Source organism: Dreissena polymorpha, chromosome 9 (assembly GCF_020536995.1).
Source record: "Dreissena polymorpha isolate Duluth1 chromosome 9, UMN_Dpol_1.0, whole genome shotgun sequence".
NCBI classification, from domain to species: Eukaryota; Metazoa; Mollusca; class Bivalvia; order Myida; family Dreissenidae; genus Dreissena; species Dreissena polymorpha.
In genome coordinates, this window is record NC_068363.1 from 96,314,136 (window position 1) to 96,386,224 (window position 72,089).

The window sequence follows — 72,089 nt, forward strand, 5'->3', positions numbered from 1 at the left end:
TGACATTCAAACACACTAACCGCGAACTGACCCCTTATACCTCGCGGGTTGCATTAAAGTGAGGCATCGCTTCCACTGCTCTTTATACTTTTACATATAACATGTTGACAGGAATATGGAAGTCAGTACTAAATATGAGAACATGGCCCTTAAGTACACAACGTTTTCGCGCTGGAAATCCTCTGAAAATAAAAGGTGCACGCACAAACTGTATTGATGTCGAGATTGAGTGTAAAACTGTTATATCTATTAAGCCCTTTAATTAGAGATAAAACTGTTTCATGCTGAACACGCAGTAAAACAGTGTAACAAAGACGCGGACATGTTTCCAATGTTCTAGTGGTATTATCAAATCAGCCAATGCAGTCAATGAAGTGTATTCATCTGTACTTGGCCGCGGGAAGTTTTATTTGAATTCTATTGGACGCTAACAAAGGTCAGGCCAAGGTGAAAAGCTGGCGTATACAGCTAACGCCGAAAAATGAATCAATGCTTTACCGCTGCTACTGTAGTTGTCAGTACTGTTCGGTAGCTTTATTTGCAATGCAGTGCCAGATTCCTGTGCGCATGCGTAATATAAAAATAATACCGATTTGACAACAGGAATACATATTATAAACCTGTTAATAATTTTCAACAAGGTGTTTTTGCCAACTGTAGAATACAATATGGATGAACTAAATCACGTTTAAATTGATTTATCCCGTATGCATGAATAAGTATTTTCCCTATCCATTGTGTTGACAGCACCTTGATTCTCTCGTTTCCGTGTCGGTAAAAAGTGGGTGGGGTGCGCCAATTAAGGATATCAATTACCTAGGTAATGTCGAATGCTTGCATTTGAGTTTGTGTTTTTCATTTTACGTCCGGCATTGGAAGCTTTTATTAAGATTATACATTTTATGGCCGTAATAACGCATTCAACTTTTGCTTTAATGCTACGAAAATGTGTCTGCTTCGTTAATAGACCACTTGCATGTGATTGTTTATGTTATTGTTTACATTTGGGATTTTCTATGCAAATGCACTAACTGATTGGCAAATGTTGATAAATAACATGGACAAATATTACAGCTGCCATTTATAATTATCCTTTTTTTATCATAACACATTTTTTGTTTGTTCCTGAATATTACTTGTTAACTACTGAAAACATATTCATTGTAAATTTCAGATTGATAGACATCCCAAATTAATGTGTACTGATATAATTTTTCATAATATATATTCATTTAAAGCTTTTTTGTAGTGAATGATTCATATAACGTCCCTTTAACCACTGAGTGAAATAATAAAAAACTTGTATCATAGATGTTTTTGAGCACTTTTATTTTTTGTTCAACAATTGTGGTACAGGAGCTTTTAATTTCAATAACATTAACACTTTATTATAGTTTTTAGAAATATTGAATGTAAAATTTTAGAAAAAATACATTTAGTTAGATTAATTTTACAGAAACCATAACTCAATACAATGTTTAGCTATACTACTGATCCAAATGTTGGCGTTTGCCTCAGGTTAAGTTAAAGGTGCAACATCTTCATTTTACTGTTTCCATCCACTACAGGTTTCATATTGAAACTTAAAATGAGTTCCAGGTAATTGTCCAAGGTCAAATGCCAAGTTCCATAACTTTGACCTGAAATTTATTATTATCATGCCTCTTTATCGTGTAGAAATTCAGTTAAATGCAACTACAATAGGGCTGTAATGATGCATTTGAATATTCGAATTACTCGAATACGGCTGTGGACGAATCGTATTCGTTATTTGCCACCTCCCAAACCAAATATTTGACGAATACAAACAACATGGTTTCGATTTTGAAAGTTTAATCATCTTATCTTGCCTTACAAATGAAGGTTCATACAATAAACCCCTATATTTAAATGTTCTTCTCCTTATTCCGGCGTTTTTCATCATGTTTACCACACCCACTATGTTACACAGTGAGATTATCAACAAAAATGGCGGGCTTCGGTTGAATATTTATGACATTGAATTGAAAAATCTTTCGATGGTTGTTTAATGTTTATTTAGGTAAATACGAGTGATTTGATGCTAAAACATACACAAAAAGGATTAGCAGATGGAATTTCTTTTTTGTTTATCTTTACGACAATGATTGTGCAACTTATCAACAAACATGGAGCCTAGCAAAGGGAATGCTATTGATAATACTACTAGTCATGTTTTCTCAAAATTTTCAAAACTGTGTTCAAAGTTTAAGCAGATCTAGTCAGTGTTTTGTTATTTCAAAGTGTTATATTTCATATTTTCAGTATGCAATGATACTCAATTAATCAAATTGACAAATACTCATAGTTTCATACTATATAATGTCATGTCAAGTTGTCAGTATTACTTTTGTTCATTGAAATTCATAATCGCGAATAAATATTCGTATTCGCCACCCTGTATTCGTGATACGCATCGTATTTGTCACCTAGTGTATTTGTTACAGCCCTAAACTACAACACCTCTGTCAACTATATTATATTGAAAAAAGACATAACAATTATGATGTAGTTTGTGGCATATAACTATATTACTATTACTCATGTTCACCATCAAATATGTCTTCAATGTCATTATGTTAGGGGAATGACAGAAAATGTACATTACACCCTCAAATTGGAAGAATAGGTAAGCGCTGACTTGTACACATTTAAGCATGTTCATATTACTGTACATTGTGCCAAAATTACTTTTAAAAGTGGGTCCTGTCCTTTTTTTTTGCTGAATAGCCTTCTGTTGATTTCCTTGAGTATAGGAAACAAAACATATTGTGTTAATATATTTAATAAGAAACCAGTGTTATGATCTTAACTTTCTTTTTCAATATTTCAGACTGAAGTCCAGAAGTATACAGAACACTGTATAAGGTACTATATAATATATTCATTAAACTAGTTATGCCACCCTTCAAACAAGCGGAGATATATTTCCGAGAGCACTTGTTAGTCATATGTCATTTAGTTGGTCTGCAGACATTTGGTTTCTTCACGAAATTGTTATATCTTTTATCTTGCAAACAGGCAATTGGTATGATGGTTACCTGGGATGAAAGGAAAAGGCCTATTGATTTTCATGTCAAAAGGTCAAAGGTCACAAGGGCTTGTAAAATGGAATTTAATAGGTACAATTGTGATTTTAATTACCATAATACTTTTACAAAAAATCTGTTTAGAAGACTTAAGAATTTCTTCAAACACCGTCTGATCATTGGACACTGCATAGCCTGAGTATTGTTTTAAATATGGGACTACATGGAATAGATGTACTAGGTCAGTAGGTGCGTAATCCTCCTATGGTGTTCACATTAAAACCCGTTAAACCTGTCTAATGCCATTCTGTTTGTAGCTCTTCTGTGCAAAAAAGCTGTGACACTTGAGCCACTTAAGTCCTATTCATGCATAAAAAGTAACACTAAATGATACAGAACGTAAACAACCTTTTTAAATGCACTAAATCTCTGTACAAAGTAGTTTTTTTTTCGCCTTTTCTACTAAACAAAATATCTGTAATTGTTGTAATAATTAATTATAACACAATGTTAAGAGCTTATCAAAATTATACTCAGATTGTTACTTTGTTGTTACAGGGATGCTTTCTCTTATGGGTGTTGGTATAAAATGATGTCCTTTATGTACCGCAAGAAGAAATACAAGTTTCATGTGACCTTTGAACTTGAGGAGCTTTCATCCGTGCCCTTTGTCAGTGGCATCCTGTTTGTGAAGCTGCGAACCCTGGAAGGCGGCCATTTTTCTGATGTGTCTGAGAGGTATTTATTATTTAATAATAACACATTGTGAACATTTTCAGTCTAAATATATTTCTTTCTTTTTATGATCACCCTTTGTGCTTTGTTCCTCTTCCGTTGTCAACATTTACATAGTTAACACTCTAGAGGCCACATTTATTTTCCTTTCTTCATGAAATTTAGTCAGAACATTAATTTTTCACAGTGACATATTGGCAGAGATTAAAACTGGGTCACGTGGTTATAAACTAAACACTAAAATACTAAAAACACTAAAATGAAAACACAGTTTTGGCTTAATCACTCAAGTTTGGATGGAGGAATTGCACCAACATTTTGTGTGATGGTTGCTGTCCTGTAGACCGAGCTTGGGATTGCATTTCGTGCCAGTATAGTCAAGGTCAGTGTTGCTAAAAATAGAAAATCAGTTTGTCCCAATTATGTTTGGGTGGGAGTGTGTTAAACTTATGATGAAATTAACTTGCATACTTAACTTGAGCTTGCACATACATTATTTTAATTAAATAGATTAATATGTTTAATGTTGCATACCTGGATTCATGGCATTCGCATGTAATAATTATTTTCTGAGCCATCACTTTGTACAACAAATTATTTCATTGTTGGCAGATCAATGTTACCCAGATGGCATATTTTGTGACAAGTTGCCCTCATGTTCCTTCATCATAACCCTAAGTACATTTTTAGCTCACCTGAGCACAACGTGCTCATGGTGAGCTTTTGTGATCGCCTTTTGTCCGTCGTCCGTAGTGCGTCGTCAACATTTTGCTTTGTGAACACTCTAGAGGCCACATTTATTGTCTGATCTTCATGAAATTTGGTCAGAACATTTGTCCCATTGATACCTCGACTGAGTTCGAAACTGGGTCATGCTGGGTCAAAAACTAGGTCACTAGGTCAAAAAAAAGAAAAACCTTGTGAACACTGTAGAAGTCGCATTTGATGCCCAATCTTCATGTAACTTTGTCAAAATGTTTGTCTTAATGATATGTTGGTCGAGTTCAAAAATGGTTCCGGTCCGTTGAAAAACATGGCCGCCAGGGGGCGGGGCAGTATTCCTTATATGGCTATAGAGAAACCTTGTGAACACTCTAGAAATCACAATTTTTGCCCAATCATCATGAAACTTGGTCAAAACATTGGTTTCATTGATATCTCGGACGAGTTCGAAAATGGTCCAGATCAGTGAAAAAACATGGCTGCCAGGGGCAGGGAAGTTTTCCTTATATGGCTATAGTAAAACCTTGTTAACAATCTAGAGGCCACATTTATTGTCCAATCTTCATGAAATTTGGTCAGAAGATTGGTCTGTATGATACTTTGGATGACTTCGAAAATGGTTACGTTTGCTTGAAAAACATGGCTGCCAAGGGGCGGGGCATTTTTCCTTATATGGCTATAGTAAAACCTTGTGAACACTCTAGAGGCCACATTTATTGTCAGATCTTCATGAAATTTAGTCAGAACATTGGTCTCAATGATATCTTGGATGAGTTCGAACATGGTTACGTTTGCTTGAAAAACATGGCTGCCAAGGGGCGGGGCATTTTTCCTCATATGGCTATAGCAAAATCTTGTTAAAACTCTAGAGGCCACATTTATTGTCCGATCTTCATGAAACTTGGTCAGAAGATTCATCCCAATAATATCTTGGACAAGTAAAAAAATGATGCCGGTTGGTTGAAAAACATAGCTGCCAGGGGGCGGGGCATTTTTCCTTATATGGCTATAGTAAAACCTTGTTAACACTCTAGAGGCCACATTTATTGTCCGATCATCATGAAACTTGGTCAGATGATTTGTCCCAATGATATCTTGGATGAGTTCGAAAATGGTTCCGGTTGGTGAAAAAACATGGCTGCCAAGAGGGCGTGGCATTTTTCCTTATATAGCTATAGTTAAACCTTGTTAACACTCTAGAAGTCGTATTTATTGTACGATCATCATGAAACTTTGTCAGAAGATTTGTCCTAATGATATTTTGGTCAAGTGCGAAAATGGTTCCAGTTGCTTGAAAAACATGGCCACAAGTGGGCGGGGCATTTTTCCTTATATGGACTTATGAATCTTCATGAAACTTTGTCAGTATATTTGTTTAAATGATATATTTGATGTGTATGAAAATGGTTCTGGTTTGTTGAAAAACGTGGCTGCCAGGGTGTTCACTAGTCAGGAAAGTTGGAAAGAACATTTTGTTCTAATGACATCTTGGGCTGCACAGAACAGGTCAGTTCCTTTGAATCTCAGGTGAGCGACTTTGGGCCTTTCAGGCCCTCTTGTTGTCGAATCTTCATGAAATTTGGTCAGAAGATTGGTCTCAATGATATCTTAGATGAGTTTGAAAATGGTAACGTTTGCTTGAAAAACATGGCTGCCAAGGGGCGGGCATTTTTCCTTAAATGGCTATATATGGCTAAAGTGAAATCTTGTTAACAATCTAGTGGCTACATTTATTGTCCGATCTTCATGAAACTTGGTAAGAAGATTAATCCCAATAATATCTTGGACAAGTTCAAAAATGATGCGGTTTGGTTGAAAAATATGGCCGCCTGGGGGCGGGGCATTTTTTCCTTATATGGCTATAGTAAAACCTTGTTAACACTTTAGAGGCCACATTTATTTTCCGATCTTCATGAAACATGGTCAGAAAATTTGTCCCAATGATATCTTGGATGAGTTCGAAAATGGTTTCGGTTGCTTTAAAAACATGGCCACTAGGGGGCGGGGCATTTTTCCTAATATGGCTATATATGCTTTAGTAAAACCTTATTAACACTCTAGAGGCCACATTTATTGTCCGATCATCATTAAACTTGGTCACAAGATTTGTACCAATGATATCTTAGATGAGTTCGAAAATGGTTCCGGTTGGTGGAAAAACATGGCCGCCAAGGAGGCGTGGCATTTTTCCTTATATAGCTATAGTTAAACCTTGTTAACACTCTAGAAGCCATATTTATTGTCCAATCATCATGAAACTTTGTCAGAAGATTTGTCCCAATTATATCTTGGACAAGTTTGAAAAGGGTTCCAGTTGCTTGAAAAACATGATTACCAGGGGTTATTTCAACAGAAGATTGGGAATGCATTTAATGATGCTTATAATTGCCATTGATTCATCTCATCTTTGATAGATTGAGTATTTTATGTAATTTACGTCTAGCCAGCTTCTTACATCTATTATACCAATACTGGAATTCTGTAATTAAATAAAATAAAAACCAGTTTTAGTGCTGCACAAATTTATTTAATTTCTGAACATTATCCACATTTATTCACACACCCTAAGTAAAATCATTTTGCACAGAAATAAATGATGCCTAAGCGCATGCTAAAATATTTGTTGGACTGTTATTTTTCGTGATTGCTACCCAAAATGCAGATAATTAAGTGTCACGTAAACAAAGAAATAGACGTAAGTCGCTCCGGATTGACAAGTATAATGTCAAATGTAAAGGGTGTGGGGTGGGGGCTCATAATTAACCAAGTCCATGGATTTCCATTTTATTGTCGATGTAGACCAATATAGCCATATGATGGAATAGTTTTTCAATATCAAACAGAACAAAACATGCGATACTGAAATGTGAATGAAATAAATATCACAATAATTGCACTAACTCTTACACATTTTCTAATACAATGATGTTCAATAAATGAAAACAGTTTTACAACTCACCAGGTTGGAATAAATGTACACTGAGATAATGGACTTGCATCCACTATATGGTCTTGACAAATGCAAGCATGGTTAGATAATTCATAAAGAAATAAAACAGTAATATTTAATGACTAATGAAAATCTTGCATCAGAGACACCTTTCATTATGATTGGACATAACAAATATTGCATCAGCCTTCATGGGTGAATGCACATTAGAGACAGGACAGAATTTTTACAAAGAAGTAAAAATTAATGCATTATGATAAGGGAGATAATAAATTGACCTGTACTCAACAAAGCTCACCTTTCAGTGATTGATTAAACAGCACAGTTGCTTAGCAATCTTGCTTTGGTACTGACACTTGACTGTTCAATATTCTAACCAAGGTCAATTTGGGCAAATTGAATGGACCTTAGTTATAGAATAAAGATGTTAACCCCATTAAGCTGTGTGGTCACATTGTAATATAATATCCTCAGAAAAGAAGTTCTCAACCACTGTGTCAAATGGGACAGCAAGTATGTGTTTGAGTGCAAGATGACAGGCAGTGCCAACACAGGCATCCTTGACCCATGCATCTTCAGGGCCTCGGTTAGAAGGGTAAGATGACTTTGCATTGGCTCTACTGGTAGCATAACTTATTAGAGTATTAATTATTGTCTGTGTACGGAGTATATCACTTTCTAATAGCATTAAACAATTTTTCTCAAAATCTAAATATATCATTGACACTACTGTGTTGAAAATATAGCGCTAAATAAGTAACAAATGCAACAATATTACCACATTTAGCTGTTTATAAGCATATACTGACACTAGCAATTGTAATAAATGCGGTACATGAAAAGACCAATGTTCTACGCTGTTATGTTACGTGTGCGTGACATAAAAAATACCGGAACAAATTTTATGCAATGGCATACACATTTTAATGAAACCTAAATCTGTAATATATTATTTTTATACCCTAGAAAATTCAGTACTTTAACAATACTTGTATTTGTGTGTGTTCGATAGGAGCTAAAGGGAGGCAAGTCGTATCAAAAGCTGGGCTTTGCTGACATCAACCTGGCTGAGTTTGCAGGCTCCGGGTCCCAGCAGAGGAAGTTCCTACTCGAGGGGTATGACTCAAAGAACAGACAGGACAACTCCACACTGAAAGTCACCCTCACTGTGGCTCTCAAATCTGGAGACCCAGTCTTTAAAGCGTGAGTACAAGGCACAATGTACACTCAAGACTGTTATTTGTGTTTATCAAAACTATTTGATCCGCACTCTAGCAAAATGGGGCATAATGCATGTGCCTAAATACTTGTTGTCCCAGATTAGCCTTTACAGCAGGGGACAAAAATTCCACAAGTCCGTATTGACGAGTGAAATCTTGAAAGGCCGAGTGAATTTTCCTAAAGCTCTCGTCGTACAGGACAAGAGAAAAAAGCTGATGTTTAAATATGTATTTTCACCAGTAAGACTCTTTCATTAAATAAAATCATTTTCTTAAAGCATATCTATTCCGAAAGTAGAACGCGAATAAACTGGAAATTGTAATTGTAAATTTCATACAGCAGCTGCGCGTTGTTATGCGAGACTGTGTCCCAAGTAAATATAAGCTTTTTGGTGTTAACTTTGCGCGTCCATGTTGACAGGGAACCATCCGACTGCATTCACTGTTAGTATTGATTTTTAAAGAATTATTTAACCGCGAAGTACGGTTTTAAACCAGTCTGAATTTCATCTGAAAAATGGTCTGACATGCGAGCGTTCTTTAAAGGGGGCAGGGGCGATGTTCAAACGTCCGAAATAGAAAGCACGCAAGCATTAGAAAAAAGGAAAACACAGCAGTTGGTGTACGATAATGAGTAGTTTGATGAATATTTGTGGGCGAAAATGGAGAATGACAAACTTTTTTGTACCGTTTGTGTCCTGTATCCCTCACTGTCGGACCAAGAATTTTATTAGTCATATCAGCCAATTGCAATCTTTATTTCACACATATTTGAAGGACATGTGCATGTGTTTGCAGGACGAGTGAAAAATTTAATGCACTCGTCCTGCAGGACAACTGCAGTTTAGAAATATTTTTGTCCCCTGCTGTACAGTCTGCACCGGCTAATACGGTTCTACACTTTCTGCTCTCTTTTTTATAAAGAAATTATCTACTAAAAGAAAGTCTAGTCCCAGCGGAAAGAGTAATCCCAAATTAGTACAGTCCTTTACTTGCCACTTTTGAAATTGTGCATTTACCATAGGGCTGGCCATGCATAGCAGATAAGTTGACATTGAAAAGGTAATGGTGTTTAGGGACTTGCTCAGTTATGTAAAATGATGATTTTCAAAAACATTGTCATATATTCAAAAAAGTGTAAATAATATGTTCAAACAAGCAAAATGATACTCCTTACTTGAAAAATGTTAAAATTGATGGTTCGTTAATGAATAATCATCATTCAAAATCAGTTAACTACCTAGAGGTAAGTGTTTGCAGCGATTTTCCTCGATTGTTTCGAAAATCAGTGTATTGCAAAAATATAATTGCCACCTATGGGAGGGAGAGTTTTATGGTTGTCTTGGAAACAAATATTTCAATGCAAAAAAATAATTGTTTAGATGTATTCCATGAAGCGGAATTATAGAATACTTTCATATATTGCTAAAATTTATTAAATATCCAAATGCACAGACAGTATGGAACCTCTATTGCATGTTTACAAAGTTGATCATTGTGGTAAAATATTTCAGTTATGAAAAGTATCAGATGTATTATTTCAAATAATCATTAACAAAAAACTACAAAAAAACAACAAATCTGTTTTGCTAATGAGTGGGTAACTTGAAAAAACTGACACTTTGATTATAGTTCTTTTGCTTTGTGTATCATCTGCAAAAGTACTAACTCTAACATAGCTTAATTGTCCAATTTGTATGGTATTCAGGATGACCCAGTCTCAGTTCCTGGTGCCTGAGGAGGAGCCCACAGAAAGTAGAGTTGTCTCCCTTGAGGAGGAGGGAAGTCTCGCATCAAACAGCAGTGGCTTTGGCAGCTTGCCAAGGAAAGATCGACCCAGTGTCATCTCTAGAGGTAAATATATAGAGGATATTTGTTTTATTTGATGGAATATCGATATAAATTCACGAATGATCATACAAAATACATTTTTCTATGATCACAAGTGAATTAAAATTGATATTTCACCGAATCCAACTAATTTCTTTTTATTTTATGCTCACAAATGATTATTTTTGGGGGGTTTTGCCATTCCTGTCAATCTAATTTCCTGTTTGGCGCACCACAATATCATTACATGTATGTTTGAGGGAAGCTAATCCGTATGTTTTAAACAGTCATTGCAGAGTAGTCACCCTTGGTAAAATTGGGGGTCACGATGGGGAAATCAAACATATCGAAAATAAGTTCCAGTAAAATGATGACAATTATTGATAATTTTCACTGTTAATTTTCACTGTTTGAAACAGTGAATTATAGGTTTTAATTCTCTGATATATCTCTATAAACCAACAGAGAGAATAAAGACCCATTGTTATCTCAAGCGATAAATATAGACCCAGTGTCATCTCTAGAGGTAAATATGGACCCATTGTTATCTCTAGAGGTAAATATAGACCCAGTGTCATCTCTAGAGGTAAATATAGACCCAGTGTCATCTCTAGAGGTAAATATAGACCCATTGTTATCTCTAGGGGTAAATATAGACCCAGTGTCATCTCTAGAGGTAAATATAGACCCAGTGTCATCTCTAGAGGTAAATATAGACCCATTGTTATCTCTATGGGTAAATATAGACCCAGTGACATCTCTAGAGGTAAATATAGACCCAGTGTCATCTCTAGAGGTAAATATAGACCCATTGTTATCTCTAGAGGTAAATATGGACCCGTTGTTATCTCTAGAGGTAAATATAGACCCAGTGTCATCTCTAGAGGTAAATATAGACCCAGTGTCATCTCTAGAGGTAAATAGAGACCCATTGTTATCTCTATGGGTAAATATAGACCCAGTGACATCTCTAGAGGTAAATATAGACTCATTGTTAACTCTAGGGGTAAATATAGAAACAGTGTCATCTCTAGAGGTAAATATAAACCCATTGTTATCTCTAGGGGTAAATATAGACCCATTGTTATCTCTAGGGGTAAAAATAGACCCATTGACATCTCTAGAGGTAAATATGGACCCAATGTTATCTCTACGGGTAAATATAGACCCAGTGTTATCTTTTGGGGTAAATATCAGACATAATGAAAGACCGTCACAATTTTTAGGCAAGGCTGGCCTACAAGGAGACATAATTTACAGGCCAGTTGAAAATTTCATCAGCCTAAGATATAAGAGTTTGACCCAGAGGGAATAGAGGCATGGCATTCAAGAAATGATAAAAACTAGCGTGAAAAGCCTGATTTGGGTACATACATTAATCGCGTTTATTTCAGTTTGGGGAAAATATTTACACCTACTTAATTTAGTATTATTTATGTATTTAACCAAGATAAATTAATATATTTTACATTTAATATGTTTACCTTTAGATATCTTCCATTTCACTAACATGTCATTACAGTAAACTGTATAGAGTTACAAACATAGTAAAGCAGAACATGCACATGAATCTGATTATACACAGATTCATCTGATAATCCTGTTTATGAATTTTTCTTCATGAGTAGACTGAAATCCAAGTGACAAACACTCCTTCTATGACATTCAATACACACATTTCTAATAAAAGTGTGTTATTTGTATCTAAAACGTATTCTCCATCGTTAAATGACACACGCTTTTCATTAATCCATACTTATTACATGATGTCAGGTGTTAATTTGTTTGTATTTTGTCATTTACAATGATTATTGTTATTGCTTTCTATTGTCCGCCATCTTGAAATCAGGTTTGTGACATCAGGTCAACTCAACGTAGAATCTATATCTCCGACTACTTTCGCGAACCATTAGTTAAGTATGATATTGTTCGGCGATAACACGAGACCTTCCATTAATATTTATAATATTTATCAATAATTATTCCCAGAATTTATTAATGAGGAATATACTACTGACAACTGGTTGATACAAAAATTGCCCAAAATAATATTTTTATTTCCGGCAATATCATAAACCGGTAACTACAAAATAATGTTGTGAACACTGCTAGAGGGTTACAATTGTTTGGAGCAAAAATTACTGGATAGTAAGTTTGACGACCTTGCATTTCGCTGTCGGACCTTTGAAATGTTCATCGACAATGTGTGATGAGCTGACAGGCTTTTGCCATGTCTTAAATATACACACAGTGATATCTGTAGGGTTTAATATAGACCCAGTGTTATCTGAAGGGATGAATATAGACCAATTGTTATCTCTAAAAGGAGGACATATGCAACCTTGTCAGGTCATTTCAGTCCAATGATATATTAGGCAGTAATTGCCTTTTGATAAATAATATTCCTTTTCTTGTTTCTGTGTGAGATCTCATACAGTTATGATTTGAATTTTCAGTGAGCTATTGCCCTTTCATTATTTATGTCTTTTTATGCCCCCGGTAGGGTGGCATATAGCAGTTGAACTGTCCGTCAGTCAGTATGTCAGTCTGTCCGTCCGTCCGAAAAAAACTTTAACATTGGCCATAACTTTTTTAATATTGAAGATAGGAACTTGATATTTGGCATGCATGTGTATGTCATGGAGCTGCACATTTTGAGTGGTAAAATTTCAAGGTGAACATAATCCTTCAAGGTCTAGGGTCGAAAAAAACAAATTCAAGGGAAGTAATAAGCTTTAAATGGACATAATTATCTGACCTGCCAAATTATTATATTTTTTTTAAATAAATCAAAGCGGCGCAGTAGGCGGCATTGTGTTTCTGACAAACACATCATGGTTAAAGGTCAAGGTCATCCTTCAAGGTCTAAGGTCAAAAATACAAATCCAAGGGAAGTAATAAGCTGTAAAGGGAGATAATTATTAAATATTGAAGATAGCAACTTGATATTTGGCATGCATGTGTATCTCATGGATCTGCACATTTTGAGTGGTGAAAGGTGAAGGGCATACAAGTATCTTAGGTACTTTAAGGTTACCTGTGAATCTACAGCACGGTAGTGGCTTTTAATTATTTGCTACTAAAAATAGAGATTTTTTACAGACAATTATTTTTAAGGGAAGTAATTTATATAATTATAAATCTCAGATTATATATTTCCTTGCCAAGAATTTAAGTTCTTTTCACAGTTACTGTACAGATTTTTTATTTTGATTATTTATAACTTAAATGATTGATTTGTCAAAGTTTTTTTAAAATGATATTATTATCATTTCTTTCCTGTACCAATTTGTGAATGGTAGGGTTCATTACATACCTGTGGACTTATGTCCATAGACACATGATAAACTCTGGCTATGATCTCTTTGATAAACCACAGGCCTTTGTTGTCAGCGATGTCTGACTTGGTCATTTTTGACTGTATACAGACTCCCCCCCCCCCCGCGTGGTTGGATTGGACAAAATCCAAGGGAAGTAATAAGCTTTAAAGGGAGATGATTTCTATACCTGCCAAATGATAAATAGAAATTTTATTTTAAAGCAGCGCAGTAGGGGGCATTGTGTTTCTGACGAACACATCTCTTGTTTGAATTACAACACAAACCCATATATCAACAAAGTATATCTTAAGGGAGCACCCATCCATCAGTTTTAAAGATATTCTTGGTGTTTGTAGATGACTCTGAAAAAGATTTTGAGAAGGGTCATTCTAGAAATTCAAGTTTCACCAGTCTTCACTCACGCAATGGTTCGAATTATGGCTCATTAACTCACAGCAGACAGAACAGCCAAGGAACCAGCACCTCTCAAGACCACCCTGCACATACCAGGTATATATAGACTTTTATAGTAATTTTAAGATAACTTGTTAAGTCTTGTTCTCTGAACAACAAGGTCAAAAGGTGTTATATGCTCCTGGGGCCAACATTTACCGTGGCTGGGTGTAAGGGGCTGAATTGTTTAATATTGATTTATATAGCATAATAACTAGGGATGGCAAAATTATTCGAATATTCGATTGAATGGTCAGTCCTCGAATAACAGAATTGATATTTGGATATTCGCATTTTTTTTATATAGTAATTGCCCTTATATTTAATGACCGCTTACTAATTGGCACCCGAAATCACTTGGGATTAACATGTTTGATGTGATGTTCTTCCTGTCAAACTGATAACACGGCCCGTATCAGCGTTGATTGCGCAATGCAATATACCGGGTACACACTCAAAGAAAGGCCCTGAACTGTTGTTTGTCAATGGGGTGCCAATTAACAGTTTCAATGGAATGGCGAATAATAATTAAGTTTCTGTATCACAGTATGAACAGCCATTAAAATGTGTGAATTTATCAAATTGCGCAATGTAATATACACACTCTAAGAAAGGGCCCAAACTGTTGTTTGTCAATAAGGTGCCAATTAAGGGCTTCAATTGACTTGCGAATAATAATTTAGTTTCTGTGATCATAGTTTGAACAGACATTAAAATATGTGAATTACTCAAATTTAACAAATTATATAAATTCAAAAAGTAAATGTTTGGTAGAAAACTTCTTAACAATTATTTGTGATAAGGGATCATAATTTAAATCCGAAAATGCTACCAGCCCCTTTGGAAATATGGAAATACTTTTCACGGTCTGTGTGTAAAGTTAGTTTTACATATGCGCGGTCTACTACAAATCCGTGGAATCATGCCACTGTTAAGCATCGCGGTTCACTGGAAAGTGCTAGTAATAAAGTCAAACAGCCATCAATGAAATTCTATGACATGATGTTTTTCCTTCTATTTGTGCCTGATTACAGTATCAGTCATAGTATTAGACAACAGCGATATAATTATTCGATAGCAACGTTAATAAACAGCCTCGTATTCAGCAAACGGATATAACCTACAAAACAATGGAAGTTATCACAGAACAAGTTTCACTCTTTTCTGATATATTTCGCCTAAATAGGCTTTTTCAAAGTTTGTTTTTACAATTGAGCTACATTTTCTTTCTATTTCAACACAACAATTGTATATTCAATTGTATTTCTGTGTCAATTTATATTTAATATCCCTACTGGATAGGAAACTGAGTAATAGAAGTTAAATCAATCCAGCCGTTTTATGCGAATATTCGAATATTCAATTGAATGGATTTGTGAATATTCGAATACCGATATAGGTATTTGATGCCATCCCTAATAATAACTGATAAAACTTTTTTCTAAAATAAAAAATCACACAATATTTAGTATGTGACATCTGATTGTTGTCCTTTTCAAATATTGTTCCAATCATGCCCCTGTCTCGAACTTTGCTTGGCCCCATTGCTCAGGTGAGTGATGTAGGGCCATCTGTGCTCTGTTGTTGAAACAATTAGGAAAGGATGTTTGCAGCCACCAGATTTTTTAAGTTATTGTGTGTTGTGGTTTCAGAAGTCCCAGTGCTGGGTCCTCCCTGTCAGAGTTTGCCAAAGCAGAGAGGAGACGGGTAAGCAGCTCTTGTCATATGAGTCGCGTTTTGAGAAAATTGGACTTTATGCATGTGCGTAAAGTGTCGTCCCAGATTAGCCTGTGCAGTCTGCACAGGCTTATCAGGGACGACACTTTCCGCCTAAACAAGATTTTTTGTAAGAAGGGACTTCCTCTTAACAAAAAATACAATATAGCGGAAAGTGTCGTCCCTGATTAGCCTGTGCAGACTGCACAGGCTAATCTGGGACAACACTTTACGCACATGCATTAAGCCAGTTTTTTCAGAACGCGACACATATCTCTAAACACTCCCAACACGCCACTGGGCTTGTAGCCACACTTGTGTTACTCTCCAATAGATGGTGGCTGGTTCAAAAATACACTATATTTGAGGCTTAACATTTAAACCAAATTATTATACTTAATTTAAAAAGCTTAAATTTTTCACACACAAAAACATGGTATCACCATCTTGTCTGAAGTGTATTGATAATACAATGTCTCAGCCATTGCATGACATTAAAATATTACAAAAATATGTCCTAATGAACCGATTGGCCAGCTCTCATTAAAAATTATGTATAATTATCATTGGATGACCACTCTCTAGCTTAATAATGAATCTTCAAGCATAACTATACTTAAACCATTGTTAAAATGAGATGAGCGTAACTTGGACATGTACGAGAACAGTTAAAGTACTGTCCCCTGACTGCTCTTGTTGTTCACAGCCATTTACAAGTATCCTCATTAGAGTGAATACATGTGTATGTTAATAAGAAAGACCACCTGTTTAAACTGTAAGAAAACAGAAAAGCACTGTTGGTAGCTTGCTATTGCACATTGAATAACCTGACAATAGATTGATTGCACATGATTGTTGATTGTAGTGCAGTAAACACCAGCGGTTATTACCTGTTGCTTATTATTATGCCCCCCTTCGAAGAAGAGGGGGTATATTGCTTTGCTCATGTCGGTCGGTCGGTCTGTCTGTCGGTCGGTCCGTCCACCAGGTGGTTGTCAGACGATAACTCAAGAACGCTTAGGCCTAGGATCATGAAACTTCATAGGTACATTGATCATGACTCACAGATGACCCCTATTTATTTTGAGGTCACTAGGTCAAAGGTCAAGGTCACTGTGACCCGAAATAGTAAAATGGTTTCCGGATGATAATTCAAGAACGCTTATGCCTAGGATCATGAAACTTCATAGGTAGATTGATCATGACTAGCAGATGACCCCTATTAATTTTCAGGTCACTAGGTCAAAGGTCAAGGTCACGGTGACCCGAAATAGTAAAATGGTTTCCGGATGATAATTCAAGAACCCTTATGCCTAGGATCATGAAACTTGATAGGTAGATTGATCATGACTAGCAGATGACCCCTATTTGATTTTCAGGTCACTTAGTCAAAGGTCAAGGTCACGGTGACCCGAAATAGTAAAATGGTTTCCAGATGATAACTCAAGAACGCTTATGCCTAGGATCATGAAACTTGATAGGTACATTGATCATGACTGGCAGATGACCCCTATTGATTTTCAGGTCACTAGTTATATTTGTCTTTTAATTTAATTTCTGTTTGGTTCTGTGGCTCTAATCTGGCTTGGGTATTATGCTAACTAATTGTGCATTTCACTGTGTTTGTATTTTAATCTATGTTGTAGATATAAATCTAACATTAAGTGTGATACTATTCTTTTATATTAAAAAATACTGAACCTTTATTGTTAACAAATAATAAGGCAATATTTAATTGCAATTTAACTTAAATTTCAAAATATTCCATTCTCCTATCAAAGAAATTACTATTGATGCACAAATTCATACTGTGTTTTATCTATTTAAATCTGTGGTTAGTGGGTAATGCTTGAGGGAAGCCCAACATAGGAATGATGGTAGTGTGGCTCCCTTGTTATCAATTCTCACTGCATGAAAGCCCTATGCATTGCGTACAGCATCTGTTGCAGATTCATGCCCATACGTTGACCACTATACATGTAAGTAACACAAGGCACTAGGAATCATCATTTGATCATTGATTATTCCAGCCTAGTTCTGGGAAAGATGGCTAAATTAATTTAATCAAGTGTCATCCCAGATTAACCTATGCAGTACACACAGGCTAATCAGGGACAACTCATATGGCCTTAACTATTTTTACATAAGGAAGAGACTTCTTTAAAACGAAAATTCAAAAGAAGCGGAAAGTTTCGTCCCTGATTAGCTTATATGCCGACTGCATAGGCTAATCTGGGATGACACTTTATGCAGATGTATAAAGCCCAGTTTTCACAGAGCGAGGCTCATTTATCCGCCTTCTATAGTGTTTCCTCTTTGTGGGGCAACATGCTTGTGGCCCTCTAGTTGTGGGCCTGAATTCAGAGCTAGTTACTGCTATGCATTCTTGTGGCCCACTAGTTGTGGGCCTGAATTCAGAGCTAGTTACTGCTATGCATTCTTGTGGCCCACTAGTTGTGGGCCTGAATTCAGAGCTAGTTACTGCTATGCATTCTTGTGGCCCACTAGTTACTGCTTTGCATGTTTGTGGCCTACTAGTTATTGGTCTGATTTCAGAGCTTGTTACTGCTATGCTTGTGGCCTACAAGCTGTGGGCCTTAATTCAGAGCTAGTTATTGTTATGCGTTCATGTAGTTCTGGGCCTGCTTTGCATGCAGTGTCTTTATGGTATTTTAATTGACATATCTCAGTTGTCTGCATACCTACAGTACTGGTGAAACAAGCAAATTTGTTAAATTGATGACCCCGGCCAAAAACAAATTTTTTGCTGGATGGACAACGCAAATTCTGAATAACCTTGCCTTTGGCGGAAGGAAGACAATTATTTATTTTAAAATTTAGTGGAAACATTTATTATGCCCCCCTTCGAAGAAGAGGGGGTATATTGCTTTGCTCATGTCGGTTGGTCGGTCGGTAGGTCGGTCGGTCGGTAGGTTGGTCGGTCCGTCCACCAGGTGGTTGTTGTATGATAACTCAAGAACGCATACGCCTAGGATCATGAAACTTCATAGGTAGATTGATCATGACTCGCAGATGACCCCTATTGATTTTGAGGTCACTAGGTCAAAGGTCAAGGTCACGGTGACCCGAAATAGTAAAATTGTTTTCGGATGATAACTCAAGAACGCATACGCTTAGGATCATGAAACTTCATGGGTAGATTGATCATGACTCGCAGATGACCCCTATTGATTTTGAGGTCACTAGGTCAAAGGTCAAGGTCACGGTGACCCGAAATAGTAAAATGGTTTCCGGATGATAATTCAAGAACGCATACGCCTAGGATCATGAAACTTCATGGGTAGATTGATCATGACTCGCAGATAACCCCTATCAATTTTGAGGTCACTAGGTCAAAGGTCAAGGTCACGGTGACCCGAAATAGTAAAATGGTTTCCGGATGATAACTCAAGAACGCATACGCCTAGGATCATGAAACTTCATGGGTAGATTGATCATGACTCGCAGATGACCCCTATCAATTTTGAGGTCACTAGGTCAAAGGTCAAGGTCACGGTGACCCGAAATAGTAAAATGGTTTCCGGATGATAACTCAAGAACGCATACGCCTAGGATCATGAAACTTCATAGGTAGATTGATCATGACTTGCAGATGACCCCTATTGTTTTTGAGGTCACTAGGTCAAAGGTAAAGGTCACGGTGACCTGAAATAGTAAAATGGTTTTCGGATGATAACTCAAGAACGCTTTTGCCTAGGATCATGAAACTTCATAGGTAGATTGATCATGACTCGCAGATGACCCCTATTGATTTTGAGGTCACAAGGTCAAAGGTCAAGGTCACGGTGACCCGAAATAGTAAAATGATTTCTGGATGATAACTCAAGAACGCTTTTGCCTAGGATCATGACACTTCATAGGTACATTGATCGTGACTCGCAGATGACCCCTATTGATTTTCAGGTCACTAGGTCAAAGGTCAAGGTCACAGTGACAAAAATCGTGCTCACACAATAGCTGCCACTACAATGGACAGCCCATATGGGGGGCATGCATGTTTTACAAACAGCCCTTGTTGATGTTTATTCTGCCAAATGTAATAATCTCGAAGTAACCCGCAATGCATCAAGTAAAGCGTCAAAATGTCATGTGGCGCATCATACATATCAATTTAAAGTAAATTTAAAAAAAAGTAAAATATTTTTAAAGTTTATCTTGTTCATTTATCTTTTCATTTGTAGCCTTTCACAGCAGTGGGACGTGATTATAAGTCGAAAATGTTTAGCAATTGTAGTATATTTGTTTTCATATCTTTGATTTTTTTACTAGTAAGACAATTTTCTGCCATTTAATGGCTTTATAATGATTATTGTATCCTCCAACCTTTTTACATGACTAGCTATAAAGTCACAAGATGTGTGTCATCTCTGAAATAAATTATACCAATCAAACACTCCTATCTTTTTGTTTGTCAAGGGTTTAATCTTTGACATGTGTCTTACATCTCAAATAGTAAAGCAGTGAGTTCTCTTTGATTGCTCTGAAGATGTTCTGATTTACAAAACCAGCTTTGTCCCTTACATCAACTGATGTGTGAGGCACCAGCTAATTTGTTCATAACAGGTTGACCCTAAGTGATGTACCTGACCTCATTTTGACCTTGACCTTGTCCATATTTGGATTAAGAAACACTCATTCAAATGGATCCATGAATGAATCCTTCCCAGTCTTCCACTGGGGGAATTAGTGTAGAATTAGTTTGACTGGTTTGAATGTGGCATCTTTTAAGATCTTGTCATCCAGCTGTACATTTTTCTACAAGATTCTAAATTTATTTTATATGCAAACTGAGCAAAAATCTTACACCAATGAGACTTTAAACTTTTAATTTTAGATCTTGCCAACTAAATAAAAGAACAAGAATGTAGAAATCAGAAATTCCTTTGCTATGGACCTACTATAGGAAGCCCACTTAGCTGCCTGAATTTATCAATTGTTTTTTATTATTTGTTCAGTCTTTATTTCCATCGAAAAATTAAAATATACAGAAAAAACTTGTTAGATTGAAACATAGTATTTTAGTCTAAAGAAGACCAACATGTTTGAATGAATATTTACAAAATTCTTGGCTACTGTGAAACAATTTTCTTATACATTTTTACTAAAATCATAAATCCCAAAATTAAAATTTGCCTTTTAAGCTCGACTATTATATATAAAATATATATAGTGGAGCTATCCTACTCACACCAGCGTTAGCGTCTGCGTCTGCGCGTGCGTGCAAATGTTAAAGTTTTCGTTCTACCCCAATTATTTTCATTGTCACTGGACATATTGCTTTCATATTTTGCATACTTGTTTACCAACATGACCCCAACCTATAAACAAGAGCAGACAACTCTATCAAGCATTTTGTCATAATTATTGCCCCTTTTTTACTTAGAATGTGCATATTATTGATAAATCTATGTTAAAGTTTGCGTACTACCCCAAATATTTCCTATATCCTTTGACATATTGCTTTGATATGTTGCATACTTGTTTACCAACATGACCCCAACCTATTAACAAGAGCAGACCACTGTATCAAGCATTTTTACATAATTATGGTCCCTTTTACACTTAGATAATAAAACATTTTGCTTAAAATGCCATAACTTCTTTATTTATGATCACATTTTATTATTACTTTGACAAAACAACACTTACCTGAATACCACAATGGATTCCACCCAAACTATACCCCATGCCCCTACCCAGAATCCCCCCCCCCCCCAACCTCCCCCCCCCCTCATTTTTTTTTTTAAACATCTAATAAATTACCCCACCCCACATTATACCCCCCCCCCCCCCCCCCCCAAAAAAAAATTTTTTTTATTTTTTTTTCCTTTTTTTTATTTTTGAAAGATCGTCTAATAAATGACCACACCCCACATTATACCCCCTCTCAACCCCCCCCCAAAACAAAAAAATATTTTTCCTTTTTTTATTTTTGAAAGATCATCTAATAAATTATTGAATAAGAACAATTTCCCCATGATGGCTTACATTATAATGTCAAGCACTCGAATAGTCAAGCGCGCTGTCCTCTGACAGCTCTTGTTTATGCTGCATATGGTGGCATATGGCAGTGGCACTGTCCTTTCTGCATTCAGTTACCAGAGTTTTCTCCTAAACACTTTAAGGTATTGACCTAATGTTTGTGTGTGAGTCTTAATGTTTTCACCTGGGTTATAGCTGCTGTAAGGCTTCAAAGTGCAGTAGTGGGCATTGTGTTACTCAAACACAGCTCTTGTTTGATAAAAAAAATGTATGTGATAGCATGGTCTAACTACGGATTACCAGCATAAGTTGTGTATCTGGCTGCATGATTAGACATGTAAACTTGCGCATGTTTAGGCAGACACATGTTGCAGTTCATATCCTGATATGTTCAGAAGAATTATCAAGTCATTGAAATAATGTATGCTTTGAAATAACAAGGCTTGTTTGATTAAAGTGTGTAACTGTATTAATCTGTGTAATGATTTTTATGTCCCCGAAGGAGGGCATTATAGTGATCGCACTGTCTGTCCGTCTGTCTGTCCGTCACACTTTGCGTTTAGGTTTCGAAAAATGCTCATAACTTCTATGTCGCTTCAGATGTAACCTTCATATTTGGTATGCATGTGTATATGGACAAGGCCTTTCCATACGCACACAAATGTTGACCCCCTTGACCTTGAACTTAGGGTCCGCGTTTAGGTTTCAAAATCTGCGTTTAGGTTTCGAAAAATGCTCATAACTTCTATCAAAGCGTTTTTCGGGGGTATATATCATCCTATGGAGACAGCTCTTGTTTTTAGCTCATCTATTTTTTGAAAAAAAAATATGAGCTATTGTCATCACCTTGGCGTCGGCGTCTGCATCGGCGTTGGCGTCCGGTTAAGTTTTGTGTTTAGGTCCACTTTTCTCAGAAAGTATCAATGCTATTGCATTCAAACTTGGTACACTTACTTACTATCTTACTATCATGAGGGGACTGGGCAGGCAAAGTTAGATAACTCTGGCGTGCATTTTACTGAATTATGTGCCCTTTTTATACTTAGAAAATTGAAAATTTGGTTAAGTTTTGTGTTTAGGTCCATTTTATTCCTTAAGTATCAAAGCTATTGCTTTCATACTTGCAACACTTTCTAACTATCATAAGAGGACTGTGCATGCAAAGTTATGTAACTCTGACTGGCATTTTGACAGAATTATGTGCCCTTGTTATACTTAGAAAATTGAAAATTTGGTTAAGTTTTGTGTTTAGGTCCACTTTATTCCTAAAGTATCAAAGCTATTGCTTTCATACTTGCAACACTTACTAACTATCTTAAGGGGACTGTGCAGGCAAAGTTATGTAACTCTGTCTGGCATTTTGACAGAATTATGGGCCCTTTATGCTTAGAAATTGAAAATTTGATTAAGTTTTGTGTTTTGGTCTACTTTACTCCTAAAGTATCATAGATATTGCTTTCATACTTGGAACACTCTCAAACTATCATAAGGGGACAGTACAGGACAAGTTGCATAACTCTGGTTGTCATTTTGACGGAATTATGGCCCTTTTTTGACTAAGTAACTTTGAATATATGGTTACATTTTGTGTTTAGATCCACTTTACTTTTAAAGTATCAAGGCTATTGCTTTCAAACTTCATATACTTTCATGCTATCATGAGGGTACTGTACCTGGCAAGTTGAATTTTACCTTGACCTTTGAATGACCTTGACTATCAAGGTCAAATTATTAAATTTTGCTAAAATTGCCATAACTTCCTTATTTATGATTAGATTTGATTGATATTTTGACATAACAACTTTTACCTGACATACCACAATAGCACGGTCGTTAATCACGTGCGCCACCCCTTTTTTGCGATGCATTAATAAATGAGCCAATGCAACTTCCGAGCTGGCACTTATGCCAGATGTTTTGAAATTTCATGGACAATTTTACAGGATGATAAGTTTTATATGTTTTTTCAACATAATTCGCATTATTTTATGAAATCGGGCAATGTAGTGCGATTAGCGAAGATTGATTCGTCCAAAAATGTACAGACACGTACATTCTCAACCCATTTAAAAACGTGACAACCTTTATAAGTAGTGGCATGGGGGCATTTTAAAAAGCATTTCGATAAGTTTTTACTGTGTGACGAGAAAATGTCTACCCAATTAAATCGCTACCGGCATCAAACGATTGCGTACAACATACATTAGATGCTGCATGCACACAAATATTGGCTTTTTGTCGACGTATTAGATACTTTTGCATTTTTTCAAAAGAGATGGAGCCAATACTTAGGAGGTGGCGCTTATGATAGGAGGTGGCGCCAATGCAGGATGTATCAATTAACAGTCGTATCTCAATGACATTATCACATGACGAAGATTTGATAATGTTATTTGTTATATTAAATTTATTTTTCAACGTACATACGAAGGCCCAAATCTTTACAGAACACAAAAACATTCTATAACAAATGAGATGTAGTTTTTTTTAAATATATAAGTGATCAACTCAATTAAGAAGTCACCAACATAACTAAAACATATTGTACTATGTATAACAAAAATTTGTAATACTCAATAAAACAAATAACTTAATGTTCAACATTATCAAAAATATTGATCAACATCAATATTTGTATACAGTATGATAATACACGAAATAAGTATAAGATAACACTTCTCCTTGAAACTATGATTTGTGACCGTTAACCCAAATGCTTAATTTACTAAAAGGCCAAGGTCAACGAATCTTAATTAGGCTAATTTATGTTGTTTTTCCCACTATCAACTCGAAAAAAAGGAAGATAGCTCGGTCTTTTTCCGTTAATTTGTTTTGTATAATACATGTTAAATGTTGTTATCTTACAAACCCGAACGTTTAAATTAATCAATAAATTTTTAGAAAACTACCTTTTCTAATTAAAGCGCACGCGACTCAAATGTGCTGAAGTAGTCAATTTACAAAAAATAATGTAAGTCCTGTAAACATAAAAGAAACCATAACATAAACTATTTCACTTTTAAATAGCTATAAATGTGCATTTGCGCCACCTCCTAATCTGAGCGCCACCTCCTTGGCATTGACTCCATCTCTTTTTGAAAAATGCAAATTTATCTATTATATCGGCTAGAAGCCGATGTTTTTGTGCACGCATTATCTTGTACTGGTTCAAAGCAATCGTTTTATGTAATGAGTGATTTAATTGGCAGGAATTCGCTCGTCACATAGGCAAAATACATCGATTTGCTTTTACGAATTCTACCATGCCACAACTTATAAAGGTCCTCACGTTTCCGAATGGGTTGTGCTTGTATATTTCTGTATATTTTTAGATGAATTTATAATCGCTGAATCGCACTACATTGGCCGATTTTTTTAATAATGCGTTGAAAAACATATTAAACCTAATTACCCTGTAAAATAATCCGTTAAATTTCAAAACATCCGGGCCTGAGCGCAACCTCGAAAGTTGCATTGGCTCATGTATTAATGCATCTCAAAAAAGAGGTGGCGCGCGTGATTAAGGGCCGTGAATAGACTCCACCCAAACCATCCCCCACAAGCCCCCCCCCCCCAGAATCCCCCCCCCCAGAATCCCCCCCATTTTTTTTTTCATTTTTATTTAAGATCATCTAATAAATGACTACACCCTCACACTATACCCCCCCCACCACCACCCCCCTCCCAATTTTTTTTTAACATGGTTAAAAACATTTTTTTTTTTTTTAGTTTTGAAATACCGTCCAACCATCCCACCCAAGAATACCCCCCCCCCCCCCCCCCCCCAAAAAAAAAATTAATATTTTTTTTGCATTTTTTTTCTTATTTTTGGAAGATAATGTAATAAATGACCACACACCCACACTTTACACCCCTCTCCACCCCACCCCTCCTTTGTGATTGAAGTATTGAGATAAGTCCCTTCACCTTTAAAAGAAAAATAGATGAGCGGTCTGCACCCGCAATGCGGTGCTCTTGTTTATACCCCCATTATGGTCTTAAGAAAAAAATACAATCCAAGGGAAGTAATAAAAGGGAGATAATTTCTAAACCTGCCAAATGATATATTGAAATTTTATTTCAAAGCGGCGCAATAGGGGGCATTGTGTTTCTGACAAACACATCTCTTGTTTCATTTTTATAGTGTTATGTGTGTTCACTGTGTTTTGTTTATGTTGCTTTTGTGATTGTTTAAAAAAAAAGGAAACCTTTCTTTAAACAATTGTGTGTCACTTTTGTTAATTTATTGAACCAATTATTGATTGCTGCAATCTCACGTACTGCCCAGTGAAGACTTGAAGTTCAATCTTGCTCATCTATAAATTATGGTCTGGTTTCAAATTTGGGTTTCAATATCACAATAACTAAGTAATGTATGGTGAATTCCAAAGAAGAATGTATAAAGATTGTTTATAATGGTTTACTTGAGAATGAATTTAGATATTTTTTATGAAACTGTGAACAATATAGATGCTTCATATCACAATCTTTCTTTAGATTGTATATAGACTGGGCAGGCTAGTGGGTAGATCTCAGTTACTTTATACAGTTTAGTGCATTGAGGTTAAGATCCATGTCATACATTAAAAAACAATCCACAAATTCAAGATTCAATGAAAATGCCTGATCTAAACTTGCACAAAATGTCATTTCAACAACATTAAATTAATCAACAGAATTTGACTTAAAATAAAAATGATGACCAATAAAATGTATTATAAGAAATGCAGATTGATTGGTGCAAAACATACATTATTGCTAAGCAGTCAGGTTTGTGAGTAACTGGTCATCATGCTAATGCACAGTTGTTATTGTTGTTTTCGTTGTTGTAGAAGCTGGAGGAGACGTCATTCAAAGAGCGTCGTGTCGACCAGACCCGTGTGGACGCAGAGGGCCTTGTGGAGGAGCTTCTCAAGTCCACTGATCTCAAACCTCAGGAGCTTGATGAATGTAATTACAGATCTTAAAGGGACCGTCAACCGCGTTAGACAAAAAAAGAAAAGTTCTAAAATACCGTATTTTTTTACAATTTTTAGTTTATATTGATTAAAATATCACAACTTGTATATTACATTACTTGAAAAAAGTTCATATTTTCAGCATTTTCGGTAATAAAATTTTGCTATGTTAAATCGAAAGTACATCGCGAAAATAGGTGACATAACAATATACACACTATAAATAGCGCAAGTAGATTGATCATTTTATATTTGTTAAATATATACAATTCACTACGCATACACAATTTGCATTCCTGGGTTTACAACGTGACGATAATGATCAATCTACTTGCGTCATTTATAGTTAACCTGGTACCTTTACCCTGTACAATTTATTACCGAATATACTGAAATTATTAAAACTTTTTTCAAGTAATGCAATATACCAGTCATGATATTTTAATCAATATAAACTAATAATTTTTAAAAAAAATACGGTATTTTAGAACTTTAATTTTTTTGTCAATCATGGTTGAAACCCTATAAACCTAAGGAACTTGATGAATGTAAGTACAGATCTCAAACCTCAGGAGCTTGATGAATGTAAGTACAGATCTCAAACCTCAGGAGCTTGATGAATGTAAGTACTGATCTCAATCTTCAGGAGCTTGATGAATGTAAGTACTGATCTCAAACCTCAGGAGCTTGATGAATGTAAGTACTGATCTCAAACCTCAGGAGCTTGATGAATGTAAGTGCTGATCTCAAACATCAGGAGCTTGATGAATGTAAGAACTGATCTCAAACCTAAAGAACTTTATGCATGTAAGTACTGATCTCAAACCTAAGGAGCTTGATGAATTTAAGTACTGAATACAAACCTCAGGAGCTTGATGAATGTAAATACTTATCTCAAACCTAAGGAGCTTGATTAATGTAAGTACTGATCTCAAACCCTCAGGAGATCATGAATGTAAGTACTGATCTCAATCTTCAGGAGCTTGATTGTAAGTACAGATCTCAAACCTCAGGAGCTTGATGAATGTAAGTACAGATCTCAAACCTCATGAGCTTGATGAATGTAAGTACTGATCTCAAACCTAAGGAACTTGTTGAATGTAAGTACAGATCTCAAACCTCAGGAGCTTGATGAATGTAAGTGCTGATCTCAAACCTCAGGAGCTTGATGAATGTAAGTACTGATCTCAAACCTAAAGAGCTTGATGAATGTAAGTACTGATCTCAAACCTTAAGAGCTTTATGAATGTAAGTACTGATCTCAAACCTAAAGAGCTTGATGAATGTAAGTACTGATCTCAAACCTAAAGAGCTTTATGAATGTAAGTACTGATCTCAAACCTCAGGAGCTTGATGAATGTAAGTGCTGATCTCAAACATCAGGAGCTTGATGAATGTAAGTACTGATCTCAAACCTTAAGAGCTTAATGAATGCAAGTACTGATCTCAAACCTTAAGAGCTTTATGAATGTAAGTACTGATCTCAAACCTAAAGAGCTTAATGAATGCAAGTACTGATCTCAAACCTTAAGAGCTTTATGAATGTAAGTACTGATCTCAAACCTTAAGAGCTTAATGAATGCATGTACTGATCTCAAACCTTAAGAGCTTGATGAATGTAAGTACTGATCTCAAACCTTAAGAGCTTAATGAATGCAAGTACTGATCTCAAACCTTAAGAGCTTTATGAATGTAAGTACTGATCTCAAACCTTAAGAGCTTAATGAATGCAAGTACTGATCTCAAACCTCAGGAGCTTGATGAATGTTAGTACTGATCTCAAACCTTAAGAGCTTTATGAATGTAAGTACTGATCTCAAACCTAAAGAGTGTGATGAATGTAAGTACTGATCTCAAACCTAAAGAGCTTTATGAATGTAAGTACTGATCTCAAACCTCAGGAGCTTGATGAATGTAAGTACTGATCTCAAACCTTAAGAGCTTTATGAATGTAAGTACTGATCTCAAACCTTAAGAGCTTTATGAATGTAAGTACTGATCTCAAACCTCAGGAGCTTGATGAATGTTAATACCGATCTCAAACCTCAGGAGCTTGATAAATGGTTCTACCCTACCTTGACTTCCACAAATTTAGGCTTTTTCAAGAAATAATAAAAAGGGCTATGGTGACCAGTGTCTTAATCAAAAACATCTATTTTATTATTAGCAATGAGTCAACAGTTGTAATATATGTAACCCAATCTTTTGCTTGTTTCAGCTTCAGGACTGCAACTGTTAGTTGGAAAGGATGGCACGATGGCCTTGAGATGAGGCTAGCTATGACTCTTATTGCTCATGTGTTGTGTGGCCTTTTTTAGTGCAATGTTGCCTTTTATTGGAGCTCATGGACTGGTTGAGTTAATACTGCTAAACTGTGTCACTGTTTACTCTGACCTTGTACACTTGATGACAGCGTGACCTGCATTGGACTTGTGGAACACCAATTGTAGTGTTCAATTGAGTGACTGTGATGTACACTGATGGTGTTCAATCAATAGTACCAGTATGTTCGGTGTAAAGGCAAGCGTTGTGAACAATGACCTCTTCTTAACTAGTGCTGAAGCTACTGGTGCAAGTCAACTGTGGCTTGTTGTCAACTGTGATCACTATATGGCATCTGCCATTTGTACTTGATTGTGGCACTTTTATTTTTTAACTGTGCACTTTTTGGAAATCAACTTGTTTAATGTAAATATTGTTTAAGATGCTAGCATGTTACCTATTTATTTGCTAGTTTGTTGTTCATTGTGCACAGGGAAAGAACATGTCATATGATGCAAGTTAATACTCTTGAACAATGTGCTGTGTAGTTCACGTGTTGGTTTTCATGTATTCATGGAACTCATATGAAAGTAGCCGATATCCTTAGAGTTAGGATAAAAATACTTGAGATATGAACTTTTTCCCTATTTAACTGTCATTATTTTATCTATCAATTTTTTTGTTGCACTGCATTTCAAATTTAAGTATATGAAATTTAAGAGCTCATTGATGTAAAATAATGAAAACAAATTTGTACTGTAGAAGAAAAGAGACCTTTTGAAGTACGTGAATAATATAAATAAATAAAAAGTTGTTCCTGTGAATTAAATTAGTTTGTTGTTTTAACCTTAGTGTTTGTCTATTATTATCTCTAGTTTTTGAAGCCTCGTCTCAACATTATTATGCTCTGAAAAGACAGAATTCCAGCCTATTGTAATACTCCAGGTAGCTATTTTCATGATTATTTGTGTAAAATGTACACGCAGTGTAAAGACACATACTTTGATATTTCAGTACATTATATTGACTGTTGTATTATTTGCTTGATCAAATCATGTAGCTTACAGGTTTACTCTCATTTATATTGACAATGTCCCAATTGTATAAATTTATTTTATATTTTATTTGAATTTCTTAATTCCATTATTTAGAAAAACTGATTATTTAGCAGACAATTGTTTTTGTATAAGCATTGCTGCCTTAATATACTGGTTTAGTAATAAATAGGGATAAAAAGGTTAACCGGTTAACCCATCGAAACGATCAGTTAACCGTTAAAACTGTTAGGAAAAGGTTAACATGATTAAAAATTTTACTTTTTGTGGGCAACATATTGCCAACTTACGGTAGAGTCTAGTTAAAAAAACAGTCCACACCAACAAGGGTAAAAAATAATGTGTCAAAAAACACATTTATTAAGAAATAACTGGCAGTATTGTTTTGTTTTATGCGCAAAACTTTAATTTGCAAACTGTGGGGAGTGGGAGCTATTGGCTTAGAAGTATTAGACACATTATCGAACTTGGCATCAAAATAAGTTGAGACGTTGTACAGCTTATTTTGATGTTTTGTTAACCAATATCCAACGCTGATTGCTCATGAAAAAGTGTTTATAAGTAACAATTGTATCAAGATTAGCATTCATGGTTAAAATCTTGACCAGGTGTTCAAGCAGAATTTAATGTTTTATTAGTAATTAACGTCCATCACCACAGCCTTAGGCTAGTTTTAATTAAGAAAGCAAATAAATTAATAATTTTACTAATTTGGTTACAAAACAACAATCAAAACAGATTTTTGAAATAATCATTAACTTTATGTAATTGTCAAGAAAATTGAAACAAAATGAAAAAAAAGAAACACAACATACCAGTAGTTATGAGGGATACAACGCGAACGTAACATAAGCATCCCAGCCAAAAATAAAATAATAACAAATGAAAATGAACATAGTGCATTACTTTTAACTTTTTGCTCATATGCTTTTATGCAGGAAAAATAAATACAAAATATATTATACATTTACAAAATTATAAAAGTAAACTTAAAATACATTTTTATTAAGAAATTGATATGGCTGCTTATTTTATCAACACAAGTGAACTTAAATTAGATTCTGAAGAGAGTACATTTACGAGCAATATGACATCTGTTTACGTTTACAATACCAGTTTTACTTTTAAAGCTTGTTCAGTTAGCCGGTTGCAGTAAAAGGTTAACCGGTTAATGTTTATGTAACCTGTTGCATCCCTATACTGGTTTAGTAATAAATATATATCTACTTTCTATACATCATAAATTATATCAATTATTTTACATTTCCATAAATTATACCCAAACCACAAAGTAGCCAAAAAGTGGCTTGACAAATTATTCATAGATGATTCAGCATTCAACATTCAAACTAAAATTGTTCAGCACGGGCAACATTGTTGTCATCTTATGTTCAAAATTGCACAAGTTTTTTTAACTAACAAATACTTTTTTAATATGATATTAACAAACTTTGTAGAAATAGTACTCCTTCACTTTCTAACTTACATTAGAACTTGCTAGCATTGTTCCTTATATTATTTAGTTCTGAATTTCTGTGTGATGACTACTAAGACTACAACTTTCTACATTTATACCATGCGTCTATCAGGGGGTATTCAGCACTACTACTAGCTTAAGTTCAATAACAGGCAAGGCAGAAATGTTGTCCAACAATATAGTTGCTACACCATGGTTTGACCTGGGGTCAAATTTTAGGGAGAAGTCACTTGCTTACTTAACTAAAACAGTCCTGATATTTATGATTCTCTTAAACATAAGGATTTCCGAAAATGCTGATTTATGTTATGTATTACTTTGTTTCACATTTTTCGATGTCCAGGTCTGTTTTCTATAGTTCTTCATTCTGTGTGTATATACCATTCTATGTGGTACTCCTGGAGACTGGAGTCATGTTCTATACACACAGCTGTACTGACAACCTCTCTCCTGGTCACTGGAGTCATGTTCTATACACACAGCTGTACTGACAACCTCTCCTGGAGACTGGAGTCCTGTTCTATACACACAGCTGTACTGACAACTTTCGCCTGGAGACTGGAGTCATGTTCTATACACACAGCTGTACTGACAACCTCTCCTGGAGACTGTAGTCCTGTTCTATACACACAGCTGTACTGACAACTTTCGCCTGGAGACTGGAGTCATGTTCTATACACACAGCTGTACTGACAACCACTCTCCTGGAGACTGGAGTCACGTTCTATACACACAGCTGTACTGACAACTTTCTCCTGGAGACTGGAGTCATGTTCTATACACACAGCTGTACTGACAACTTTCTCCTGGAGACTGGAGTTGTGTCCTATACACACAGCTGTACTGACAACTTTCTCCTGGATACTGGAGTCGTATACACACAGCTGTACTGACAACCACTCTCCTGGAGACTGGAGTCACGTTCTATACACACAGCTGTACGGACAACCACTCTCCTGGAGACTGGAGTCATGTTCTATACACACAGCTGAACTGACAACCACTCTCCTGGAGACTGGAGTCATGTTCTATACTAACAGCTGTACTGACAACCTCTCTCACTCTTATGCTGATAGATGTCCTGCTATATGAATGTCTTGAACCGTTCAGAGTGTTTATAGTCTGGTTTTGTACCCATATAGGAAGTATATGTGCCTGCTTTTAGTAACCTATTGTTTACAATATATGTGTATAGTTTCTAACTATCACTGTGTACATAGTTTCTATCAGTTAGCCATGTTGGTCCTGTACAAGTTATACTACATCTGCACTTGTTTTGTTGTAAATGATAAAAAGGTTGTGTTTTGACATCAACTGTTTTACAACTTTTGTTAAATCTGTTTATAAACCTTATGTTTTGTGTGTTTTGGAGACTCATGTACGTATGATTTTGGTACATGCAGTACAAATTTAATGTTTGCTTATTGCATTTCATAAAACTGATATACATGTTCAGGTATATTACAATTATCGTAGCATGTATGTTAAATGCTGCTGATATTTGGATGCTGCTCGGCTGTATGACTAACAGGTCATGTACTTGTGGGCACTGGATGCTGACTGTGCTGTATGACTAACCGGTCATGTACATGTTGGGCACTGGACACTGCATGAGCTGTATGACTAACTGGTCATGTACTTGTGGGCACTGGGTGCTGCTTGTGCTGTATGACTAACCGGTCATGTACTTGTGGGCACTGGGTGCTGCCTGTCCTGTATGACTAACCGGTCATGTACTTGTGGGCACTGGATGCTGCTTGTGCTTTATGACTAACCGGTCATGTACTTGTGGGCACTGGGTGCTGCTTGTGCTGTATGACTAACCGGTCATGTACTTGTGGGCACTGGGTGCTGCCTGTCCTGCATGACTAAGTGGTCATGTACTTGTGGGCACTGGTTGCTGCTTGTGCTGTATAACTAACCGGTCATGTACTTGTGGGCACTGGGTGCTGCCTGTCCTGCATGACTAACTGGTCATGTACTTGTGGGCACTGGGTGCTGCTTGTGCTGTATGACTAACCGGTCATGTACTTGTGGGCACTGGGTGCTGCCTGTCCTGCATGACTAACTGGTCATGTACTTGTGGGCCCTGGGTGCTGCTTGTGCTGTATGACTAACCGGTCATGTACTTGTGGGCACTGGATGCTGCTTGTGCTGCATGACTAACTGGTCATGTACTTGTGGGCACTGGGTGCTGCGTATCCTGTATGACTAACTGGTCATGTACTTGTGGGCACTGGGTGCTGCTTGTGCTGCATGACTAACTGGTCATGTACTTGTGGGCACTGGGTGCTGCTTGTGCTGCATGACTAACTGGTCATGTACTTGTGGGCACTGGATGCTGCTTGTGCTGCATGACTAACCGGTCATATACTTGTGGGCACTGGATGCTGCTTGTGCTGCATGACTAACTGGTCATGTACTTGTGGGCACTGGGTGCTGCGTATCCTGTATGACTTACTGGTCATGTACTTGTGGGCACTGGGTGCTGCTTGTGCTGCATGACTAACTGGTCATGTACTTGTGGGCACTGGGTGCTGCTTGTGCTGCATGACTAACTGGTCATGTACTTGTGGGCACTGGATGCTGCTTGTGCTGCATGACTAACCGGTCATGTACTTGTGGGCACTGGATGCTGCTTGTGCTGCATGACTAACTGGTCATATACTTGTGGGCACTGGGTGCTGCATGACTAACTGGTCATGTACTTGTGGGCACTGGGTGCTGCTTGTGCTGCATGACTAACTGGTCATTACTTGTGGGCACTGGGTGCTGCATGACTATCTGGTCATGTACTTGTGGGCACTGGGTGCTGCCTGTCCTGCATGACTAACCAGTCATGTACTTGTGGGCACTGGATGCTGCTTGTGCTGTATGACTAACTGGTCATGTACTTGTGGGCACTGGATGCTGCCTGTCCTGTATGACTAATCGGTCATGTACTTGTGGGCACTGGATGCTGCTTGTGCTTTATGACTAACAGGTCATGTGCTTGTGGGCACTGGGTGCTGCTTGTGCTGTATGACTAACTGGTCATGTACTTGTGGGCACTGGGTGCTGCCTGTCCTGCATGACTAACTGGTCATGTACTTGTGGGAACTGGGTGCTGCCTGTCTTGCATGAGTAACCGGTCATGTACTTGTGGGCACTGGGTGCTGCTTGTGCTGTATGACTTACTGGTCATGTACTTGTGGGCACTGGGTGCTGCCTGTCCTGTATGACTAACCGGTCATGTACTTGTGGGCACTGGATGCTGCTTGAGCTGTATGACTAACTGGTCATGTACTTATGGGCACTGGATGCTACCTGTCCTGCATGACTAACCGGTCATGTACTTGTGGGCACTGGGTGCTGCCTGTCCTGCATGACTAGACGGTCATGTACTTGTGGGCTCTGGGTGCTGCCTGTCCTGCATGACTAACCGGTCATGTACTTGTGGGCACTGGGTGCTGCCTGTCCTACATGACTAACCGGCCATGTACTTGTGGGCACTGGGTGCTGCGTATCCTGCATGACTAACCGGTCATGTACTTGTGGGCACTGGATGCTGCTTGTGCTGTATGACTAACCGGTCATGTACTTGTGGGCACTGGGTGCTGCTTCTTCTGTATGACTAACCGGTCATGTACTTGTGGGCACTGGATGCTGACTGTGCTGTATGACTAACTGGTCATGTACTTGTGGGCACTGGATGCTGCCTGTGCTGTATGACTAACCGGTCATGTACTTGTTGGCACTGTATGACTAACCAGTCATGTACTTGTGGGCACTGTATGACTAACTGGTCATGTACTTGTGGGCACTGGATGCTGCCTGTGCTGTATGACTAACCGGTCATGTACTTGTTGGCACTGTATGACTAACCAGTCATGTACTTGTGGGCACTGTATGACTAACTGGTCATGTACTTGTGGGCACTGTATGACTAACTGGTCATGTACTTGTGGGCACTGGATGCTGCCTGTGCTGTATGACTAACCGGTCATGTACTTGTTGGCACTGTATGACTAACCAGTCATGTACTTGTGGGCACTGTATGACTAACTGGTCATGTACTTGTGGGCACTGTATGACTAACTGGTCATGTACTTGTGGGCACTGGGTGCTGCCTGTGCTTTCTCGACTGTGATTCTTTTCTACTGTTCTCTAACTTGCTGTGTTTCTCATTATGTTTTCATTTTAACATTGTTCATGACATTATTATTGTTTTATGTTATTTTTTATTTCAAAACTTTTAAAAGCCTAAAGCATGCTTTGAGACTGTGACTTGGGTAATGAACATTGAATTTAAATTTAATGTAAACCTGTTGACATATTAGAGCACACTGGGCTGGAAATCATTGATGTTATGGCAGCAATTAAATATGCAAGGATATGTACATAATACATCATCATACAATATCTGCTTTATAAGGTTTGCTTGATCCAAATGTTGTATAATAAATGTTTGAGAGTTATACAGATATCAAGTAGAAGATGCTTTTGATTTCACTCATCTTTTTTAACCCTACAGACATCTGCTATTATATAATCAATAGTTTTACATTAGAATTAGTTTGTTTGTTTTCAGGGTAATACCATGCAATATTTTTCTCAGTAAAGTGAGAAACGAAATCCAGAGCGCTTGCACAAATTAAAGTTTGTACATTTTTTCACCTTACTGAGAAAATATAAAGAGTATTTCTCTGAAAGAAAAAAACACTTTTTGTTCATTACTTTCCATATTTGTAAAATTTTTGATTTTTTTTTATGCCTGTAATAAATGTCTCGTTGATGTGTACTTTAGTAATTGGGTTAAGAAATGAACATTCCAGCCCCATTTTGATTTTAATTAATATTTGGATTTCAACTTATATTTTAGGGCTGCTAGAGGCCTTATTGAAGTGCATAATGACGTCTTATTTCTTAGTTCTTTTGACTCCGCAGAAACAAGGTATACATGAATCTATACAAAAACAATAGTACTGAAAGGCTCACACAAAATGGTAACCTAGGTTGGTTTTTTAGAACAAAGTGAACACACAAATAATACACTAATGTTAAAGATACCACAATGTTTGCCCTTTCAGCATGAAACTTGCTCTTAATATTTGTAATACAACATTTTTGATGAGTTCTTAAATGGTTCTTGAAACTTCGCAAAAGCTTATCAAACCAGTCAAGTTCCTTGGAGTCTCAGAATAGCTACCTAGGGCATTTGGTGTCTCATATATATTAAGAATACTCTTGAAAACCCATGTATGTTTGACCTGTGTGTGTTCTGTGACTGCCCTTTGAAGGCTGGTGTATTGTTTACCTGAAACAACAAACTATACTTCTAATGCATCAGCAATCTTAGCTATGGCAACGGCATTAATTATGTAAAATGCTGTAAACGCTTTTGAAGTCACTTGTTTTTGTTTGATTTTCATAAAGTTATTTTGGGAGCTTCATATGTTTATTTCTGGTTTGCTAAATTCTATGGTTGTAAGTTTTTGTCATGTGTGGGCATTAATTTTATGTTGATATAGTGCAATTGCAAGAAAGAGTATTGCTGTATTATTGGTCAACAAACCAAGACATTATGAAATTACTGACATGCATTACCTTCTCTGCTATTTATTGCCAGTATCCTGTATAATTAATTGTATAGATTACCGTATTTAAAGTAGATATATTGTATATTTGCATGTGTCAACAGTTTATATTAGCATTAAGACTATGTTTACTTTCCAATTTGCGTTTCTCTACCCGCACAAATCTTGTTTATGGATACATACTGGGAACACTGTCGGTCATTGCGATTTTTGGTCGGTTGGTTAGTTGGTCTGTCACGCTTTACATATGTCGTTAACTCATCTTTCAGTTTTCTGCCCATCAGCATGGAACTTAGATACAAAATACATGGTCTTTGGTATGTGATCAATGTGAAGGAGCTAACAAGAAAAAATTTAGATTAATTTTACGAAATAATGAAGTTTTTCCACTTTTGTATGAGGTTTTGCGAGCGTATGTGTCATTTTTTAAATGATTTACAATGATGTAAAGAATTGTATATTATTCTGTAACATAGTATAACACATTTTATTTATTTTACTAGTTTTGTATTGCTGGGATAACATTTAAATAAACAAATGAAATACGAGATTTTCTTTCTGTATACTGTAAAACACCTAAAACTTGACTAAGGATTAGTGAACAAGCCAAAACAGAAGCTTTATACAGAGATAGACCATTACTCTCTTATTACTCAGTTACTGGCCACAAGTAACTTCTTATTACTCAAATACTGGCCACAAGTAACTTCTTATTACTCACTGGCCACAAGTAAATTTGAATCAGTAACTTCTAATTACTCAAATAGTGGCCACAAATTACCTCTTATTACTCATATGCTTGCCACAAGTAACTTCTTCTTACTCATATACTGGCCACAAGTAACTTCTTATTTAAAGTTATTACTCATATACTGGCCACAAGTAACTTCTTATTACTCAAATACTAGCCACAAGTAACTTTATTACACAAATACTGGCCACAAGTAACTTCTTATCACTCATATACTGGTCACAAGTAACTTCTTATTACTCAAATACTGGCCACAAGTAACTTCTTATCACTCAAATACTGGCCACAAGTAACTTCTTATTACTCAAATACTAGCCACAAGTACTTTGTTACACAAATACTGGCCACAAGTAACTTCTTATCACTCAAATACTGGCCACAAGTAACTTCTTATTACTCAAATACTGGCCACAAGTAACTTCTTATCACTCAAATACTGGCCACAAGTAACTTCTTATTACTCAAATACTGGCCACAAGTAACTTCTTATTACACAAATACTGGCCACAAGTAACTTCTTATCACTCAAATACTGGCCACAAGTAACTTCTTATTACTCAAATACTGGCCACAAGTAACTTCGAAGCAGTAACTTCTTATTACTCTAATAGTGGCCACAAATTACCTCTTATTACTCACATGCTTGCCACAAGTAACTTCTTCTTACTCATATACTGGCTACAAGTAACTTCTTATTACACAAATACTGGCCACATGTAACTTCTTATCACTCATATACTGGCCACAAGTAACTTCTTATTACGCAGTGCACAATCAAATAATCTGTAGTTTATGAAGAATTCAACTGAACTTTATGGGAAGCTTAATTATGAACATACTTGAATATTGCCAACAAGTTCTGCTTTTCTGAAACTTAAAGATACAATTGCGAGACAGAAATCAGTTTATTGTTTTAGTCCTGTGCGGATTACTATAAGCCATATTTCATAAAAATTGATAAGAACATTTTTTGTCAAAAGAAACCAGTATGCAGTGTAAGGCAATAATTGCAATATTCATGTGATACAAAAATTTGATAGCGGTACATAAAGTTTCAAAATGTTGAATGTCTGTGCATATAGATGATAGTACACATTTCCAACATTTGTCGTATCCAGGGTTTCCCCACATGTTAATATGGCGTGTCACTGCCCACCTCCTTGCATAGTCAGGGTTGGTCTGTAGAAATCACGGATTTTGGTTTAAACCCATTTATTTTAGCTCTATTGCATAGAAAGTCTAAGGCTTATTTGAAATGCTTTGGAGTCCGTTTCCTGGGACTAGAACCTTTCGAGTTCGTTTCCTTGGTGTCTATGGGGGAGATTTAAAGAACGCTCCCAGAGAAGGGATTGAACCCCTGACCTCCCGGTCGCTAGGCGGACACTATAGAGGATATTTGTTGGATTCGATGGAATATCTATTTTATTTCACGAGTGATTATATAAAATAATACGAGTGAAAATATGTATTTTTTATGATCACGAGTGAATTAAAATCGATATTCCATCGAATCCAACAAATTTTCTTTTTCTTTTATGATTTTTTCATCGTTTATTTACATTGTTTAAGAGTTTAACTGGATAATTTTGCTGGATTTATGACGTCATTTCGTCTAAAATGACGTCATTTCACAGTAAAACAGTGAAAAATATCGTTATTTTTCACTGTTTAAAACAGTGAAATACCAATTTTATTTCACTGATATTTCTCCATAAACCACCGGAGAGCATAAAATAAATATCCATTACGCCATGGCAACCTCTAAATACTGGAATTGAATGGTCATACTTTGCCACACAACATGACATAAATGTAAAGCAATAAACTGTAGAAGACCTAAGGAAACTCTCAACATAAGGGGTTTGTTTGCGTTATGCGCCAAAAGCAATAACAAGAGGGCCTGAAAGGCTCAAAGTCGCTCACCTGAGATAACAAGATATTATTGGGACAAATCTTCTGACCTGGTTTCATAAAGACCGCCCCTTGGAAGCCATGTTTTTCAAGCAAACATAATTATTTTCGAACTCATTCAAGATATCATTGAGACCAATCTTCTGACCAAATTTCATGAAGATTGGACAATAAATGTGGCCTCTAGAGTGTTAACAAGGTTTTACTAAAGCCATATAAAGAAATATGCCCCGCCCCCTGGCGGCCATGTTTTTCAAACCAACCAGCATCATTTTTGAACTCTTCCAAGATATTATTGGGATGAATCTTCTGACCAAGTTTCATGAAGATTGGACCATAAATGAGGCCTCTAGAGTGTTAACAAGATTTTACTATAGCCATATATAGCCATATAAGGAAAAATGCCCTGCCCATTGGCAGCCATATTTTTCAAGCAAAGGTTACCATTTTTGAACTCATCCAAGATATTATTGGGATGAATCTTCTGACAAAGTTTCATGAAGATCAGACAATAAATGTGGCCTCTAGAGTGTTTACAAGATTTTACTATAGCCATATACATGTATAGCCATATAAGGAAAAATGCCCCGCCCCTTGGCAGCCATGTTTATCAAGCAAACATAACCATTTTTGAACTCAACCGTCATATCCAGAAAAGACATGTTCTGACCAAATTTCATGACGATTGGACCAAAAATATGACTTCTAGAGTGTTCACATGTTTTCACTATACGCATATAGAGAAAACTGCCCCGCCCCCTGGCGGCCATGTTTTTTCACCGATCTGGACCATTTTCGAACTCGTCCGAGATATTAATAAAACCAATGTTTCCACTAAGTTTCATGATGATTGGGCAAAAAATTGTGACTTCTAGTGTTCACAAGGTTTCTCTATAGCCATATAAGGAATACTGACCCGCCCCCTGGCGGCCATGTTTTTCAACGGACCTGAACCATTTTTAAACTCAACCAACATATCATTTAGACAAACATTTTGACAAAGTTACATGAAGATTTGGCATGAAATGTGACTTCTACAGTGTTCACAAGGTTTTTCTTTTTTGTTACCTAGTGACCTAGTTTTTGACCCAGCATGACCCAGTTTCGAACTCAGTCGAGGTATCAATGGGACAAATGTTCTGACCAAGTTTCATGAAGATCGGACAATAAATGTGGCCTCTAGAGTGTTCACAAGGCAAAATGTTGACGACGGACGACGCACGACGGACAAAAGGCGATCACAAAAGAGATACACTTTGAGATGATTTTTCTGTAAGTCTTAAGAAAATCACATGCAAAATGTAGGAGTTCTGCACAGGCGCTTTTAACTCATTTCACAGAAAGCACAATAACTCCTTACAGACAACAGAGTATCCTCTAATATGCCCTATGTGCTCAATTAAGTTAAAACAATTCAATAGCTAAAGCTTCACAATATGCTGCTGTAACACTTAGTGATAATGATTCTGTAAGGTTGACAAAAATCACATGCACAATTTAGGAAGAAAAGCTCACATAAGAGTGCACACAAGCAGAGACAGATTGCCCCTTATAATTCTATAATTCAAGCATATATGAAGTCTAATATTTAATACCACGAAGAACAAAAATATCCAAAATCAACAATCATAATACTGCAGTAGGTATACACAATTTAAATACATGTAATAACATTCTCCTAAATAGATACATTCATTAAATCATACACAAGAAACATGGCAATTCCACAAAACGAGGTTTTCAACGTTTTTGCTATTCTATTCAATTAATATAAATAATTGTGGAATCAAATACTAGGTCTGTGTGTAAGCTTCCAACAAACACAATAAAAAAATACACGTATACAACTCGATTATTGAGAGGAAACAGTTTTTCTATTGTAGAACCTGTACAACAAAGACCCTGACCTTGACAAGACTTGCCCCAAATGCAATCCAAAGCTTGGTCTTCATGTAAGCTTCCTACACACAATTTCAGCAGAATTTCCCCATCCAAAATAAAGTATTTGAGCAGAGACCGTTTTTTATTAGCAGTGACTTTGACCCAACTAGCCCCAAATACAACACCAAGCTAGGTCTTCATTCAAGCTCCATCAATAAAGGGTAATGGGAAATGCAAACTGTGACCAGAAACCACTTGTTGACGCTGCCCATCGGCCATACCCCAATCTTCAGGATCACCAGGATCAACAACTTTGTTGAAAAACTGGTTCATAATGAGCTTGTTAATCTTCTAAATGTAAGTCCACTTTGTCACTGACCCGTTTGCACCCAGTCAGAGATATCTGGCCATGCTTGCCGCCCATTTCAAAGAATGACAACTCTTCCATAACAGAAGTGACCAGTTCGTGGGTTGGGTCGCGTCCCTTTGCAATGAAGTCTCTCTCAATGCACTGCTTCACATGTCCCTCTGCCAGGGGCAGGAATGGCACGTAGCTGTCTATAAGGCCTGCTGAACGGAACTCATTAAACCATTCAGCATGGCTGCCTTCAAATATATCATCAAATTCAGCTTTTCTTATCAAGTCTCTCTGACGTTCCAACACCATCTGTGAAAACAAGTAGCTGTTAATCTGACTGGCCTTGGAATTACTCAGAAACAAAAACACAGGAACAGAACTACTCTTAGGGCTGGAATGTTGCTTGCTAACGTCTGCAGGTGCACCAACATTGCTTCTTAAATTAACTAAGACTTCTAGAATAGCTTGCAGGTGGCTTGGTGCAGCTTTATCAATCTCATCAAATATTAGGACACTTACACCACAGTATGTAATATTCCCAATAATCCACTTTTTTAATGTGTCCTTTCCTTCTAAATTATCAGTCAAGCGAACAAAATGCAGTGGTGCTATAAATAAGGACACTTTAGAATGAAAGAATGCTTCAGCAATAAACCTGCTCACATAGTTTTTCCCAATTCCTGTCCATCCATGAAAAGACATGACTAGACTCTGTTGGCCCCTGCCAGTGTTCACCTCATGTTTGAATGTCTCCAGTGTATCGAGGATAGTTTTAACTGCAATATGCTGACCAAACACATTATCTTCCAGCTTGTGTCTCAGCTTGACAAGATCCATGTCAAAAATCTCACAACTCTCTAAATTAGAATAATAGTAGGCTGCGAGTCCAGCTGAAATTAACAGAATAGCCATCAGAAGAGCCAGTGTTGATGACCGCTTATTACCCTCAAGGAAGCTGGATGATAAACTGGATGTACTTGCATGGGACCTGCTCAATTTGGTTGGCCTGGACTTCACTGTCTGTGGTTTGGAAGGGTTCAGCTTTCTAATGTTGCCCTGGTCACCATGGAACACAGAGTCCTCCAAGGGGCTGGTGCTTGAGGCAGGGGGGCCTGTAGGGGCTGGCTCCCTGTAAGGGGCGCCCTGCTCGGGTATCACCAGCATGGAGCGCCTGGGCTTCCCCCTCTCAGGGCTCTCTGACTTGGCACTGCTGTACGACACACCAAAGTCACTGTGTCTTTTCCTCAGCTTTGTCCCAGGTTCACGCTCTGAAATCAGATTGTAAGTACAGGCCAGAAGTAAGCTATTTGAAAGGATATGGCAAGGGAAGAAATCTTTATATAATGTGAGATATTGACACTCAAACAAATTTGATCTGATTTATGTTATTTATAAAAATTGTAATACATGCCCTTACTAACTCATCCAAAATTAACAAAGGTACTTTTGCAGTTTGAACAAGACTAATGCCAAGCAATAAAAGTCCCCTTCCGGCTCCACCATTGTCAGAAATTTCACCATTGTCAGAATTTTTTTTAAATTTGTTTCCATAGCAACCACAATTTTTGACGTAGGAACAAAAAGAAATGACGTGCATAATGTCCATATTGCCATCTATCCATGTTGCAAGTTTCATGAAAAAATATTAAGAACTTTTAAAGTTATCGCAGGATCCAGAAAAAACACCATTTTCAGCACTATTTCTTGTCTATTTGTTGCCATAGCAACCACAATTTTTGACGTAGGAACAAAATGAAATGACGTGCATAATGTCCATATTGCCATCTATCCATGTTGCAAGTTTCATGAAAAAATATTAAGAACTTTAAAAGTTATCGCAGGATCCAGAAAAAACACCATTTTCAGCACTATTTCTAGTCTATTTGTTGCCATAGCAACCACAATTTTTGACGTAGGAACAAAATGAAACAAGGGCTGTTTGTAAAACATCCATGCCCCCCATATGGGCTGTCCGTTGTAGAGGCAGCCATTGTGTGAATACGATTTTTGTCACTGTGACCTTGACCTTTGACCTAGTGACCTGAAAATCAATAGGGGTCATCTGCGAGTCACGATCAATGTACCTATGAAGTGTCATGATCCTAGGCAAAAGCGTTCTTGAGTTATCATCCGAAAATCATTTTACTATTTCGGGTCACTGTGACCTTGACCTTTGACCTTGTGACCTCAAAATCAATAGGGGTCATCTGCAAGTCATGATCAATCTACCTATGAAGTTTCATGATCCTAGGTGTATGCGTTCTCGAGTTATCATCCGAAAACCATTTTACTATTTCGGGTCACCGTGACCTTGATCTTGACCTAGTGACCTCAAAATCAATAGGGGTCATCTGCGAGTTATGATCAATCTACCCATGAAGTTTAATGATCCTAGGCGTATGCATTCTTCAGTTATCATCCGGAAACCATTTTACTATTTTGGGTCACCGTGACCTTGACCTTTGACCTAGTGACCTCAAAATCAATAGGGGTCATCTGCAAGTCATGATCAATCTACCCATGAAGTTTCATGATCCTAGGCGTATGCGTTCTTGAGTTATCATTCAAAAACCTTTTTACTATTTCGGGTCACCGTGACCTTGACCTTTGACCTAGTGACCTCAAATTCAAAAGCGGTCATCTGCGAGTCATGATCAATGTACCTATGAAGTTTCATGATCCTAGGCCCAAGCATTCTTGAGTTATCGTCTGACAACCACCTGGTGGACGGACCGACAGACAGACCGACATGAGCAAAGCAATATACCCCCTCTTCTTCGAAGGGGGGCATAATGACTTGCATAATGTCCATATTCCCATCTATCCATGTTGCAAGTTTCATGAAAAAATATTAAGAACTTTTAAAGTTATCGCAGGATCCAGAAAAAAACAACATTTCAGCACTATTTCTAGTCTATTTGTTGCCATAGCAACCACAATTTTTGATGTAGGAACAAAATGAAATGACATGCATAATGTCCATATTGCCATCTATCCATGTTTCAAGTTTCATGAAAAAATATTAAGAACTTTTTAAGTTATCGCAGGATCCAGAAAAAAAACCATTTTCAGCACTATTTCTAGTCTATTTGTTGCCATTAGCAACCACAATTTTTGACGTAGGAACAAAGTGAAATGACATGCATAATGTCCATATTGCCATCTATCCATGTTGCAAGTTTCATGAAAAAATATTAAGTACTTTTTAAGTTATCGCAAGATCCAGAAAAAAACACCATTTTCAGCACTATTTCTAGTCTATTTGTTGCCATAGCAACCACAATTTTTGACGTAGGAACAAAATGAAATGACGTGCATAATGTCCATATTGCCATCTATCCATGTTGCAAGTTTCATGAAAAAATATCAAGAACTTTTAAAGTTATTGCAGGATCCAGAAAAAAACACCATTTTCAGCACTATTTCTAGTCTATTTGTTGCCATAGCAACCACAATTTTTGACGTAGGAACAAATGAAATGACGTACATAATGTCCATATTGCCATCTATCCATGTTCCAAGTTTCATGAAAAATATTAAGAACTTTTAAAGTTATCTAAGGATCCAGAAAAAAACACCATTTTCAGCACTATTTCTAGTCTATTTGTTGCCATTAGCAACCAAAATTTTTGACCTAGGAACAAAATGAAATGACACGCATAATGTCCATATTGCCATCTATCCATGTTGCAAGTTTCATGAAAAAATATTAAGAACTTTTTAAGTTATCGCAGGATCCAGAAAACACCATTTTCAGCACTATTTCTAGTCTATTTGTTGCGATAGCAACCACAATTTTTGATGTAGGAACAAAATGAAATGACGTGCATAATGTCCATATTGCCATCTATCCATGTTCCAAGTTTCATGAACAAATATTAAGAACTTTTAAAGTTATCGCAGGATCCAGAAAAAGACACCATTTTCAGCACTACTTCTAGTCTATTTGTTGCCATAGCAACTACAATTTTTGACGTAAGAACAAAATGAAATGACGTGCCTAATGTCCACATTGCCATCTATCCATGTTCCAAGTTTCATGAAAAAATATTAAGAACTTTTAAAGTTATTGCAGGATCCAGAAAAGTGTGACGGACGGACAGACGGAGACAAAACCATAAGTCCCCTCCGGTGAAACCGGTACGGGACTAATTAAGAAAGAGAAGGCATGAACATCTGACCCCACCTCTGTGTGACATTTACCCATAATCCTGTACATGAGCCTCGTGCATGACAAACAATATTTTGATGCTTATATGCTTGCCTAGTCATTGCAAAATCCATCAAGAACTGAAACAACTAGAGCTTTGTCACAGACGTGACGTATACCCAAACAAGCCGTCCAATGACTGTGAACAAAATTAATGTACAGTCATTTTAAAATCTCACAATGAATGACATAGTTATGTCCCGGACAAGCTCATTTATGGCCATTTTTGACCTTTGAACTCAAAGTGTGACCTTAACTTTGGAGATATTGACTTAATTCTTTCGCATGACACACCCTCCAATGATGGTGAACAAATGTGCCAAATGATTGAAAGTCTCACAATAAATGACAAAGTTATTGCCCAGACAAGCTCATTTTTGGGCAACTCCAAGTGTGACCTTGGACATATCGACGTACTTCTTTGCATGACACACCGTCCCATGATGGTGAACAAATGTACCAAGTCATTTTAAAATCTAACCATAAATGACTTAGTTATGGTCCGGACAAACTTTCGGTTTAAAATGCACTAAGTGACCCCATGACCTAGTCTTTGACCCGGTGTGACCCATATTCATACTTGACCTAGACATCATCTAGATACAACTTCTAACCAAGTTTGGTGAAGATCGGATGAAATTTTTGGGACAGACCGACCAACCGACAAAGTGACTCCTATATAGCCCTCATTACCAATGGTAATGGGGGTATAATTATAATCATTAACGAAATGGGACACATGCAAATATATAGATCCCAACAGGCTAACAATTAGGTTATAATTGCAGAGTTCTGCATGCCTGATTGATACACCTTCAACCAGAGTACAGCTACTGAAAGCTCACCACTGACGTAGCTGTTCTCCTTGTCTACCTCCATGGGAGAGAAGTCAGCACTGGCCATGACAACTGGGCTTGGCTGGGAACCATAGCAACCCTTCTGGGAAACCTGCAACACAAATAACACACTGAACAATGGGTTAACATCCCTTACATAAAATGCAGAAACCATTGTTAAACAATACATGTATCATATGAGGTCTTGGTTCTTATTGTAACTGTTAAATGAATATTATTATCTCAATTGATGTGCTTGAAAATCACACACAAGTGTATTCATATAGATTTTATTATACAGTTACCAGTAGTTCGTACATTTTATACAAACAGCTTTTAGGTACTTCTTGCAGCAAACAAGTCGTGCATAAGTGCCACTCACATGCATTAAGTCGTAGAGTCTTCTACATTTATAACAAGACTTCGTGAAAATTTCACATTTTTATCTAGATAAAGAGTTCATCCTTAACAAAAAAAGTTATAGAGATATGACTTCTCTTTGGTGCAATTAGGGAGAAGTGACACTACTTTTGCATAATGTAGGGAGAAGTTTAATGACAACTATCAAATGATGGCAGTCTAAAAACTTGATGCATATTGGCATCTATCAATGTATTTATTGTACATTTTTTATCAACCAGGGCTCCCACTGATATTGGCATATTTCACCAAATGCAAAAGTTTTAGAAAAGTGGCAATCAAATCTTTCAATTTTCTGAAACAAGTGTCAAAACCAATGTTCCATTATTTTTCGCTAAACAAATGGTAAAAGTGACTGCACCAGAAAACAATAGCCTGTATGCGCCCATCTCAAACATGTATACTCTTCAAAATAATCCAAAAGTCAACCCATAACTCCTCCCCTTGGTGGAATCTACCAGGCACAAATGAATGTATTATCCAATCAGAACGCACTATTTGCCACGCATGAAAAGTGTTCCTGTATTGCCCAAAGGCTAAACTAGAGCTTTGTCACAGACGTGACGTATACCCCCACGTGCCGCATTGACACAGACTATTTTGCATGCTGTCTTCACAAAACAAGAGAATCTAATTTATGGCAATTTTTAAGAATTATTATGCCATTATCATTAATGGCCATTTTGACCTTTGAGCTCTTGAATTTTTTCGCATGACACGCCGTCCAATGAATGTGAAAAAATTAATGTACAGAGTCATTTTAAAATCTCACAATGAATGACATAGTTATGGCCCAGACAAGCTCATTTATGGCCATTTTTGACTTTTGAACTCCAAGTGTGACCTTGACCTTGGAGATATTGACGTAATTCTTTCGCATGACAGATCGTCCAATGATTGTGAACAAATGTACAGAGTAATTTTTAAAACTCACAATGAATGACATAATTATGGCCCGGACAAGATCATTTATGGCCATTTTTGACCTTTCAACTCACAATGTGACCTCGACGTAATTCTTTCGCGTGACACACCGTCCAATTATGGTGAACAAATGTGCAAAATGATTTTAAAATCTCACAATGAACGACATAGTTATGGCTCAGCCAAGCTCATTTATGGTCATTTTTGACCTTTGAACTTTAAGTGTGACCTTGACCTTGGAGATATTGACGTAATTCTTTCGCGCCACACACTGTCCAATGATGGTGAACAAATATGCCAAATGATTTAAAATCTCACAATGAATGACATAGTTATGGCCCCGACAAGCTTATTTATGGCCATTTTTGATCTTTGAACTCAAAGTGTGACCTTGACCTTGGAGATATCGACGTAATTCTTTCGCGCGACACACCGTCCAATGATGGTGAACAAATTTGCCATATGATTTTAAAATCTCACAATAAATTACCAAGTTATGGCCCGGACAAGCATTTGACCTTTGAACTCCAAGTGTGAGCTTGACCTTGGAGATATCAGCGTACTTTTTTCACATGTCACACAGTCCCATGATGGTGAACAAATGTACCAAGTCATTTTAAAATCTAACGATAAATGACATAGTTATGGTCCGGACAAACTTTCGGATTAAAACACACTAAGTGAACCCGTGACTTAGTTTTTGACCTGGAATGACCCATATTCAAACTTGACCTAGACATCATCTAGATACAATTTTTGACCAAGTTTGGTGAAGATCGGATGAAATTTTGGGACAGACCGACAAAGTGACTCCTTTGGTAATGGGGGTATAATAAGAAGAGTCATCATAATGAAAGCATTTTACAAAGCTAATAGGTTTGTTTGGTTTGATGTTACCTGTCCGTGTGTTCTGTATCAACACCTTTTCATCCTTGATTATTAATTCCTGATTAACAGGTGAGATTTTTATTAAAGGGCTCTTGGAAACACACGTTTTTTGCATGACTCAAAGACGCAATAAAACATTGATTTGTATCGGGTTGCATTCAAAATGGCTCTTTGTCTTAAAATGTGGCGACACATTTTTCCTTTAATGGCAAAAATGGATGGCTAACAAAAATTTAAAGCCAGCTAGAGCCTTGGTCAACTATCAAATCATGAATAATTTAATAGAGATTAAATGCGTTTTTTATAACCCCTTCAAGTATTTGTGCTTTTTTTATGTGAATTTGGTAAAAAATACATAGTGTACCTCATTATATATAACCAGGATTTTTAATACAGCCATATTTTCTTCCTGGGAATGGCAAAATTTGAAACTTGACCTCTAGAATGACCTTTTAGGTAGGGAGACATGCAGTCTCCTCAAGATGATCATTTGAGGTAAGATGATTTAAAATTGCATATTGAATGACAAAATTACACTCCAGACAAGCTCTTTTATGTCCGAATCGACATGTGACCTCCTTGTGGGAGCTTGACATTTGACCTCCTAGTGGGAGCTTGACATTTGACCTCCTAGTGGGAGCTTGACATTTGACCTCCTAGTGTGAGCTTGACATTTGACCTCCTAGTGGGAGCTTGACTTTTGACCTCCTAGTGGGAGCTTGACATTTGACCTCCTAGTGGGAGCTTGACATTTGACCTCCTAGATGGAGCTTGACATTTGACCTTCTAGTGGGAGCTTGACATTTGACCTTCTAGTGGGAGCTTGACATTTGACCTCCTAGTGGAAGCTTGCTATTTGCCATAGGCAGACAGGTATTAAAAGCAACACAAATCTTCTGAAGATGGTAATATGTGGTAAGTTATTCTAAAATTGCACAACAAATGTCAAAGTTACAGTCTGGACAGGGTTGTACACACACACATGCACATACACTTGACTGTTATAACGAGCATTCTGCAAGCAGGCTCGACAAAATAGTATATCATAATACAAAGCCAGTGTGTTGCTTGTACAAACCTTGACTGTGGGTGTGCTGCAGTTGAGAGGCCTTTCCTGCAGAACAACCCTTGGCCCTGCCACATGGCTCCCCACATGAGGAACAAATCTAGCAGGGGAGAGAACTGTGGTGAAGCGTCGTCTCTCAATTGGTGGACTCACCTCCCTGGCACCAGTAGACCATGAGACATCAAAGCTGAAATATAACACTGATACTCTACAGGGATGTAGGTACAAGAACCTGAACAACGAAGATTAAGAAAAGATACTGATGCATGAACCTCATCGATTGGTAAACACTGTACAGACAAGTACCCAAACAACTTAGTACCTGAAGTTGTGAAGGTTAGAGACCAAGTTTGACTCGCCAGAAAGTTCCATAGCTTCCTCTTGGTCCATCCTGGTCTGTGGTCTTGTAAGTACAGTAACTGTCTTGGAAGCAACTGGAATGTACAGATAATACATATACTTCAAACAAAAATATAAGTGAATTAATTGTTGCTCCGATAATGTGTTTTAACCCTAAAAAAAAGAAGAGCAACAGTTATGGTTCTCATGCACATTTCCTAAGTAAGATTTTTCTGCTTATGAAGGTTCAAGTTGATACCTCTTACAGATTTTAAAATAATATTACTTCCAACAATAAAAATAACTCAGTTTTCGAAGTATAACTCTAAAAAAGAGGAGCAAGAGTTGTGGTTCTTGTTTACTGTGCATTCACTAAATATTTGCCAAGGAATTAAGTTTACAAATTTATACGCGAGTATGCCTTATTCTCATAGTGTGGGCCTTCCTCATTGTATCGTGCCTTGGACGAAAATCCCTGAAGAAGTGCTGGACAGTAAATGTTTTTCATTTTTAGAAGTTTTGATTTATTCGCTGTTTATGACTATTACGACGATCTTTCTCACGATTTCCGTTTTTCCGAATAGTTAACGCTTTGTAGGATATATAATATTAAAAAGTAAATATCATAATACTTTAAATGACTTATCGCCGAAAGTTAAATAAAGTTAAAGGATAATATAACCTCCGAATTAAGGTATTTTCCGAGTATATGGGCAAGTTACAAATTATCAATTAACACTCGACTGATCATATTAGGAAACAAACGAATGTATAAAAAAGAAAAACTAAACTTTAATTATTAAAACTTTCAAGTAAGTGCTGCTCGAATCCTGTCGTATTTTCTAAAGTGCACAATGTTCAGATTATAATACACTTATATATGTTTTAAATGCTTCCGCTTTCGAGATGGGAACTTATTGTTGTACTTGGCCTCATTACTGTGTTTAAACTGTTTTGCCACACAACGCTGGGTACCACAGGGTCAGATCGGTCTTAAGTTGTAAACAAACGGTCTTAACAAAATCCTTAGGTGCTACTTCCATTCACTTCAGAAACATTTTCAAGCAATTGAGAGATAAGCTTTTTTAATTTTTAGAAAGAGTTGCCTTGATCTTTACCCAACTTGTCCCAAATGTATTACAATGTACACATACGCTAGATTCACACAAAAATGTTATCACAATATCTGATGCAAACTCAAGTAGATAATGGAGCAGAAACCGTTTATTCTAATAATAGTTACATTGACATTGACCCGTCAGACCCCAAACCAACTCCTATGCTAATTCTTCATATCAGAAACGTAAAGTGTAATTATTAAATAGAGTACAAATGCCAAATTATGCCAGAAGAACAATTTTAACATGTTCCATTTTATTTGTGGAAAGTATGAAACAATATCAGAAATATGGACCACAAAATATGGACTAAGTACATGTACTTAATGCCCACTTATGCCCAAACATTACAATGATGCAGCAGTACCACAATTGGACATGTCATCCAAAATGCATGAGGCTTACAGAAGATCCCGACCAGACGTGTAGAAATGGATACCCTGATGCAGGAGACTTACTGTATACCGTATGCATGGGGGCTTTATGGAACTTTCCATTTTGTGCCACTATTCTCAGCTATTTCTGACGGATAAATATCCATTCATTGAGCTCCAGTAACCACTACAGTATACTTGATTACCTAGGCTACCTCAAAATGTGTGAGATTTTCAATCAGTTTTTGACATTGTGAAATTCCAATTAACCATGTGTGCTTGGCTTCCACCCGTATAGTGGATTGATCAGTGGTATGTGATACCAGTCAGATATATTCACATTAGTGCAGATGCAAGAGATGTTGTTACAGACAAAAATATGTGACCCTAAGCGACTTGTCCATTGCTGTTTCCTAAAATGAATATTAAATCAATTTTTGTTTGACTGCAATATACACAAATGGATTTACAACATTTTTGCAAATGAAAAACATCTGTCTATGCTAGCTCAAAAACATATTCTATTTTGTATGTATAATAAAATGAGATAGACTTATCTTGTTACCATTAACAAATTTACAAAATCCAGTGTCATAGTTGAGCTACCACGGGACGATATAAATAATTTTACCTGTTTGAGCCAGTAAATATCTCACATCCGAATTGAAGACTTGAGGAAATATTGAAGTAAAAATAATTTATTTTGCTGTTAATAACTATATTATGCCAAACAAAACTGAGATTCACACTCCATGGCACATGCATTTTGCAACCGTATCCTGCGCGAGTTCAGTCAGGTGAGTCATGGTCCAACCATATCCCCCGTGAGTTCAGTCAGGTGAATCATGGTGCAACCGTATCCCATGTGAGTTCAGTCAGGTGAGTCATGTTGCATACATGTGGCAATATCAAAGTAACCTTACAGACTGTCATTGAAAAAGAAGAACAACAAACCAGATAACTACAATAGTTTTATTTCAAATTGACATATGTATGAACAAAACAATACCAGTATATAGAAAGACACAGAAAAGCTTTAACAACCATAAATATTTGTCTTTAGATAACAAGATATCTGTAAAAAAAAATATTACACAAACAATATTGGTAACTTCTGATTATGAAAATTAACAACGTGAAAGAAGTGTTAGTTGTGTAAAAAGTATAAACTACAATTCTTCAATAAATTTATCACAAACAAAATACATGTAGTTGACAACTAGTATAATCAAACATAACTGAATATATTGCCGTTCCCAAGTTAGAAGTACTAACAACTAAATAATTAACCACAAACCATGGATAATGAAATAAATTAGTGATACTATAACATTGCTCTACATGATAAATGATGGTCTATATTTAATGACTCCATATCAAACTGATACAGGTCAATATGAAACAAAACCATGGCATATTTGGCTGGTAAAATAGTTTACACAAGAGTTCCGCGGTCGGAGATGACCGCATTGAAGCCGGATTTTTGATTTAAATGACAGGAAAGTACCTTTCGTGTTTTTGTCAATGCAATACTTAAATTACTGAAATATTGTTCAAAGGTCAAAATGAAATGTAAGTACTTTTCAAGGCATGAGCAAACCTTGTGTTATGTTTTGAATGCATGCATATACATGAACAACAATAACATTTAAGGTCACAAATATGAACTTGAATTGACAATTAGGAAAGTTTGATCTCAATTTTTTTATTAGCAAATTAGTAACATATTGTTTGAAGTTTCCATCAATTTCATTATCAAATGTAAGTGACCTTGACCTTCAAATGAATGACCTTGAAATGTCCAGTGGTTACTTACTAGTTCTGGCCAACCTTCATGTCAAGTTTCAAGACTCTAGGTCCAAGCATACCAAAGTTATAACAACTTTAACATTTTTACATTCAAGGTCACAGTGACCTTGACCTTCAAATGAATGACCTTGAAATGTCCAGTGGTTACTTACTAGTTCTGGCCAACCTTCATGTCAAGTTTCAAGACTCTAGGTCCAAGCATACCAAAGTTATAACAACTTTAACATTTTTATATTGAAGGTCACAGTGACCTTCACCTTCAAATGAATGACCTTGAAATGACCAGTGGTCATCTGTTAATCCTGGCCAACCTTCATGTCAAGTTTGAAGACTCTAGGTCCAAGCATACCAAAGTTATACCATGAAATAAGAACTTTAACATTTTTACATTCAAGGTCACAGTGACCTTGACCTTCAAATGAATGACCTTGAAATGACCAGTGGTTACTAACTAGTTATGGCCAACCTTCTTGTCAAGTTTCAAGACTCTAGGTCCAAGCATACCAAAGTTATAACAACTTTAACATTTTTTCTATTGAAGGTCACAGTGACCTTGACCTGCAAATGAATGACCTTGAAATGACCAGTGGTCATCTGTTAATCCTGGCCAACCTTCATGTCAAGTTTGAAGACTCTAGGTCCAAGCATACCAAAGTTATACCATGAAATAAGAACTTTAACATTTTTACATTCAAGGTCACAGTGACCTTGACCTTCAAATGAATGACCTTGAAATGACCAGTGGTTACTAACTAGTTATGGCCAACCTTCTTGTCAAGTTTCAAGACTCTAGGTCCAAGCATACCAAAGTTATAACAACTTTAACATTTTTTATATTGAAGGTCACAGTGACCTTGACCTTCAAATGAATGACCTTGAAATGACCAGTGGTCATCTGTTAATCCTGGCCAACCTTCATGTCAAGTTTGAAGACTCTAGGTCCAAGCATACCAAAGTTATACCATGAAATAAGAACTTTAACATTTTTACATTCAAGGTCACAGTGACCTTGACCTTCAAATGAATGACCTTGAAATGACCAGTGGTTACTAACTAGTTATGGCCAACCTTCTTGTCAAGTTTCAAGACTCTAGGTCCAAGCATACCAAAGTTATAACAACTTTAACATTTTTTATATTGAAGGTCACAGTGACCTTGACCTTCAAATGAATGACCTTGAAATGACCAGTGGTCATCTGTTAATCCTGGCCAACCTTCATGTCAAGTTTGAAGACTCTAGGTCCAAGCATACCAAAGTTATACCATGAAATAAGAACTTTAACATTTTCGAGCACGCCGCCCGCCCGCCACCCCGCCCGCCCGCCCGCCCGCCCGCCCGCCCGACAACATCAATCTATAAGCCGAGATTTTTTCGAAAAAAATCCGGCTAATAAATAAATAGCTCAGTGCAGTGCATTCCTGAACTCAGTGGGGATGGACTACCTCTGAAATCTCCATTCAAGGACCGTACATCTATATAGTTGTACAGCAACCAGTCAGTATGGTACTTCACATTTAACATTATATGTAAATTTGACTTTCCAGTTTAAATACACATAAAATATGGTAAATCCCTTTAACTTAGCTACAATAACTGGGGGACACTTCAAACTTAAAAAAAGTTTTCTTTTGATGCACTTTTTGTCACTTATGTAAACTCACAAATGTCGGTGTAGCAATTGTCCTATAGGCTGCCATGTCAACAGTGGGCAGGAACACTAACATATCATATGCACTGAGGTATTTATATATTTTATGGAGATTCTCTTTCAAGTCAGATCTAAACAGGAAAGGTTTTCTAACAGGCATCAAACAATTAATTTATGTTCAAAATGATTGATAGAAATTGTTTGCTTTAAGTATTGTTTTTCCAAACCAGGAGTTTTTTTTAACAAACATAACAATACATAAACATCCATTTACATCACTTACAAAAATAAACCCACCAGAATCCCCCGCAATACTGTAACTACAACTGGTCACAGTAGAAATAAATTCCCCGCAACACTTTATGTAGCGAGTTGAAGTCATCATCTTATAAAAATTCTTAAGGGGAGAAACTTTTAGGATAATTTATATTGTATATATACAACTTTACCGGTATATCATAAGGAACAATGCAGGTTCATGTGGTTTGACTTCTGTTTCTTGAAATGTGTAGGAGAACTTACTCGTACAAGTTTCCTCTACTTTGTTGCGTGGGGAGATTATAAATGACAATAATTATATTTTTATTTTTGTTTTGATAACTTACTAACCAACAACAGGCATAAATTACTAAAAACAGATACATAAATAAAACAACCAAACTGCTAACACTGGCCACACAGCATAATAAAACAATAACGCATGTGTACTGTCTATGTAACCCTCAATAGAAAACAATAAATATGTTTGATCCCTTATTGATGGATATTATAAAATACTGCTGGAATGATATTGTCGTCATGGAATATTGCAGTCTTTTTAATGTTACTGTGATTCACACACCAATATAACATCAAACTCTGATAAAACATTTATACCCAGTGCACAAAATGTAATCTGACCACATATGAAAAACAAACCAACTAATTATCAGTTTGCAGAATGTCATTTAAATCCTACAATAAATTCAAGAAAGTGTCCAAACCTTTCTTCTGAAATACATAGATATTTCATAGATATTTCAAACCTTAAAAGTTGTAAGTTTTCATGTTTATCACTGGTTGCTATTTATGTTTACTGCTAAGTACAGTTTGTTGTGTTTTTTTGCAAAAAATGCTTCAATGTAGAAAATTATTTTGAGTGCAGTCAACTTCACTGCAATATAAACAAGAGGGCCAAAATGGCCCTAGTTCGCTCACCTTTTTGAACTCGACCAACATATCATAAAGACAAACATTTTGATAAAGTTACATGAAGATTGGGCATGAAATGTGACTTCTACAGTGTTTACAAGGTTTTTCTTTTTTTTGACCTAGTGACCTAGTTTTTGACCCAGCATGACTTAGTTTTGAACTCGATCGAGGTATCATTGGGACAAATCTTCTGACCAAGTTTCATGAACATTGGACAAGAAATGTTGCCTCTAGAGTGTATACAAGGTATCTCTATAGCCAAATAAGGAAAACTGCCCCGCCCACTGGCAGCCATGTTTTTCAACGGACCAGAACCACTTTTGAACTCAACCAACATATCATTAAGACAAACATTTTGACAAAGTTACATGAAGATTGGGCATGAAATGTGACTTCTACAGTGTTTACAAAGTTTTTCTTTTTTTTTGACCTAGTGACCTAGTTTTTGACCCAGCATGACCCAGTTTCAAACTCAATCGAGGAATCATTGGGACAAATCTTCTGACCAAGTTTCATGGAGATCGGAAAAGAAATGTGGCCTCTAGAGTGTTTACAAGGTTTCTCTATAGCCAAATAAGGAAAACTGCCCTGCCCACTGGTGGCCATGTTTTTCAACGGACCGGATCCACTTTTGAACTCAACCAACATATCATTAAGACAAACATTTTGACAAAGTTACATGAAGATTGGGCATGAAATGTGACTTCTACAGTGTTCACAAGGTTTTTCCTTTTTTTGACCTAGTGACCTAGATTTTGACCCAGCATGACCAAGTTTCAAACTCAATCGAGATATCATTGGGACAAATCTTCTGACCAAGTTTCTTGAAGATCAGACAAGAAATGTGGCCTCTAAAGTGTTTACAAACCAAATGTGGACGACGGACGGACGAACGGACATACAATGGACAAAGACCGATCACAAAAGCTCACCTGAGCAATCAGGTGAGCTAAAAAAACAAACAAATTTATGTAAATGCAAAATGTCTTGTACAAAAAATTGAAAACAACATATTTGTTTTATAATGCAACAAAAAATAATAATCTTATATGAACAGCAATGAAATTAGAAAATAGTGACAATGCATAAATACTCTCATTTACAAGTTGTTCACTTATCATCCAGAACTCCAGAATTTTACAAAGATATCCATAATAAAATCAGTAGTCTGTCATAACAGTATAGTTTTACATTATTTTAACATCTCTAATATTATTATACAATTGTTTAAATAAATAACATGTTATATGCAATTACCAATTAAGTAAATGAAACTGTTACTCAAGCCAATGCTTCATTTAAACAAGAGGGCAAAATGCCCTAGGTTGCTCACTTGAGAATAGAAGGGACTAATCTGTTATAAGCAGCTTTGTATGATGTTTGTATAATAAATGAGGCTTTTGACATTTCAGCTTGTAGAAATCCTCTGAGATATCCTTTCAAAAAAAGTTTGGTTGAAGTTTTATGTTGAAAAACTTTCAACTGCAGCATAAAGTGCTCAAGTCAGCCCAAAACAATTCATTTTCATGTATTTTTCTGCTATCATTGTACTTAAATTGTTATGATAACAGCATTTGGAAAATATAAGGTATTGCATTTTAATATAAATCATAAGGTATTACAAATGAGACGTGAAATTTCAATCAATAACAACAAATCAATTTGTGGTCACATGCAGAGATCCAGAAAAGATGTGTATTTGCGTAAAATACTCATGGACAATTTCCAAATACGCATGAATTATACTTTTGATGAGTGAAAAAAATCATCATAAAAATTGGCATATGCATTTTGTGCAATTATCAGTTGGACCAACAGTGCCCAAATTCGGATTATTTGACAGCCATTTCAAAATGCATGTTTAAGTAAACAAGAGTAGATGTTCTTTATTATTATTACATGTTTTCTGCATGTTCATGTATAATTTTTTTATAAAATACAAAATCAAAGACTTTTGCAGGAGTATTTTAAAAGTCTTTGATTTTGTATTTTACTCATCAGCTAAAAAAGTCATGATTCAAATACTCTTTATCTTAAAAAATAATCTGGAGCTCTGGTCACATGTATCATAATGTTTAGCACATTCAGTAAGAGGCGTGCCTTTAACTATTGAAATCAAAGTACCAATGAGATGTACACAAGAAATACACTCTGCCAATCATACTTTGGTCTAGCAACATTTTCTCACTAACATACATACACCGGATAAAAATAAAATATTTAAAATAAATGTGTAAAGAAGAAATTAGGTATAAAGGTGGGTGCCACTGCTGTAGTTTGGCCAGGAACGTTCAGACATCACACAGCACTATGAAGGTGTTTCAAAGCCCTTGCTTTTGTAAGATGTAGGGAACACAAACAACTCACTTGCGTTCAATAACTCTGTGTTCATTCAACTTGAAAACACTACTTCCAAACTTATTATCACAACTCAAATGAACTTCCAGACAAACTTAAAAATGCTAAACAAGCCTTGATTGACAGTACAAATTATTGAAAGTTTTGTTCTTAAACATTTTCAAAAATTGGTTATTGTTGTGAGAATGTCTGTTTTATACTATAAACATTCATTACAAAATAATAAATCATTTTTTACAACTGAAAAAACACACACTATTGCACAGGCGTAACTGTGGATTTCTGTTTGGCATTTATCAACAACCCGTTTTACACATCATTGTTCCATTAATGGGCAACTACATTTAATTCTTTAAATAGGATAAACAAAAAAGTTCTTCTGTTCATTAAAACAAGGTAAAAATGTCAAAGTTATTTTTGTTGCAGAAAATCTTTATATAATCAAATGTGAATTATTGTATTAAATGACTATGAAATATTTATTAGCTAATCCAAAGAGCATGGCTTGCTGTCTGTGCCAGGACTGCTATTCATCGTGCTGGTCTTGTTCAAGGTGCTTCATTGTCGGGCTCTCACCATTAACCGGAGTCTGTGCGTCGCCTGTGAACAGCGGATTTCTCACCTCCATCTCCCCTGTCTGAAGAGCAGAGAACACAATGTGCATAACTGTTCATGCCTCACGATATACTCACACATGAATGATCTACAATCACTATACTCACACATGAATGATCAACAATCAATATACTCACACATGAATGATCTACAATCAATATACTCACATATGAATGATCTACAATCAATATACTCACACATAAATGATCTACAATCAATATACCCACACATGAATGATCTACAATCAATATACTCACACATGAATGATCTACAATCAATATACTCACACATGAATGATCTACAATCAATATACTCACACATGAATGATCTACAGTCAATATACTCACATATGAATGATCTACAATCAATATACTCAGACATGAATGATCTACAATCAATATACTCACACATGAATGATCTACAATCAATATACTCACAAATGAATGATCAACAATCAATATATACTCAAACATGAATGATCTACAATCAATATACTCACACATGAATGATCTACAATCAATATACTCACACATGAATGATCTACAATCAATATACTCACACATGAATGATCTACAATCAATATACTCACATATGAATGATCAACAATCAATATACTCACACATGAATGATCTACAATCAATATACTCACACATGATTGATCTAAAATCAATATACTCACACATGAATGATCTACAATCAATATACTCACACATGAATGATCTACAATCAATATACTCACACATAAATGACCTACAATCAATATACTCACACATGAATGATCTACAATCAATGTACTCACACATGAATGATCTACAGTTAATATACTCACACATGAATGACCTACAATCAATATACTCACACACAAATGACCTACGATCAATCTACTAACACATGAATGATCTACAATCAATATACTCACACACGAATGACCTACAATCAATCTACTCTCACATGAATGATCTACAATCAATATACTCACACATGAATAACCTACAATCAATATGCTCACACATGAATGATCTACAATCAATTTACTCACACACAATTGACCTACAATCAATATACTCACACATGAAGGCCTACAATCAATATACTCACAAACAAATCACCTACAATCAATATACTCACACACGAATGATCTACAATCAATATACTCACACACGAATGATCTACAATAAATATACTCACACACGAATGATCTACAATCAATATACTCATACATGAATGATCTACAATCAACATAATCACACATGAATGATCTACAATCAATATACTCACACATGAATGATCTATAATCATTTTACTCACACATGAATGATTTACACTCAATTTACTCACACATGAATGATCTACAATCAATATACTAACACATGAATGATCTACAATCAATATAATCACACATGAATGATCTACAATCAATATACTCACACATGAATGATCTTCAATCATATACTCACACATGAATGATCTACAATCAATATTCTCACACATGAATGATCTACAATCAATATACTCACATATGAATGACCTAATATCAATATAATCACACATGAATGATCTACAATCAATATACTCACACATGAATGATCTGCAATCAATATACTCACACATGAATGATCTACAATCAGTATACTCACAAATGAATGATCTACAATCAATATACTCACACATGAATGACCTACAATCAATATACTCACACATGAATGATCTACAATCACTGTGCAGGCTTCACAATATACTCACACATAAATGATCTACAATCAATTTTTGCCTGCTAGTCATCAAACACCTGGGAGGCCTGCAGTATCTTATCAGATATAACCCAATGGTGTGAAGCACATCAAAGAAAAGTACAGAGTAAATCAGCTACACACAAACAACTCAACTGCAATTGCCATAATGAAATTTTCTCTTAGAAAATAAATTAACAGACAGTTTGTTCATCAATGATACTTATCATCATCAGATGCTGTTTTTTCATTATTTGTCAATGAAAATCTGCTTGTTTTTTCTAACTTCATTTCATTGCAGATGCCAGTGAAATTACACCCAGGGGCTTTCTGAGTAACTAGACTCAGCCACTACTTACCGGTGCAAGGCCCGGACATTCATACACTGTGTAGTCTCCCTCTTCATTCTCCTCGTCTGACTCGTCCTCTGAGGCGTCATGCTTCATCTCACCATTGGCTCTGTAAAACACACGGTTTATGTATGTATTTTAGCCTACATGTTCACTGTGTGATAGTGTCTCTCACAAGCAAGCAGGGCAAGCGGAATACAATTTCATACAATCAACAGGTTCTATAAAAACCCTCGGAACACCACCACCATGAAATATTCCATTTATTTAATACCTTCTTACTATAAAACAAGATCTGTCACCATAGGATGACATATGAACCCTATAAACACTTTGATAAAAGTTATGAAATTTTTTCCAAACCTAAACATAGATTTCGAAACCTAAACGCGGGTCAAGGTCACAGGGGTCAAAATTTGTGTGCGTATGCAAAGGCCTTGTCCTTATACACGTGCATTCCAAATATGAAGTTGCTATCTGAAGCGACATAGAAGTTATGAGCTTTTTTCGAAACCTAAACGCAAAGTGTGACAGACAGATGGACGGACAGTCCGATCACTATATGCCCTCCTTCGAGGGCATAAAAACAACTTTACAAGTCACCAGCGTAACTATTGATGTACCAGCATTCATTCAGAACACAAACATAACATTATTGAACTAGAAAACTATTTACATGCTATCATGATGAGTAAATTATTCTGTTTTTCAAGCTGTTTAATACGGAAAAATAATTCACAATATAAGATTCGAAATTCAGATCTGGTTCCCAGCATTTGATACCAAAACCAAATATTTCTGTCATAAGTATTCTGTGGCCCCTAATTTTAACAAATTTCAAACTAGAGTGACCACATCTAGCCTTTGGGGTCATTTTAAAGGAATTCATTTTTTAGGTTGAATGACATCCCTGAAGCAATTCCTTAGATACTTGCTTACCAAACAAATTGTACTAGCTCGGACAACACAGAGTGAAAATATACAAAACTAGCATCTTAAGACCTAGAGCATAATTCTGCATGTCCTTGTTTACTTGGTGTTTTTCAGCAAATTCATTGCCATCAGAGCAATTGAATTGAATTTTGATCCATGTTTAACCTGCAGCAGCCACCACATGTACCACAGATTGGATGCTAACAGCACTTGTTTCAGACACATTTGAGCCTCGTTCTCTGATATCTGGGCCTACATGGGTAAAAAGTTGTCCCAGATTAGCCTGTGCAGTCTGTCTTTTTTTGTTTTAAAAAACTTTCTAACAAAAAATTCCAATAGAGTGAAAAGTGTCGTCAATGATTAGCCTGTCCCGTTTTCGCAGTTTAATCTGGGACCAAACTTTAGGTACATGAATTAATACCAGTTTCCCCAGCAAGCTTTTCATTTCATCTCCTCATCAACTTGTTGCCTGCTCACTAAGGACCATTCCCAAGGTTGCCAGGCAGACATTTGCAGCTTGCTTTGTGTGTACGCTACTCACTTTTCCATGGCGATCATCTGTTGTTTCTGGTGCTGGTAATGGTACATCTGTGCGCTCTGTGCCAACTTCCTGTCCCCAGGGGAGGGCAGCCGCTCCTTGGTGGGCCCAGTCACGCCGTACGCTGGGTAGTCAACGTCACTGGCGGCCTTTACACGCCGACGAAGTCTGAAACATAACATAAACATGTAGCGTGAACAAATATCAGTCTATCAGACATAGGTCTGGAATTCAGTCATTTGATGATGAGTCGCAGTTCCAGGTTGAAATAATATACATGCAAGCTACATGCACCCAAAGGCCATTCTGTCACACTTCCAGACTGTTGATGTAATATATAATTATATATTTTAGAATTACCCCAAACAGATTTTTCCATGGCAGCATACCACACAACTTTTTTTTAAAAGCTGCTATGTGTATGTAGTTTCAACTCACATGAAAAAGATTTGAATTTTATTGGAACAAGAGATGTGTTTGTGAGAAACCCAATGCCCCCTATTGCGCCGCTTTGAAGCCATATATTTGACATTTGACCTTGAAGGATGACCTTGACCTTTCACCTCTCAAAATGTGCAGTTCCATGAGATACACATGCATGCCAAATATCAAGTTGCTATCTTCAATAATGCAAAAGTTATTGAAAAACTTTAACCAAGGTTAAAGTTTTGGGACACACACAATGAATGAATGACAGACAGACAGGCCAAAAACAATATACCCCCGATCTTTCGATCCGGATGCATGAAAATGGTTCCAATGGACAATTTTTATTTTAAAGAAAACATTCATGAGAAATACTATGTTATTAATATTTTTCTCACAATATTTTGCTGAGACAGATAACATGAGATAAATAAAATCAGATGAACAAAGGGATTGGCTTTCCTCCATATCCGCTAACAAAGATACACAAGTATGTCACATATTATTGATTATCTGCCAGTGTGACATAGACTGGCTTTCATCCACATCCACGTACTGAGATACTGGGAGAATGCCATCTGTTAGTCAGTTAATTGAAAATACTGGTGCATTATCTAACCAACAGTTGCTACTATGATCATGAACAAATGGACAAACCACTGAGGTTTCACATTCTGACCACAAATTATTGTATGCAATAAATAATGCACAAAAAAGAATGCCAATTGATCAATCTCATATTCACTTTTTTGATGATTTTCCTGATGCCAAATTTATCAAGGAATCAAAAATGAGACTCAAAGTGTGTGGATAGTTTCTATTACTGGGTGCAAATAAGCCAGTGAGACTAAGAGACGAATTAATGCCAAATTTGGGGTCTAATGAATTATGAGATCATAATTTTGCATGAACACATGGTCAGTTTGTCTATATTTAGGTCATCATCTCAAGATATCAAGTGGCAAGTAGGAAACCAACATAGTCACCATCTGGGCAACTATGACACTGACATCATGAAACATGATCAGTGGTAAAACAATATTTATAAAAATAATCTGCAGTAAATAAACTTTTATTCATGACAATACTTTTATCTCTTAATGAGAAAATGAGTTTATAAATTATACATGCGCATACCAGTTTTATATATAGTGATACATCTCTGGTGCTTTATATAGATAAAAGCATTAATTGTTTGTGTTGCCACATATATTTTTTATTATTAAATGAGCCACGTTTTGGGAAAACTAGGCTTAATGCATGTGCCTGAATTCTGCACAGGCTTATCAGGGATGACACTTTCTGCCTAGACTGGATTTTCGTTTGAAGAGGCTTCCTTTAAACAAAAATTCAATACAAGAGGGCCATGGGCCCAAAGGTGCTCACATGAGACTCAAAGGAACTAGAGTATTCTGACAAAGTGAGACCTGATCATGAAAATTGGACAAAAAATACAGAGTATAAACTTGTTTTTTTTTAAATTGACCTAGTGACCTAGTTTCTTAGCTTAAATGACCCAGTTTCAATCTCGGCCGAGATTTCATACGGACAAATGTTCTGACCAAGTTTTATGAAGAATGGCCAATAAATATGGCTAATATAGCGTCAACAAGTTCTCACTATAGCCATATTAGGAAAACTACATCCCCCCCCCACCCGCCGGCCCTGTTTTTCATCACTTTTGCACTAAAAATGTGACTTCTAGAAATGTCAGCAAGGTTTCATTATAGCCATATAAGGAAAAATGTCCCACCCCCTTGCAGCCATGTTTTAGGACAAACCATAACCATTTTTTAACTCGGCCAAGCTATCATTAGAACAAATGTACTGACCAAGTTTCCTAACGATTAGACTATACATGTGACTTGAAGAGAGTTAACAAGGTTTTTCTATAGCCATATACGGAAAAATGCCCCGTAATTTTCGTAACTTGTTATTACTCACATTTGGATTTCATATTGTTTGACATTTTGTACTCACATTTTTGTTTGAATAAATTTTGTTAACATTTTGTTTTCTACCTTTATAATAGAGTGGGTAACACAGTCAATATGATGTTTAATAATTAATGCATCTGACGCCTTGTCAATGATCCCAGTTGTTTTTTTTTACTTAAGTGTAAAAGACATAAATATACAATTACATTTGATCAATTAATAAACAATATATATCAATATCCTTCATTTATTCATCTTAGTACACAATTAAATAAAATTATTCGTAACTCAATTATGTAAATTAGAAATAATTTATATAATGTTTTCATGTTGACAAATACATTTTCTGTGGAAATTGATAAGTGAAAATGATTTCTGTTAAAGTAAAGTAAAGAAATGAAATTCTCTGAACGTAAGTGCATTAACTTTAGTTTAGATTATAAGCAATTCTCAAAAGGTAAATGTGACAAAAGTATTGTAACAGAGTCTAAATTTTGAGTCAAAATAACTTTTTTACATTTTTTTCATGCATCTTTACAATCTTCATAAGAAACTTTTCAATCAATAAATTTCTGTCTAGTTAGAACTGAACTATTCCCTATGATGCTGAATTGTCATCTAACCATTCACAAGTATTGATTGGTTCAACCATCTCCCCGATGCTATTCTTGGATGTTGCCCTATAAAGCTGCTATTATGACAGAATCAATAGCAATAATTACAGCATCACTGTGAACTGTATAAAGGCCATGTAGGGAGGTCTGTGGGTGACCAGTGACTGCTGAAGTGACTGCCACAGATTATTAAGGCCATACGGGAAGAAACTTAATATTAACCTTTTAAATGTGCACAACATATACATATTTATAGATTTCATGTTTTTACAATATGATTTTAAAGGTAGAAAACAATCATGATTTTATCTTTCAGACACATGCATGTTTAATTTGAGTTTACCCCATTATCTATATGACAAATGAAGCTATTCCCCTAAATCTGGCACAATGGTAATTTCTTTCCCTTTGACAGAAGCAAGCAGTAAACCAGCACTATCTGATTTGTAATCATTATAGCAGTAATCTGTAAAGAGCATCCCTGAAGAGCTAGTGTTGTTCCTGCAGTCTATTAATTACAAATTGAGAGACAGAATGATCGATACAAAGCCACTACATGTTTTCCCAATTTGGGCTTCCCTTGACAATACATGTACATATGTTTACTAATAGTGATAAATGTTGATAATTGTGTAAGTTCAACCTGACCAGCATTTACAAAATGTATTATTTGACACAGTTTGTTATAGCTCTGTCTAATGGCTGTTTCCAGGCAAATTGTTTTCAGTCGTAAACATTGGAAAACAACATCAGCGACTTGTGGGCGGAAATAAGCTCCGAAATCCACTTATTGATTTCATTGTCATTCAACTCCTACGCAAAAATCCTACAGGAACAGAGAACAGAGAAGTCCATCCATATTTCAAAATTCTGCAGACAAACATTACAAAACTTACAAGGGGATGAACTTGAAAAGCACTTCCAAAGCAGGGTAACTGTATATGAACCAGGCTCTTTGAAAACTAGGCTTGATGCATGTGCGTAAAGTGTCAGCCCAGATTATTTGCAATAATCCAACACTCAGCTATTGACCCTCTGGCTTTTTCATGTAAAATCACCACTGGGAATCCAGGCAGCACTTTAATAGGTTAAATGAGCAACATAAACTGTTTTCTGGCAATAATTAACATAAATAGATCATAAACATATCCCTAATGCGCAAATTAAAAAAAGTTACGCGCTAAGGTTTGCTGGCATAAGAAAGATAGAAAATCCAAGTTTCAAACATGTCAATGGGTCATTAAAATGTGTAAAAAAAATTCAATGGTCAATGACGAGTATTCCCAACATGAAAATTTGCATAGACTATCTCCCAAATCCTCTTGTGTCTAATCATATAACAATGATGCATTGTTTGTCTCAAGAAACTCTGTAAGATACATGTAGATAGAATCGTAAATTCAAAACTTCCGCTTTTGGTTTGAAAACCGTTTTTAATCAAGTTTTTGTTTTGAGTATTTCTCCAAAACAAGACATGCAAATTGGTGTTGATGGCAACAAGTATTAGGTTGATTGAACTCGATTTTATAGACATACACAAGACATAAAAAAAATTACATGGTTTTTGTCTTTACCAGGAAAAACTTTGAGCTGTACTTATGTACTCATAAAAGCTCAAAGCATTCAAGAAGAACTACTTCCCAGATTAGCCTGTTTAGTCTGCACAGGCTAATCAGGAACGACACTTTTTGCCTACACTGGAATTTCATTGAGAAGGGACCTTTAGACAAAAAATACAAGGCACAAAGTGTCATCCTTTATGAGCCTGTGCAAATTGCACAGGCTTATCTGGGACAATACTTTAAACACATGCCTCAAGCCTGGTGTTTATATTTAATGTTTAACTGTACAGGCTTCATTAATTCAATACATCAATTTTGGAAAGTACATGATAAGTCGATCTTTCTGTACCAATGTGACTGACAGAATTGTTTGAATACTGTTAAAGTATTCCTACCAGGATTAGTAACATGACTATAGTCTTTTATTGATGCACATACGGTGATTGTCAAACAAAATAACAATTTGACCGCTCTTCAAGAAGTTTTTAAGCGATAAGAAATTAATTGGGATATAAACAATAACAGTGTTGGCAAAATCTATTGTCCATGTTGTCCAGGAACATGAATTATCACAATTTACTAATTAACTGTTGAATTATTGATATAAGCCTTACAAAGTGACCAACCTTGAATAAATAAATAAATACATGTACATAATAAAACAACAAAAGGTGCACAATGTCATTCACTTTAATTTATCAACAAATATGTACATGTGTACATAACCTGCCATGGAAAAAAAGAGTCTTATCTATTAAGAGCTTTATACCAATATTTTATCTTAAAAGCTGTCCTGTATAAATCATTCTTCCATAAAGATTATTTCAGACACCCAACGAATTATCTCATCACAATTTTCTAGTTTTATTTCGTGTTTCTTTGATGGCTAAAAGGTTTCTTTGTAAATTTGTGACAAAACGGAGAAATATTCAAAAATGAAATCCAGAAGACATCCATTTCCCAATAATCCAGAAACACAATATCATGAACAGTTAAAGACAACCTTTAGAAGCGTTGAACATATCAGTTACATGCATTCAGAGCGTCCAGCAGAATGGTGTTCAAATGTGTGATAAAGACATATAAGTCACAATATGAAATGTGTTTGGTTTGTTTAACTCTTTCAGTGCTGGAATCGAATTTTGAAGGCCTTGTTTGTTATTCTGATAGTATTCTTTGAAAAAATCAAAGAAAATGCTAATTTTAGAAATTCAGCAGACAACATTTTAGCAAACGACAAATTTTCCAGCATGCAAAGGTTTGATTCCCTGCAGCCAAGCGGATGGATGTTTACAGTAATGCCTCCCACTGCCAATCATTGTAGGGATTACCTAAAGCACAAGGGAAGCCTGTCTATTTGTTTGTTGCCTCCTCTCCATTTGTTAGACTTGTCCTTCAGACATAAAGCCAGCCCCTTTTCATTGGGTAAGTTGTTTGTTAATGCAGATAAACCCAACATGCTTTTAGTGGCTGAAAACGCAACATTAATAAAACGGTGAAGCCTAGAGGGATTTCATTGGGTGAAGTCAAGCGTCGCTGGAAGCATGATGAGAGGGTGCTAGGTGTATGACTTCTATCACAGACAACGGGATTAATGTCAATTCCCGAAAATTTGGTTTTTAATTGGAAGTACAAAACAATCTGTAGTTGATAGGAAAAGATTATTCCAAATTCCACCATATGTTCCAAAGTCTATTGATCATTCTAACTGTTTTATAAAGTAATAAATATCAAACATTCTCAAATTAACAACCTGTAAAAAACTCTTGTGAATTCAATCACCTGAATCATTATTAAAAATATTTCATTACAAGGTTGCAATTACAGCATTGCAGTTTGTAGGTCTCTCAAGATAAGACACGGTCCCTAGTGATGTAGAAGGGTGTGTACTCACTTGTACCAGCAAACTCCAGCCATGATGAGTCCCACCAGTCCAACAATACTACATCCGGTAACAGTAGCTGTAACACAAGGCAACTATGTTTACAATGAGCACATATCAACGCCGCTCATAACGGGCTAAATGCGTGTGCGTAGTCTAGTCCATATCAGCCTGTGCAGTCTGCACAGTCTAATCAAGGACAACACTTTACTCCTAAACCGATATACATTTCAAAAAGACTTTCTGTAAACGAAAAATTCCCTTCAAGCAGAAAGTGCCATCCCTGATAAGCATGTGCAGACTGCAAAGGCTAAACTTGGATGACACTTTATGCACATGCATTAAACCTACTTTTCTAAGAGTGAGTATCAGATATATTACATGAACATCATTAGTACTTGTTTTATCAACATAAACAAGACAACAAAACAAATCAACCCTTGCATTTACTTTTTACTATAATAACCATAATTTAAATATGAACACCGCAAATATCAAAAAGCATTACAGTTGATGACAGCAATGTGTCAACTGCATTTGAAGCTACAGAACTGCTACTAAAATGCATAACATGGCTGCAAGGGACTCACCAAAAAAGATAAAGTCCTGTTTGGGTATAACGGTGTCCTGCCTTTGTCTCTGGGGTGGCAGGGGGGCCGAGTGGTTGGCATGCACAGGCTGCTGTCCCCGGGGGGAACTCACCTCCACCATTGTCCCAGCAGGGAACCAGCCATTTACAATATCTGTGGGAATAGTAATAAGGTAAATGTTAAACTGTATCAGAATGAAAGGGCTTTATATTTAAACCTGTCATTTGTTCACTTTGCAAAAGAAGAAGTGAATAAAAATCTCTTTAAAAAAAACGGATAAAGAATTTGCTATGAGAGATCCCACATTACAAATGTAACTGTTTGACCAACAATACAGAAAACTTATATGTACAACAGTTGAACTGCTCTCTTTGTATGGTAGTACAAAATATGCAATATAAACAGCCGATTTAATGATTATTAATTCATCCTTTAACCCCATACGTAATAGCAAGCCACATGACTGACCCTGATATAGGTTTCTCAATACTTCAAAACCATAATTATTTGTGTGACTATCATTTGTGTTGATTTCGTGGATGACCGATCCACCACTTAAACATTCTGACTAACAAATATTCCCAATGGTGCTGTTTTTTTAACTAAATAACCTTAGGCAAGAAAGAAATTAATATCCAACGTAATCTACAACTACATTGTGCGTTTCTTTGATACATGTATGATGAAATTTTAAGATGATGATGTGTGATCAACACCTGTTTGAAAAAGTTTCTGTGCTTTTATTTTAGAGAAATAAAAACATATTTATTTTTATTTGGCTTTTTGTGACATATTATTTTCTGATATATATAAATATATTTACATATATATATTTATTTATAATATAAATATATAAATAAATTTAAATATATATTTAGATAACTAGGGGTTGTTTTAAATGCAAAAATAAACAATACAATGTTGAGCTTTTAATTTAAATAACGATTTGATAAAAAATATTATAGTAGTTTGTAAAAGCAGCTTTTTAATGAAACAAACATAAAACAAAAAACATCCTTCACATAATAATACTGTTATGTTTTAAATGTAGTTTAACAATACGTTTACCTTTTTAACTAAGTTGTTAGTTAAGATGCTCTAAATTTTCTTTGAATACAAGGTCAAAACATACAAACGCAAACTATTTAAAAAAAAACATGTTTTATTTTCTATTTGTAATAATGGCAATACCAATAATATTGTCACAGTATTTAGAAGCAAAATTGTACACTTGACATATGTAATGCCTCCATTAAAGTTGTCATCAGTTTGCCCATGATTGTAATTGAGTAAGACTTTTTGAAAAATTGTCTTTGTCTTTTCAAACACTTGTTAATGGTCATTCTGTTGAGCTAATTCAATAATTATCACTTAAGAACAATGGACAATTTATTTGGCATGTCATAAACAGGGTCCATTATTACAACTTTAGCCCCATTCTTTGAGGTAAAGTGTTACAAATTCAGGGACTGACCGAGGCAAAAACAAATTGTCATGTTTCAAG

The 72,089-nt window shown here is 36.1% G+C and overlaps 3 protein-coding genes and 1 long non-coding RNA gene across 19 annotated transcripts in view; 2 read left to right on the plus strand and 2 right to left on the minus strand.

The window, feature by feature from the left end:
• The first annotated feature begins 569 nt into the window (after positions 1-569).
• Positions 570-37,873, plus strand: LOC127843874 (protein FAM102A-like). 9 transcript variants are annotated; one of them, XR_008032393.1, is made up of 12 exons: positions 579-820; positions 2,852-2,886; positions 3,606-3,785; positions 7,930-8,050; positions 8,468-8,658; positions 10,384-10,529; positions 14,182-14,335; positions 15,931-15,985; positions 17,944-17,973; positions 26,830-26,947; positions 29,174-34,634; positions 34,733-37,873. XR_008032393.1 is itself a non-coding variant. In XM_052373761.1 (11 exons), exons 3-11 carry the CDS (start codon positions 3,637-3,639, stop codon positions 29,224-29,226), a joined length of 1,017 nt encoding a protein of 338 aa, XP_052229721.1. In that variant the 5' UTR covers positions 570-705; positions 2,852-2,886; positions 3,606-3,636; the 3' UTR covers positions 29,227-37,873. The 9 variants fall into 9 exon arrangements, 3 of the variants coding, with proteins under 3 accessions (XP_052229721.1, XP_052229719.1, XP_052229722.1); XR_008032394.1 differs by having other exon boundaries at positions 29,174-34,359; XR_008032395.1 differs by having other exon boundaries at positions 29,174-34,114.
• Positions 18,478-19,590, plus strand: LOC127843875 (uncharacterized). 2 transcript variants are annotated; one of them, XR_008032400.1, is made up of 2 exons: positions 18,478-19,048; positions 19,339-19,590. It is a non-coding gene; the product is annotated as an uncharacterized LOC127843875 (long non-coding RNA). The 2 variants fall into 2 exon arrangements; XR_008032399.1 differs by lacking the exon at positions 18,478-19,048 and adding an exon at positions 19,059-19,193.
• Positions 37,874-41,348: 3,475 nt separating the features above from the next.
• On the minus strand, positions 41,349-51,840 carry LOC127843873 (torsin-1A-like). 3 transcript variants are annotated; one of them, XM_052373757.1, is made up of 5 exons: positions 51,701-51,840; positions 50,893-51,004; positions 50,583-50,757; positions 47,282-47,384; positions 41,349-43,494 (listed from the first exon to the last, which is right to left on the minus strand). In XM_052373757.1, the coding sequence occupies exons 2-5, from the start codon at positions 50,958-50,960 to the stop codon at positions 42,212-42,214; spliced, it is 1,629 nt and encodes a 542-aa protein (XP_052229717.1). In that variant the 5' UTR covers positions 50,961-51,004; positions 51,701-51,840; the 3' UTR covers positions 41,349-42,211. The 3 variants fall into 3 exon arrangements, with proteins under 3 accessions (XP_052229717.1, XP_052229716.1, XP_052229718.1); XM_052373756.1 differs by having other exon boundaries at positions 50,893-51,002; positions 51,698-51,829; XM_052373758.1 differs by lacking the exon at positions 51,701-51,840 and adding an exon at positions 51,592-51,613.
• A 5,341-nt stretch (positions 51,841-57,181) lies between these two features.
• LOC127845478 (neural proliferation differentiation and control protein 1-like) overlaps positions 57,182-72,089 on the minus strand; it is a 93,543-nt gene continuing 78,635 nt past the window's right edge. For all 5 annotated transcript variants that reach the window (XM_052376412.1, XM_052376409.1, XM_052376410.1 and 2 more), the window contains 5 exons: positions 70,586-70,738; positions 70,008-70,074; positions 63,578-63,742; positions 62,113-62,212; positions 57,182-60,045 (listed from right to left, as the gene is read on the minus strand). In XM_052376412.1, coding sequence (XP_052232372.1) covers positions 59,935-60,045; positions 62,113-62,212; positions 63,578-63,742; positions 70,008-70,074; positions 70,586-70,738 — 596 coding nt within the window. In that variant the 3' untranslated portion in view covers positions 57,182-59,934. The remainder of the gene's footprint in view (positions 60,046-62,112; positions 62,213-63,577; positions 63,743-70,007; positions 70,075-70,585; positions 70,739-72,089) is intronic.

Excerpts from the sequence above, each read along its gene's own strand:
- LOC127843874 (XM_052373761.1), top strand. The coding sequence starts at position 3,637 with ATGATGTCCTTTATGTACCGCAAGAAGAAATACAAGTTTCATGTGACC. Across the intron at positions 8,051-8,467 it reads TCAGGGCCTCGGTTAGAAGG|GAGCTAAAGGGAGGCAAGTC; the intron begins GTAAGATGACTT and ends TGTGTTCGATAG. Across the intron at positions 8,659-10,383 it reads GGAGACCCAGTCTTTAAAGC|GATGACCCAGTCTCAGTTCC; the intron begins GTGAGTACAAGG and ends TATGGTATTCAG.
- LOC127843873 (XM_052373757.1), bottom strand. The coding sequence starts at position 50,960 with ATGGACCAAGAGGAAGCTATGGAACTTTCTGGCGAGTCAAACTTGGTC. Across the intron at positions 47,385-50,582 it reads GCAGCACACCCACAGTCAAG|GTTTCCCAGAAGGGTTGCTA; the intron begins GTTTGTACAAGC and ends TTTGTGTTGCAG. Across the intron at positions 43,495-47,281 it reads GGAGAACAGCTACGTCAGTG|AGCGTGAACCTGGGACAAAG; the intron begins GTGAGCTTTCAG and ends ATCTGATTTCAG.